The following is a 72089-nucleotide window of genomic DNA, read 5'->3' as shown; positions in this document are numbered from 1 at the left end:
GAAAGTTCAGCTTATTAGATAAAGGCTAAAGACAACTCAAAGTTGTAAAAAATCCTATATAGATATAAGGAGAAGGGAGCTTGACTTTGATGTTAGTGATTTTGCTTACTTGAAAATTTAACCCATGAAATGGTGAAGAGGTTTCGTAAGAAAGGCAATCCTAGTCCCTACTATCATTTCCCTTATAAGATTTTGAGCTGTTATGGCAAAGTAGCCTATGAGTTGGAAATGCCTATAGAGTTAGCATCAGTGCACCCAGTGTTCCATGTTTCTTCACTAAACAAGTGCAATGGTGATCCATCTTTCTAGTCCCTTTAGAAAGGATTGGCATGGAAAATACTCTCAAGAAGTCACAATTGAGATCCTTGATCGTTATTTTGTAGGTTGAGGAATAAAGAGGTTGCTTTAGTAAAGGTTTTGTGTAGAAATCAGCCAGTCGAGGGAGCTTCTTCGGAAGCAAAAGCAGATATAATGACCAAGTACCCCCACCTTTTCTCTTCAAACCTAGTTCGAACTTGAGGTAATAGTTTCCATTAATCAATTAGTTATCTCATCTTTATCTTAACTATTCGGTCATTTACATGTCATGGCATGCATTCATTAGTAGTTCAATCCATACATCAGTCCTAGATTCAAGTATTAATTCATGCCCAGCTCATGAGTAATTAGTGTAAATATCAGCTTTTTTACAGCAGACCAAGTTAATCAATTTTATTCAAGGATTAATTATTCCAAGGGGGAGATATTATAATAACCTAAGTTTCCATGCTTTAAGCCCATCAAAAGATAGGCCATTAGATTAGTTTTCTAATCCCACTAGTATCTCCTTAATGTGTGTCATACAAAAAGATATGAAAATTACCCTAAGAGTCTATTATGATATCAGTGCTAACATTTAGGCAATGATTCATTACCATTCATAATGAGTGGTTACCTAAACTCATTACCATGGCAGAGAGTGAAGAGAGGATTCGACCAAATGGTGACGAGTCCAGCATATAACTCATTATCAGACTTAACAAGTCTTTGTGTCGACTCATAGCCCTACTAGTGAGAACCCCCAGATTTCAGTCCAAGGGTAATGATTCTACCTCATGACACATTATCATTGATAATGAGTCATAGGGTAGACCCATTACCTTAAAAAAAAAGAACCCAAAAATAGAGTCTTAAACCACAACTACTCCTAATGACTCATGTTCAGACCTAATAGTCATAAGGAGGGGGGAGTCATTACCTAAATAGAGAAAAATCAAAACCCAAGATCTCAGGTAATGACATAGACCATGACTCATTACCAAACATAATGAGTCATTAGGTGAGTTGTGCTATTTGTGAAAAAAATTCCTAAATGATTTTAATAAGGGTTTTTTGGTAATTCCACCCCTATTAACCCAACCCACGTTATTTAAGAATTCAGAAACATTAGTTATCAAGGGTAAACATTACCCTAACCTCTCATAACTCATAAATAAGTCAACACAGAGCACAAGAAGCAATTTCTTCTCTCAAAAGCCAAACTAGGGTTCATCTAAAGAAAATTCAAGTTCAAAAAAGATTCTATAAGGGGTTTGATTTTTAGGTATGTGGTATTTCATCAGTGGGTCCCTTCCACCAACTGAGTTCCAAGAACTTTTTAAATTTACAACCACAATTCCTTCTAATTATAATTTGGTTCTAGGTCAAATATGAATCTATTAACTCTTCTCAGTTTATGTGTATGACTATGAGTATGTGTTTTCTATGAGATCAGTGATTTCCCATGTTCAAAATATGACTTTCCCCATTTTATCATATTGTTGAGTTGTTGGCCTTAGCATTATGAAATTCTCTTATTATCATGCTTATTAAATACTAACATGTTTAACTGTATTAGTCAGAGCTGGTCATTTGATACTCAATACCTAGGAGATCAAGCATGCATCAGTTTATATATTTATTATTTTATTAAGATTATGCTTGAATTACATATTCAGAAGACCATGATTAAGAATATCAATTACCAGTTTACATCTCAGTTATAATTTAATATCGGTTCATTTGGGAGTAGTACTTAGCATCGAGTGAATGCAGGGGTGAAGGATAATCCTCCAGTTCAGAACAGAATCCTTTAGATGAATTCCCTAAGTTCTAGAACTACTACACCACTGTAGGTTATGAGGGGCCACCCGTAAGTAGAGGACTAACAACCATGTCATTTGGGATTTCAGTTTAGTTGATCTACTCCAACCAATGTTTGAACTCTTGGCAAGGTATCGATACCCTTCCAACTGAGGTTACTGGTTAGACTCCGATTAGCTTAGATTGAGGCATTTTATTTAATTGTTATCTCCCATATTCCCCACTTCAGTACTTAGATTATGTTTTGTAAAACCCTGTGTTTTTCCTAGCTTAAAATTCATTCCTAGAATGTTAAGAGTGTTCTTTAAAAATAAATAATCTTTATTTCATATGGAATTTTCTAGATTTAGACCTTCCATTGTCTGGTAAATTGAATAAACCTTCCATCGATAACAAATTAGCCCAAATCCGACACTCAATGAAGAAGTTAGAGCATTTTTAGTAATGTAGTATCCCACCTGGGCACTCACTACATCGCGGTAGATGCCAAAATGGCAATCGTCATATTTCAGTGGACCTCCATGATATTGGCGCATCGTGGAGTGGTCTAAATTCCCAATTTTCAAATTCCAGTAGCACAACACGATAGCACCGTGTTGCGCCAGAGTGCAAATTTGCACTCGTCCTTTTCCAGTAGCTTAACGCAATTTCACACCGTCGCGGTGAAGGTTTAATTTCTATACTCTAGATCCATAATTCGAATTCTTGTGTCATAACATTAGTCCTAAGTATGTGAATTCCTTATTAGGTGAATAATATTCATAGAAGTCACTTAGAGCCAAGTGGAGCTTAGAACATCAGATTAATCCAAAAATTTTGCATTCAATCCAACAAGGGTCTAATTTAAATGTGTATAACTTTTTATATATGTGGAATTTTCCATCCCAAGACCCACCAAATTGTAGATAATTGAATTTTCTTTCCAAGGATACAAATTTTGCCAAAATCTGTTACCCGAGTCAAAAGTTATGACATTATTAGTTTGAGGCAGTGAGCTGCCACGATGGTAGTGCATTGCGCTAAAGGGAAAAATTGGGATGTGGGTTACAAATTTTTGCTTTAAATTAAAGAGGGGCAGTGGGGTTTTTTCCCACCTCAACGCAGGCCATAAAAACACGATCTAAGGCTTTAATTGGGGCATTATTTGCCCCCATTCTTCAATTTTTTCCCTCAGGAACAACCCTAATCAATTCCCTCGAGAATCATCAATTTCATCTTCTTCTCTTCAACACAAAGATCAGCAACACAGGGTTTCTATTCCAATAACTTCAAGAATGATATCTAGATCATCTCCAAAGGATTCAAAGTTCAAGTTTTTCCATTCAATTCATCAAATCCAAATTATTAAGGTATGTGGGGTTTCAATAATCCTTTCGTCCTCGTGCCCAAAACTTGTTTTAAACTATAAATTTACTGAATTTTTAGTGATCTCTCATGAAATTGAAGCTAGGGTTTTATACCCAATTTATATTGTTTGAATATTATGAGTTTACAAGTGATTGAATAATGAATTGCATGACTATTTTCATGTATTTATGCATGAAATTCAATTTTTTAGATTTTCCAAAGTGAGTTTAAGCATGACATTGAGATTCTTGATCTTATAATTTTGATAGTATTGAAGTATTTTCAATAAACAAGTTAAGCATGATGTTTTTGTATGGTTTTGAATGTTTATACATGAGTTCTAAATTGGAATTCATACCCATTATCACTATTTACAAGATTATGATTTTTGAGAGATTTTGAAGATAAGTTTCATGACTATTCTCTTATTTTCATTCCTATTGTAGAAATTTTCATATTTTGGGTTATATAATTATTGAGTGCATTAACAAGCATGAATGCAATGATTTTACATGAGTTTGAGACATGGGTTATTAGGCCCTAATTTGAGTATTGATATTTCAAGAACTTGTGCTTTAAGCACCGTGAGATTTGTATATTTTGATTTATATAATAGTATTTGATCTTTGGATCCTCAGTTGAGTTTTGGAATCCACTTTTCAGAGTTTATTACAGATTATAGATATGAGTTTGGTCTTCATTATAGACCCTTGAGTTACTTTAAGGTGGATTTCCTAAATATTCTGTGCCTAAGCCTGGGAGTAGTATTTAGCACTGAGTGGGAAGTGTAAGTTTAGCACATCCTACTTCACCAGAACTACGTACCACCACCACAGGATTGTGATTTATGGGCCTGAGGCCAAGATAGTGATCACTTAAGTTGAAATTCTATTCTGATGGCAAGGGTAGAACAGCTCTCCCCAACATAGGTAAGACATTGAACTCCATGTCAGCTCACATGGTTTATGTCGGTTAGAAGAACCTCCCAAAGATGTCCTCCACTCTTGAAATAGTTTTATTGATTTAAAGTATTAGGATAAAGAGTTTACTATACAGAATGATAATCAGATTTCATCTAGCTTACAAGTTTTGAGGGTAATAAGAGAACACAAATTTTAGAACTAACTGTAATGACTCACGATATCTATATTACATGCTTCCTTATCCAAGATTTATAAGATTTAGATTTAAGTTTTTGATCAATCTATGTGAGTCATTTATATCAACATGCAGGATTTCTATAAAGACTGATGATATTGTTTAACTATTGCATACACCCCTATATACTCAGTACATCCTCAGAGTACTGATCCACATATATGTCTATGTGTTACATTATCTTATAATGTAGGTACTAGTTGTAGCCCATATACCATATTCAGTCAGTTTGCAACTTCCAGTCAGCAGGTGATGAGTCCTTTTGATTTAAGGGCTCGATTTAGTTATGCAGCATAAGAAGTATTGTATTTTCTTTATTCAATCGTATTGACCTAGGATAGTTGGGAGTCATGACCCGACTACCTATAGTCAGTACTAGTAGAGGCTTCATAGACAGTTAGTGTTCTTAACATATTAAATTTTAGTTTTGTGGGTAAAAGCAAAGTTGTAATCTTTTAAATTCAGATTTGTATTGATCAAGTTCAGAGAAGTTTTATATTTCCATAATTTTTGTTCAGATTTATGTATTTTATTCAGTTGCTTGTAAGTATGCCAGTACAAGGGTTAGCTTGGAATCACTTATGATCCTAAGCACTGTCTGACATCTCGGGGCCCATTTTTGGGGCGTTACAAACTTTTTATCAAAGCACAAGTTTAAGTATCCTAGGGTGTCTATGAAATTATGTGTAGTAGAGTTTCGAAATGGTACAGAGATGTCTGTACTTTTCTTCGAGAGGCTACAAGGGATATAGAAAATGTTTCCATTCTTTTAAGTCGCAGATTATGCTATAGAAAGGGTCTCTAAGAAACTCATATAAATTCTCATTTTACTCTATTAAGGCTATCTCTGGCTTATTTTCAAGGTACCTAAAATAGTTAAGCTTAAACCTTTACTTCTAGGGCTTTCTCAAATAGTATCCTCATCTAGTTATGGGATTATAAGGAGATTAGAAAGTCTCCCATCAGTGCTTTTAAGTTCCAAATTTTGAACGGCTTTATACATGTTCATAGAAAGTCTGCAGTAAGACCAAGTCAGGTGTGCTTTCAGATTCTTTCTCAAAATCCATAATGATAATCTATACTTCTCTATATATGTACTATTCTTAAGGTAACATGATCGGAAAGTTCCAATTCTCTCCCCAGATAATGCTCTCAAACTTGCTAGCAAGAAGTTTTAAAAGTGTCAGAGAGCGGCTTGAAAGGAACCTTCTAGTGTGTTATAAGTCCCTCAAGTTTAAAGTTATGTCCTCATTCTTATGATCTATTCAGCTAAGACAGAGTAAGATGTGTATTCTTAGGTCATTGAATATTGTGTGTCAAGTTTCTATCTCTTGTAATCTAGTTATCATTGTGTTGTTGAAATTAAAAGTTTAGTGAAGCCATGTGGGGCTCTTTCGATTCACTAGCATAGTTGCTTTGTTATTCATCTCATTTTCTAGATCAAAACACAAAAATCAAAGTCTAGTGAAGCCGTGTAAGGCCTATTTTGATTCACTAGCAACTTGTTGTTCATCTTGTTGTTCTTGTGTTTGTTGGAACTGGGGGTATAGAGGTGTAGTGACAAGAAAAATGGTAAGGGCAATTTATTAAATGTATGTATAGCCGAATCTTTTTGCATAAGATTGAGTTAGTAATGAAGTGATATGTGAAAATAATAGTGGTTTGTGTTAGACTTTACTTGATTGTACCCTCCAGACTTATAGGGCATGTGTTGGATCATTTACTTTTCTACACTTATTGGATTATGAGGGCCAATCTTGTGGTTATAATCACATGTTCCTTATGTTATTGTTCTAATTTATTTGTTTAATTGCGTACAACGATGTTGGAGTTATGCTCAGGTTTTCCCTTTTCTTGCTTAGTTATGTTATCTTGCATTTTATCATATTTTTATCATAGTTTATTTCAGTCAGCCAATGTTCCTCCTGACTACCCATGGTTTTAGTACTCATACTATACCTTTGTTCCTTTTTGGTGCAGATTCGAGTATTAGTTCTACTGTTTATTTGAGGATCGTGTTGTGGTGGATTTCTGAGATAGGGTAAGCTATTAAAGTTGAAGTTTCCTATGTTCCTTCTATTTATCTATGTCTAGTCTTTTGTTTCAAGATAGATTATATTGACTATTCTAGAACTTATGGTATTGCTCTTGTACTTACTCTACCAGGCCGTGGGATGGTTTTCCATGTATGGCTACTTTTCACATTATTCTATTGCCTTACTTATTTATTGATTGTATTGTATATTTTTCCCTTTTGGAGAATTTTCCATCAAGTTAGCCCATTGCAAATAGTTCTGGGGTGTGGTTCACTTACCTACCAGTAGGGTTTGGTAGGTATCATCATGACTCATAAATTTGGTTATGACAAAGAGTCTTATCTAGCATACATTTGTGATGTTAGAATGGAGAGTTTGTCGCTTAACTCTATTCCGATAATTTTTTGAGTTTCCTTATGTTTTACCTATTGATCTACTTGGTCTTCCTCTTGAGTGTGGTATTGATTTTGAGCCAGGTACCCAATCTATTTCTATGGCACATTACCGTATGGATCCTATCGAGCTTAAGGAACTGAATTTTAATATTTAGGATCTTTTGAGTAAGGGTTTCATCAGATAAAGTTTGTCCTTTATGGGAGCTCCTGTATTGTTTATAAAAAAAGAAGGATGGTTCCATGCGTATGTGTATTGATTATTGGAAGATTAATAAGGTGACAGTGAAGAATCGTTATCCTATGCCACACATTGGTGATTTGTTTGACGAACTTCATGGAGAAGCGGTGTTCTCTAATATTTATTTAAGGTCTTGTTACCATCAGTTAAGGATTCCGGATGAGGATCTCCCAAAGACAGTCTTTAGGACCCATTATGGTTATTATGAATTTCTAGTGATGACTTTGGGGTTGACTAACGCCTCAACCGCATTCATAGATTTGATGAACTATGTGTTAAGGACTTATATATATTCTTTTATGATGTTTTTCATCTATTACATCCTTATGTATTTGAGGAATAAAGAAAAACATATGCAACATTTGAGGATTATGCTCCAAACTTTGAGAGATATTATGTTTCTTGCAAAATTTTCTAAGTGTGAGTTTTGGCTTGAGTCAGTGGCATTCCATGGGAATATGGTGTAAGGTTGGGATTATAGTAGACCAAGTAAAGATCGAGGCTACTCGTTATTGGCCCAGGCCTACTGTAACGCCCCAAAATCTGATTCTCGGGATGCCACATGATTCTCCAAACTACACGTAGTCCTAAGCTAACCCTAACTACGTTTTCTAAATCTGAATCTCAAAATAGGGAAATACGGTTGTGAAAACATATATATGTGGAAGTCTTTTCTAAAATATAGGAATCTCATAAATCTTGGTAAGGCAATGCTGAAAATCTGAATACTGAATCAAAAGTCTAACACTAAAATTAGTAGTCCGACAAGCCTCTACTATCTGAATCTAGAGAGTCACTGGGACAAGCCCCAGCTGAATCAAACTATCTGAATATAAGATAAGAAATATATGCTACTAAACTCAAAGTGTAAGCAACTAAGTCCTTAAACTATGAGGACTCACCAACAGCAGGAATGTAGAAAGGATGCCCGAAAATCAATCACACTGCTGAGACTGAGCACTTGAACCTATGAGACAATGTAGCACATATACATATATGTGGATCAGTACTTTGATAATGTACTGAGTATATGGGGGTGCATGCAATAAGTATACAATACCACAATTTATAAAATCATACATACTAAATGTAAAAAACTCACTTAGGCTTGAATAATAAAACATGTAATCTAAATCTTGTGAGTCATCATACTTAGTTCTAAAATCTATAGTTCTATTCTATTTATCAAATCACTTAAGCTAAGTGAAGTCTAAAAACTTATCCTATATCTTAAGGCTTCAAATAAATAAACTATTTTAAGAATGGGGGACATATTTTGGGAGGTTCTTCTAACCGACAATACACCATGTGAGCATCCATGGAGTCCCATGACCGGACCCCGTTAGGTAGTGATGTTTTACCCTTGCCATCAGAAGAGAAAATTCTAATCTGTGTGATCACAATCTTAGTCATCCACATAGAAGTGGGAATAATCTGATAATCTGTATCTACGGTGGGATGTAGTTCTTGGGTATGAAAGCTTTGTAACTTACCGATTTCGGTGCTAAATACTACTCCCAATCTCATTCTCAAAATCTTAATAAATCCACTTTAAAATTTACGCAAAGGTTCACAGAAAGTCAACTATGCTTTGCTACACTTTAAATTTCAAGTCTTCTAAAATAAAGAGGATTCTTTACCTGAAATCTGAAAATAATCTAGTCATGGGGTACTTATAGAACAAACAATCTTCAAACAACAATCTTTAAATGAGGTCTACTGACCCAAGCATCAATCTCATGTTAAAACATCTCAAAATTAATACTTGGTAATGTAAACATTCATAAATCATCTTAAAATCTGGAAATTTCAGCAATATGCATTGAAACATAAACATGATCATGTATTTCAACTTCTAAATCATGGAAAACCTCATAATCTTGAAAAGAATGATAATGGGTATATACCCTGACTTGAATTTCTTGTAAAATCATATAATTTGCTGTAAATTTGTAAATAAAATAAAGTTTTGGGTACAAGGATGAAAGAATTATCCTTGTTCAAACTCCACATACCTTAATTGATGATCTTTGATGAAAGGCTCGAATCTTTGATTCCTATGGATGCTTTGGAGATGAATTCTTACTGTTCTTGTATTGGGAATCCTCAATTTTAACTAATCTTGGAGAGTTAATGGAGGAATTTTTGAGTTTCTTGGAGAGGAAGTATGAGACTTAGGGTTTTGTTTAAGAGAGAATGATGAATGGAGCAAAAGTGCTCTCAAATATGATAAATCTTCTATTTTCGGATGGATTAGGGGTTTTATAATTTACCAAAATGCCCTCTTTAAGCTTTTAAATGTAAATGAAAAACATACATTTTCTGAATCTGTGTGGCCACCGCAACACGCTACTTTCGTGGTTGCTCACTAGAAAATGACAACTGGAAACTGGGCAGACTCCGCGACGTAAAGTCATCGCGGTGCCCCTTTGGAATGCCATTTTGGCACATAGTGCGACACGCCATTATTACACTAGACCTCTAGAAATTGGCAATTGGGAAATTGGGCCTCTCCATGATGCATCAATATCATGGAGGGCCACTATAAAATGACAATTAGGATTTGACATTACTCTGCGGAGCGCTAAGGGTCTAAATGACGGTGTTCTGCGATTGGAACTTTAAATAGCCATAACTTCTTACTCGGTTATCAGATTTAGATAAATCATATATCGTTCGAAAGATAGTTCAATTTCCTATTTAATGGAGAGTCCAATTCTAAATAATTCCTCATGAAATAAACATCATTCATTCTAGAAGCTACTCTTTGCTCATTTTTGGGACGAGTTTAAGCTAGGAAAAATGGCGGGGTATTTCAATATTTCCCCCTTGGGAACATTCGTCCCCGAATATGGCTAGTTAAGCTGAAATTTCAGAGGAATCTGAGAGAATAAGAGAGCATGCACAACTTAAGTGAACTGAGCAACTGAATCTAAATCATTCTAAGCTTCTTAGTAATTCTGTGAATGTAGGAACTTACATGAGGAAAACTATATAGCTTAATGTATGATTAGAAAAGAACTGGATTAAGGAAGAGTAGTACCTTTGGATAGATCTGAGTTTATGAAGAAGAGGTGAGGGTACTTGTCTTGTATGTCTACTTCAGTTTCCCAAGTAGTGCCCTCAACCGAATGATTCCTCCAAAGAACTTTGACCAAGGAAACATCTTTGGTCCTTAGTCTATGGATCTGATGGTCTAAAATCTCAACTAGAATCCCTTTGTACGAAAGGTTGTTCTGAGTACCTGATCTTTCTAAAGAAACTATAATAGTGGAGTCACCCATGCTTTTCTTAAGCATAGAGACATGGAATACAGGATAAATGGCTAACAAGTTTGTGGGCAACTCAAGCTCATAAGATACTTTCCCAACACGACTCAAAATTCTATAAGGGCCACAATACCGAGGACAAAGCTTCCCCTTCTTACCAAATCTCTTCACCCATTTCAAGGGTGAAATCTTCAAATACACAAAATCATCCACTTCAAACTCAAGGTACCTTCTTCTCACATCTTCGTAGGCTATTTTCAATCTTTCTCTAATCAACATAACTTTTTACATACCTTCAAACACTGCGTTAGGCCCAAGAAAAGTGGCCTTACCCACTTCAAAACAACCTATGGATGATCTATGTCTCCTCCCATAAAGATCCTCATTCGAAGCCATATGAATTCTACAATGATAGTTGTTATTATAAGAAAACTCAATCAATGACAAATGCTCATCCCAACTACCCGTAAAATCAAGAGCGCATGCCCTCAACATATCTTCTAGAGTTTGGATGGTTGTCTCTGCTTGACCATCTGTCTGAGGGTGAAAAATTGAACTAAGATGACCTTGGGTATCTAGACCCTTCTGAAAGGATTTCCAAAACTGGGAAGTAAACTGAGTACCTCTATCTGAGTTGATAGAAAAGGGAACCCCATGCAATCTAACTAACTCTCGGATATACAATTTAGCATAATCCTTAGTTGTATAGGACATGTGAGCTAGAAAGAAATGCACTAACTTAGTGAATATGTCTACAATAACCTATATCGAATCATGATGACGATGCTATTAGGGTAAACCAGTCAGTAAATCCATATTTACCTCTTCCCACTTCCAAGTGGAGATACCAAACTCTTAAAATGTACCACCAGGTCTTTGGTGCTCTACCTTATCCTTTTGACAAGTTGCACACTTAGCTACAAACTCCGTTATATCTCTCTTCATACCATTCCATCAATAGATCTCCCATAAGTTGCGTTACATCTTGGTATTACCTAGATAAATAGAATATCATGAACCATGAACTTTTGCCATAATCCGCTGCCTCAAATCATTAAGACATGGCACACACAATCTACTTTGGTGTCTCAACACACCATCTCCTCCTTGAGAGAAAAAATCTACCTTTGGTATTTAACTGACTCTTTCAGTTTGACCGAACTAGAATCCATATCTTTCTTTTCCTTCACTTTCGAAACTAGAGAAGATTCGAAACTACTCTGAACCCAAAAATTACCTTCAGCTGAATCAACCAACATAATACCTAATCTAGCCAAATGATAAAATTCTCAATCTAACTCTTTCTTATTATCCTCCACATGAGCAACACTGCCCATAGATAGTCTACTAAGGACGTCTTCTACTATATTGGCCTTGCTTGGAAGTTACAACACACTCATATCATAGTCTTTCAGCAACTCTAACCACCTTCTCTGATGGAGATTCAACTCACTCTAAGTAAAAACATACTGCAAGATTTTGTGGTCAATGAATACATCAATATGAATACCATATAGATAGTGTCTCCAGATCTTCAAAGCAAATACCACAGCAGCTAATTCCAGATCATGGGTTGGGTAATTCTTTTTATGAGGCTTCAACTGTCTAGAGGCATAAGCTATGACCTTACCTCTCTACATCAACACACAACCCAAACCAACTCGAGAGACATCACAATAGACCACAAAACCATTTATACCATCAAGTAATGATAACACTGGGGCTGAAGTGAGTCAAGTCTTCAACTTATGAAAACTCTTATCGTAGGAATCTAACCATTAGAACTTAACTTTATTTTGGGTCAATTTATACATAGGGGATGTGATAGAAGATAAACCTTCAACAAAATGGTGGTAATAACCCTCTAGACCCAAAAAACTTCTAATGTCTGATGGAGAGATGGGTCTAGGCTAATTCCTTACAGCTTTTGTCTTTTGGGGGTCTACTCTAATGTCGTCAGCAGAAAAAATATGACCAAGAAAGGCTATTGACCTTAGAAAACATTTACACTTGCTGAATTTGGTAAATAATTCATGATCTCTAAGAGTTTGCAAGACAGTTCTAAAATGGTCTGCATGGTCATCCTCGCTATACTAGTACACAAGGATATTATCTATGAATACTATGACAAACATGTCTATATACTGTTTGAACACTCGATTCATGAGGTCCATGAAAGTTGTTGGAGCATTGGTTAGCCCGAAAGACATGACTTAAAATTCTAAAACACTATGTTTGAGAAATAGCTTGCACCTTGGAGTTGATCAAATAGGTCATCAATTCTAGGAAGAGGATATTTGTGTTTTACTATAACTTCATTCAGCTAATGATAGTCAATGCACATAGGTAAAGAACAATCTTTTTTTTGCACAAATAGGGCAGGAGCGCCCCATGGAGAAATACTAGGCCTTATGAAACCTTTATCTAAAAGATCTTTAAGTTTCTTCTTCAACTCCTCAAGCTCTAAGGGAGGTATAGAAATAGGTTGAGTATCTGAGAGAAATTCAATACCAAATTTTATTTCCCTATGGGAGGTACCTCTGGGCGTTCTTCTGGAAAAACATCCAGAAACTCATTAATAACGTGGACGGATTGAATTGTTAGAGGCTCAGACTTGGTGTCTTTAAATTGAACTAAATGATAAATGTAACCTTTGGATATCAACTTTCTATCCTTAATATAGGATATGAATGACTCTTGGGACACACTAAATTACCCGACCACTCAAAGATTGGCTCATCTGAGAACTGAAACTTCACTACTCAGGTGCGATAATCTATATATGCATAACAAGAATAGAGCCAATCTATCAGGTCTGCTAACATGAATTTATGAAGAACAATGATAAGATACTTTTATAAATTTGTTTGGTAACAACTGACTCACCTATAGGGGTAGAAACTAAGAAAGGCTCAGAGATCTGTTCAGAACTTATCTCAAAATTGAAAGCAACTAATGGGGTCACATAAGAGAAGCTCGACCTAGGTTCTGCCAATATATAAACATTAAAATGAAAGACACAAAGCATACAAGTAACAACATCTAGGGAATCTTCCTATTCTTGGTGGGATGGTAAACCATAAAACTAATTCTGGCGCTAATCGCCACCGGTACTAGATGATATTCCATAAGGAGGGGATGGGTGACCTAAAGGAACTGGTAAACTATTAGTCTGAATTTGGGGACGAACCTATCTATTTCCCCTCCTAGAATGTAGGCACTCTTTGATTCTGTGACCCTCCTGGACACAACCATAACAACCTTTCTGACCCCATAAACATTTACCCTTATGATTCTTGCTGCAATTAGAACATAGGGATTGATTAGGCCTATTACTCATGCTATTCCGAGATCTGGACATAGATGACTTACCTTACTGTTCTTGCATGTTTCTTGGAGTAGGAGCACTGGCCGAAGAAGGTGCAGGCATAGATGAATGATTCTAACACTACAAACGGTATCCTTCTCTAGACCTATTCTGACCATGATCAAACTGCCCTTACTAGCCCTCTTATTTTCTCTCTCCTTTTCTTTCCCTTTTTCTACCTCAATCTGCTGAGCATTCATCATTAATCTAGAAAGATCCATGTCTCTATTGAGCATCGCAGTCCTACACTTCTTAACTACCATCCTATACACACTGGTCACAAATTTACTCATGCTTGACCTAGGGTCAGCCATCTGATCAAGGGCATACTTAGACAACTAATTACACTTGTGGTAGTACTTCTTCATTATCATAAAGCCCTGCCTTAGATTCATGAACTCTTCTATCTTAGCTTTCCTCATCTCAAGTGGGAATAACTTGTCTAAGAATGCATCCTAAAATATCTGCCAAGTCATAGAAGCTATATTCTCCCTTCTACTCTTCTTCCACATCACTACCCAATCATAAGCAACATCCTTCAGCCTATAGGATGTTAAGTCTACGCTCTCCTCTTCAAAAATATGCATGATTTGAGTGATTTTCTTACTTCATCAAGATATAACTATGGGTCCTCTCCTACTTTCTACCCAAAGATTCTAGAGGGTTTATTCTCATTAAATCTCAAATTTTGGCTATAGCTAAATCCCCATCCTATTGAGGTAGGATTGCATCCTCACGATTGACCTGAATATTAGTTGTCATAGCTTGGTCTATCACCTGAAAGGCAGCCCAAAACTCTACATATGACATATTTTTATTCAAAGGATTTATGGGTTGAGGTAGCTGTTTATCATATCTTTGGGAATTAGCTTAATGAGGAGGCATTTTCTATTACGTGAAAGAACGATTACAATAAGATAGAGACAATGACGGCATGATAGATGATGAAAAAAGAGATGATTTTCTAAAATGCTCCATAGCCTCTTGCTCATAGATGTGGTGCGCTTCATAGTGATAATTAAGACTCTGTGTAATGCATCTTGTCTTTCTTCCTAGGGCACTCTAAACCTTAAGCTCTAATATCAAGTTTGTAACACCCCAAAATCTAATTCCTGAGATGCCACATGGTGCTTCGGATTAAAATTAGTCCTGAGCTAACCCTGGCTGCCTTTTCTAAATATGAATCACAAAATAGGGAAATGCAGTTATAAAAAGATAATAGATTCTAGAAGTCTTGTCTAAAACATAGGAATCTCATAAATCTTGGTAAGAGAATGCTAAAAATATGAATACTAAATCAGAAGTCTAACACTAAAACTAGTAGTCCGACAAGACTCTACTATCTAAATCTAGAGAGTCACTGGGACAGGCCCCAGCAGACTCAAACTGTCTAAAAATAAAATGAGAAACATTTGCTACTAAACTAAAAGTTTAAGTAACTAAGTCCCTGAACTATAAGGACTCACCAGCTACAGGAATGTAGTAAGGATGTTAAAAAATTAATTGTGTTTCTAAGACTGAGCACCTGAACCTACATTATAAGACAATGTATCACATAGACATATATATGGATCATTACTTTCATAATGTACTAGGTATACGGGGGTGCATGCAATAAGTAAATAATAACATCATCATTCATAAAATCATGCATACAAAATATAAATGACTCACTTACACTTGAATAATCAAAAAGCTGGAAGCAAAGCATGAATAATAAAACATGTAACCTAAATCTTGTGAGTCATCATACTTAGTTCTGAAATCTGTAGTTCTGATACATTTCTCAAATCGCATAGGCTAAGTGAAGTCTGAAAACTTATCCTATATATCTTAAGGCTTCAAATTAATAAACTATTTTAAGAATAGGGGGCATCTTTTAGGAGGTTCTTCTAACCTACAATACACCATGTCAGCATCCATGGAGTCCTAAGACTAGACCCCATTAGGTAGGGCAGTTCAACCTTTTCCATTGAAATGATACATCCTAATCTGTGTGATTACAATCTGAGTCATCCATTTTAAAGTAGGAATAATCTGATAATCTGCACCTACAATGGTTCGTAGTTCTAGGGTATAAAATCATAGTAACTTACCCATCTCGGTGCTAAATACTACTCCCAATCTCATGCTTAAAATCTTAATAAATCTACTTTAAAATTTACACAAAGTTTCACAGAATGCCAACTATGCTTTTCTTCACTTTAAATCTCAAGTTTTCTGAAATAAAGAGGATTCTTTATTTAAATTCTAAAAATAATCTAGTCATGGGGTGATAGCATAAACAATCTTTAAATGAGGTCGAGTGACCCAAGCATTAATCTCATGTTAAAACATATCAAAATTCATACTTGGTAATGTAAACATTCATAAATAATCTTAAAATTTGGAAATTTCAGCAATATGCATGGAAACATAAACATGATCATGTATTTCAACTTCTAAATCATGTAAAATCTCAAAATCTTTTAAAGAATGATAATGGGTATAAACCCGAACTTGAATTTCATGAAAAATCATATAAGTTGCAGTATATTTGTAAATAAAATAAAGTTTTGGGCACAAGGATGTAAGAATTATCCTTGTTCAAACCCCCCATACCTTAATTGATGATCTTTTATGAAAGGCTCAAATCTTGGATTCCTATGGATGCTTTGGAGATGAATTCTTATTGTTCTTGTATTGGGAATCCGCAATCTTAACTTATCTTGGAGAGTTAATGGAGGAATTCTTGAGTTTCTTGGAGAGGAAGTATGAGCCTTAGGGTTTTTTTTAAGAGAGAATGATGAATGGAGCATAAAGTTATCTCAAATATGATAAATATTCTATTTTTGGTTGGATTGGGGGTTGGGTAATTTACCAAAATTCCCCCTTTAAGATTTTAAATAGAATTGAAAAACGTACATTTTTCCAATCTCGGTGGCCACCGCATCGCGCAACTATCATGGTGGCTCACTGGAAAATGGCAACTTTAAATTGGACAGACGCCGCAACATGGAGTCATTACAGTTCCTTTTTCGAATGTCATTTTGGCACATGGCGCGATGCGCTATTATCGCACTGGACCTCTGGAAATTGACAACTGGGAAGCTGTCCATCTTTACGATGCACCAATATCTTGAAGGGCCATTGAAAAATGAAAATTGAGATATGACATTACTCCGCGGTGCGCTAAGAGTCTAAATGACAGTGTTTTGCGACTGAAACTTTAAATAGCCATAACTTCTTATCTGGTTATTAGATTTAGGTAAAGCTTATATCATTGGAAAGATAATTCAATTTCCTATGTCATGGAAAGTCCAAATATAAAGAATTCCGCATGAAATAAACATCACTCATTCTAGAAGCTACTCCTTACTCATTTTTGGGATGAGTTTAAGCTAGGAAAAATGGTGGGGTATTACAGCTATTTCTCCATTTGAGGTTCGTATTATCATTACTATAGATGGTTCATTAATAATTTTGCTACCATTGCAGCACCAATGACCAAATTGACTTGAAGAAAGGTTCTTTTCTAATGGTCCAAGGAGTGTGAGTCGATCTTTGGAAAGCTTAAAAGATTTCTTACTTCAGCTCCTATCTTGGCTCTACCTATTAATAGTGAGGGGTTCACCATGTATTTTGATACTTCTGATGTTGGTTTGGGTTGTATATTGATGTAGTACGATTTAGTTATTGCTTATGCATCAAGGAAGGTAATGGTACGCGAGCACAACTACCCCTCTCATTATTTAGAGTTGCCGACAGTAGTTTTTGTGATTAAGATTTTGAGGCATTATCTTTATGGTGTGTATAATGAGATCTTCATAGGTTATCATTGTCTTCAGCATCTTATGACCGAGAGAGAGCTTAATTCTATACAACATAGATCGATGACGTTGCTCAAGGATTACATATCTCTATATTTTATCATTCGGGCAAGGAAAATGTGGTGGCAGATTCCTTGACCCAGAAGGTAGTAAGTATGGGTAGATTGGCTTGTATTTCGGTTTCTCAGAGGTTGTTGCCATGGTACATTCAGTCATTAGCAAAATTAAGAATGGGACTTGATATTCAGACCCTAGGAGAATTTCTGCTAGTGCTGAGGCGAGGTTTTTGCTACTTAAGAAAATTTGTCTTTGTCAATTTAAGTATAAGAGGCTTTGCATTATTCCTAATCAGGTCTTGAGTGTTGAGTCCAAGAGGGCTGTAGATTCATAGGGTGTTTTGAGATTTAATAGATTCAATTCTATTTTAAGGGTTGACATCTTAATTCAGCTGATATAATGTAAGGCTCACGGCCTTAGATATTCTATTCTCCCTATTACAACTAAGATGTATAGAGATTTCTGACAATATTATTAGTAGAGTGGTATGAAGAGAGATGTGGCAGACTTTGTATCTCGTTGCCTATATTCTCAATAGGTTAAGGCCAAGGAGCAGAGACGTAGTGGCTTGATTTAGAGTTTTGCATATTCCCAAGTAGAAATAGGAGTGGATTACCATGGACTTTCTTAGTGGTTTACCTTGTACTTTCTTTGGTTCTGATGGTATTTGGGTTGCTATGGATTGTTTGACCAAGTGGACTCATTTTATTCCTATTTAGATGTCCTTCAATACTAAGAGGTTGGCTCTTATCAATGTTTGTGACATAATCTTTTTGCATGGTGTGCCTATATTCATCATTTTAGACTGAGGTTCATTGTTCACTTCTTGATTTTGGAGAGCATTTTAGGAAGATTTGGGTGCTTGTGGATCTTAGTGTAACCTTCCATCCTTAAATCAATGGGAAGTCAGAGCGAACTATTCAAGTTCTTTATGATATTCTTCAAACCTGTGTTATGGATTTTGGAGGTTTGTGGTAGCAACACTTAGATTTAGTGGAGTCCGCATATAATAAAAACTACCATTTGAGTATTGAGACGGTGCCTTTTGAGGATTTATATGGTAGGATATGTTGTTCTTTGATTGGATGGTTTGGGACCTTCCATATTAGGCCATGTGGTACTAACTTACTTCAGGAGTTGTCGGATAGAGTCAGGGTGATTCAGGATTGGTTGAGGGAAGCCCAGAGTAGGTAGAAGGCTTATGCAGGTTGTAGACTTTTTGCCTTGAGATATAGAGTTAATGATTGGGTATTCCTCTGGGTATTACATACAAAATAGGGTGATGAGGTTCGAGGGTAAAGAAAAGCTCATCCCCAGATATGTTGGACCCTTTGCAATTCTTCGCACAGTTGGTGAGGTGGCTTATTAGTTAGCCTTACCCCCAGATTTTTTTATTTTCCATCTTGTTTTCCATGTTACTATGTTGCGATGATACATTCTTGCTCCATATCATGCACTTAGATGGGACTCAGTTCAGTTGGATAAGCGATTAACCTTCATCGAGGAGTCGATGCTCATATTGGCTAGTGATGTCAGACAGCGAAACACAATAAAGATTCCAGCTATTAAGGTTTAATGAAGGCATCACCCAATAGAAGAGGCTACTTTAGAGACTGAGAATAAGATGCATACCCAGGACCCTTACCTGTTCGAGGCTTCAGGTACATCCTAATCGTTTACTTTCACTAACAAAAGTCCTTTTAGTAGTAGATATTATAATGAACCTCCAGGTCATTTTCTATATTTCTTCTTATTTTTGTCATTTTGAGCTTTCCTACAGATTCCCCAAGTAATTTATGACTTTCTAGGAACTGACAGTTCAATTACCACGCAGTTCGTTTAGGTTTTAGAGCCAATTTTCTGATTTAAAGTGTTCGTTAGTTCAAATAAGCTACTGGGAAAAAAACCTCAGTTAAATGACCTTTTATGACAATTCTAATAATTCCAATAGCTCCAGAACATCAACTTTAGGCTTGGTGAACCCTTGGTTTGGGTCTCGAGGCTTTTAGACTCATTTTGGAGCAATTGGCCAGAAGTTAAGAAAAACGATATATGGGTATGGGATCTATTTTTTCATCAAAACAACCTCATATGGAATTTTAAAGGCACCATTGATTCCAAAATTTTGAATTTTATAGGGTAGCATAGTTTTTTTGCGAATACAAGATTCCAAATGAACCACGAGGGGTTGGCGGAGACTTGAAAGAATTTCAAGTCTCAGTTGGTGTTGGTGCATCGTGTGTATGAAAAACCGGTCACATAAGAGACCAGGATTGACCCACTGATATGGCTAAGTGAGGCACATGTCGCATAAGTGTATGCTGCTAAACTAATATCAAGATCTCTTAAGCCAAAAATTCTACAGCAGCAAGTATCGCTTAAGCGACACTTGGTCACATAAGCAACCTGATGTCCGCTTAAGAGACACCTGTGGATCTGGGAAGGGTATGAAATCCCCTTAGCTTTATTTTATCCATTTTTTATCTATTCTCATGAATATTGAAGCCTAAAGTGGGAAGACATGGGAAAATCGTTTGTCGGTGATTTTGGAGCTTTGGTGAGGTTAATTTATGCATTTCTTCTTCGAATTTGTGGTAAGCTTCCATTAATTTCGTGGTTTCATTCTCCATCTTTTTCTAAAAACCCTAAAATCTTGGTGGATTAATTGTAGAACCATCAGAGCTTGGAATTCACCCATTCTTGAGGGTAAATATTTTTTGAGCATAGCGGGACATTTTGACAGTTTTGAATGTATGATTCCGTAAACATGCCCCATGGGGGTTTTACGTAATTTTGGATCCAAAACACAGTAGTGCAATATGTATATCATTATTTTTTTATAGATGAGTAGATTGTGATTTTGATATTGTGGCATCTTTAGGAAGCTTCTTAGAAGGGACAATCGGTGGTTTACTAGATTTTTTATGCTTTTCTTCGGAATTTAGGTAGGCTAGGTTTACCTTCTTCATAGGTTGAGCTAACTCATTGTATAATTATGATATTATGCTAGATATGAAATGAGACTTAAGTTTTGTAAGCATGATTGATATGGCTAGTCTTATTTAGGACTATATAGACTATCTTGGAACAGTAATCTAGGTTAAATTACCTTAGTTACTCAAGTTAGGTGGAATTTCCTTATTTGCTAATGATTTAGATTGTTCACGTTTGGGATGAATTTCTATTTTAGGGTTAGATATGGATTATTTAGAAATGAATTTAGATACTTTAGCCTAGTTCAAGGTAGAATTTACCTATAAATGAATTTGAGAGATTAGAAGTAGGCCCCTCCGACCTACCTTTGGTCAAGGCTTGTGTTAAATTTTTATACCTTTATTCGTATGTCATACCCTTATTAACGATTACGTTGGGACTTTTAGAAGATTGAGTATTTTGTGATTATGCTAGTTGGGTATTGGAAGTTGATGGTAATTTAGATAAAACTTGAGGGTTTTATTGATATAAATTATAGATTATTGATATGGCCTATAGATATGATTATTGATATAGACTATACATATGATTATTTATATTGCTTATATATGTAATTATGGATGTGACTTATAGATATTGTTATTGGCATAACTTAATAGATATGGTATCAGTATGGTTTATGGACGTGATTTATAGTATGACTCATGGATATGATTCTTGACATGATGTATAGATATGAGTATAGGGATGGTTTATTGATATGGTTATTTGGTATAGTTTATTGATATAGTTTATTGAGGTAGTCTATTGGTATGGCTTATTGGTATGGTTCATTGATAAGATTTATAAATATGAGTTTGGGTTCATGTTCGATAATTAATGATGATATTGATAATATGAGTTTTGGTTCAAGTCTAGCAAAGGATGTTATGATGATGATACTATTGAGGATGTTATGATAATAATGATATAAGTTATGATTCAAGTCCAGCATTGAGCATTGGGTATGATATGATATGGTATAGATGGTTTGATGATTATAGATAATAATCGGTGAAGTTATAAATTTATGTGTATCTACTTTTCTTGATTGCACCCTTTGGGCTTGTGGCGGTACTTGCTGGGTTATTTACTTTTTCGCACTTATTGTCTTATAGGGGCTAATTTTATAGTTATAGTTGTGTTATCTTTATGCTGCTATTCCGTATCTATTTATTTATTTTTGTGCAATAATGTTGGAGCCTGTTTTCAGGTTTTTTCTTTTACCATGACTTAGGTTATTTTATCCTGTATTTTACTGTATTTATATCATGATTTAGCTTATTCGTCCTATGATTCCTGCTGAGTATCCATGGTTTTGGTACTTACACTACACTTCTTTACCGTTTTGGTGCAAATCAGGTAATAGTAGCCGCTGCTGATGTGATGTTTGTGTTGAGTAGATTTTGGAGATAGGGTGAGCTCTCGGAGTCGGAGTTTCCTTTTTTTTCTTCTATTATCTATGTTTAATCTTTTATTTCTGAGGCAGATTGTATTTGACAATTTCAATACTTATGTTTCCTTTGAAATAGCTCTTGTACTGACATTAATAGGTTGTAGGATGGTTGTTGATGTTCTTATTTATATTTGAGACTATTTGGATTGCCTTATTATGTCAAAAGCTTTACATTGTTGAATTCCGGGTTTTAGGCTATTTTCAACCAAGTTAACCCATTGTATATTGCTCCGAGCTATGATTTGGCTTACCTACTAGCATAATAAAGTAGGTGCCACTATGCCTCATAAATCGATCGTAATAATAAAGTAGGTGTGATCAAGAATTGTAAATTGGATCGGAACAAATATAGGAGAAGAAAACATTATAAAATAAAAATGGAGGAACGAAAAAAAAAAGAAACATTGCACACAAAGTACACGAGTGAAAGGAAAAGAAAAGACCAACATTCTTAGCAATCCTTAGAAGAGAGTAAAAAAAGAACAATACTTGGGAAAAAAGGCGAAAGGCAAAAAAGAGAGGAAACAAAAGAAGAGAAAACAACAGAAAACATAAACATACTCAAGGTCGTGAGTAGAGTTTGATTCCCTTTTGGTTTGTTCACGGAGTTCTTGTTCCTATTTCTTGCCAATTCTGGCTACCAAGTGATTTTGGCACAATTGTTTCTATTTATAGATTGTTATTTACTTAATAAATTTTAGGATTCTTTAACTATTAATCATAAAAAAAAATCATAAAGTGATAGCCTAACCGTACAAAATTTATAGAAAATATAACTGAAATACCTGATTATATGCTGTTGAGAAACTAGATATTCCTACAACAAAAATAGATAAAAATAGAGAAAGATGAACAATAATAAAAATATTTATTGTTTAATTTTTCTTTATATCATTAAGAAACAAAGAAATCTTGAACGACGATAACAAAGAGAAAGTATAAAAACATAATTTGTAATAAATTAAATCTACATATGACTATTATAAAGAAAACTGTAATATTGGGAGAATAATATCTCTACGTTGATGTGAAAGAAATAATAATCAATTTATAGAAGTTCAAATTATTTTGTTCTAAGAAAGGGATTCTTTAAATATAGAAAAAGGTTATTTTTCTTTTGGAAAAAGTAACAATCAATTATGCTATTAAATTATTTAAGATACTATATTATGCTTTTAACTAAACATATCATTTAGGGTAGTTTTTATTGTTTTTCTTTTCGGATCATAATTGTAGTTAGCGTTCTATTTACGTGAAATATGGAAAATATGAGGAGGGGGGAGGGGGGCAATTACCATATATTTTAGTAGTTTATAGATATTATATTTTATTTTATCATATATTAGGAATCCTTAGTTATATATATTTTAGGAATTAATATTATAAATATAATTATATAATAAATTAATGATGTGAAAAGATAATTTTATCTATTAAGGGCAAAAAATCCAAATCATTTTTCTAACGATCTTCACACTTTTAATATATTATAGATTATAGATATATATTCTGCATATCAACCATATATTAAAATATGACATTAAAATTAAAAAGTTACGTTATTTTTAAGGTTTTTAAATTAACTAGTTTTTTTGAAAAAAAAAAAAGTATGTCTAAGCTAATCTATTCACTTCTTTAGAAAATGAGAGAATAATTCATAAGAATGAATTTAATTTAATATATTGAGGTTGATCATGTGTGTCTTACACTCCTTGGTCAACTACTGTAATTACAAATCTTCGTGTGTGGTTATGCTCCTCAAACGAAAACATAAATAACAATTTTTCTCATAATCCTTAGGTAAAAAAAAGTAATTAGTCAAATATAATTTATTCAAGAACAAATTTAAGCCAAAGATAAATTGATAAAGCGGCTGGGCTAGAACCACGAGACACGAGGAATACCTAATAACTTTCCTTGGTCAATAGAATTCCTTACCCATTTTTCTATTTTCGCAGAAAATAAAGAGCCATTTTCGTTTGACTAGGGAGTCAATAAGGTAACTTGCAACACCAAAACTCAACTCCATGTGTCGACTCTAGAAAATAAATAATCGCTATTCAAAACTTCACTTTAATTGAAAAAATTCATTTTTGTCTAACTTCCAACTCTTAGAGAGGTTGGGGTGAAAATAGAAATGTGACAGATGGCGACTCTACTGAGGATACCAGAGCTTTTATATTGACTTGTTTGGCTTTATTTAATTTTTGATATTGTATTTACTGGTTAAATTTTCTGTTTATCTACTTGCTTACTGCTTTGATATTATTTGAATTGCAATATAATTGTCTTCTCTTAGGAATCCCTTTGAGTCTCTGAATATACCTACCATCATTTATTGTGTCTTCAGCTACGCTCCACAATACCTTCTATTTGAAGTGAACCAGTGTTCGGTTGTGCTCCTGATTTAAGGAATATTAGTCACACATGTTAAGCGGGATGGATCATCAGTAGAACAGTGATAGTTCTACTATCAGTAAACTGCCCCTCCATGATTTGAGATGTCCTCTCGGATAAGCCAGTCTTGACACCTATGCGCATTAGAGTAAACTTACAAGAGCTGAAACTCATTTGACCTTGCAAGACTCAGCATAGGAGCGGGTCTATCTATGTCAAATAATTATTATAAAGACTACCATATTCTTCTTTATGTGTTATTTGAAATGTATTTATTTAGAAGGCTTTTGCATGTTGACCAGCTTTAAGATGATCATTAGGATAAGAAAAAGAGAAGATTTTTCTTTTATTTAAAAAAAATTGTTTGATGCAAAATCTCGAGAAAAGTCAAATTGTGTCTTTTAACATCATGAACTACGCGAGTTTGATACTCATAATTTGGTGTGATACGTAGGCAACCCTTTTGGGTTCGTCTTTATATTTCTATATATTTATAGATGTATATTTTATACTAAAATAGTCATGTAGGATCTAATCATGATCAAATATTTTATTTTTCCCCTCTCTTTAAAATTCTTTGATTTTATGCATCTCTTCTTACTTCAAATAATCGGTGTCTAGGTAGGTGTTAACATTTTTCTTTTGTCTTTTTTCTCTCTCAAAAGATGTAAAATGAATCCGCCAACAAGAGAAACATGCGAAAAAAGGCCTACGGTCAAAATAATTGCAAAATTCATGATTGGCGATCATACACCCCTACTTTTGTGGAAATGGTGGAGTGAAATGAAGGGGCATGGTCAGAGGATTTTGAAAAATTATTTTGGGCATCTTGTGCATATGATGGAGATCAATCCTAGAAGAAATGTATTTGAGGGATTGATTGATGCTTGGGATCGGCATAACAATGTGTATCATTTCTCAAACTTTGAGATGACCCCAACTCTAGAGGAATTAGCAAGATGCATGGGGGTATGATCCAATCTTCGATGTCTTGATCTTCAAAGAAGAGATCAATTGTCCCCTAAGGACGTAGATGTGATTAAGTTTTTGATGTTAATTAAAATCAATCAAATGAAAATAACAAGTTTGGAAAGAGGCTGGATTTCCTTAGAATTTTTGCTTTGATACGTTTGGTTGAGTGGAAGGATTTAAGAAGTATCGAGGTCAATTGAACAACAAAAAGGACCTACAAAAATGGAAGGAACACAGTTGCTTTTCTTTCATGGTCGCATTCTTGGGACGTTTAGTTTTTTTGGAGAATGGTGATAACATTGATATCTGTTTGTCTAGAGTAGTGCAAGCTTTAACCATGATGGATAACCCCACTCTCGTACCCATGATTCTTGGAGACATCTTTCAAGACCTAATCAAGTGTCACGACCCAATTTCTCAGGTCAGGATAGAGCCTACTATAACCCAGCATTAGGCAAGCTAATCCCGTAGTCCAAAAGTTCTAATAACGAACTACCTAAAGAATGGAGGAGGATGTGGAATAGATGTAATAAAAGACTAGGATACACAAGTTATCCCAAAACCTAGTGGAATCAGTACAGGAGCTTCTAACATGAGAAGGATACAAATGAGGTACTAAATAAATATACAAATACAATTATCTTTAAATACAACATAGAGACTAGTCTAGTACATAAGAGGGAAGAAAATAATACTCCGAGTGTCAGGATCTCACTCTATGTCTCTGAACCATGGTTGCTCTGCACGATGCACACCACACTGGCGATAACCCATACTATGATTTGCAGGGTGCAAAAGTGTAGTATGAGTACCAAACACATGGTACTCAGTAGGAAACTGTCGATTGAACTACAAAGATAATGAAAATATATACAACATATAAATATAAATAGAGTCTAAACCCAAATGTCCAGCAACTACATAATAAAGCTAGTGAGATAGTCAGGGCAAACTATCCTACTCATATCCAAGAAATAACATAATACGTCTAAGGGTGCATCAAGGATGAACTATCCTATTCCAACCATTCTCGAAAACCTCATCAATATACTGTATATCACTGGACAATAAATGAGATAAGAGCAAAAGGATGATATATTTAAGTATACAAGGCCAAAGAAGGAATATACAATCTAAATAAATGAAGGAAGGGATATACGGTAATGCCATAAGTACATATAAATCTATATATATATATATATATATAGCTACATATATATATATATATACATAAAATTAGATTCAACTCATGGTACAACCTACATCATCAAACTAGCATCTTAAGACCTCATAAACATAGCAGGGACTAGTACTAGTATACTCAGGATTTCTAGTCCATACTCTAATATTGAGGTAATCATGCATAATGATATAATTGTTAGATTAAAAAGCCAGAATCATACCGCGATTCTCAATATCGGATCATTAAAAAAGCTGCTACAAATTATCCATAACAGTGATCATAACAATAATAATAACAATAGCAACAACAACGTGAGTAACCGGCTAGCCGAGACAACCAATACCTAATCGAGCCTTTCACAAGACCTCACCAACCCAGGCACAGAAGTTTTAACCAAACATACAACACACCACAAGTCATACTCATCACCCATACCTATACAACCCCCTATAAGGCAGAGAGATATAGGCACATACTAGTGATAGGCAATGCGCATGAAAAGATGAATGCAACGGAATCCACAGTACCATAATTGGTCTAAATATTATAATATATATCCAAACATGAACCAACAAGTATAATCAATATCATAATCATCAACATCATAACCATCTTCATCCTAATCATCCTGCAGCCTTTCCGGGTATATAAGCATATCAGCATAATCATCCTCTAGCCTTTTCAGGTATATAAGCATATCATCATAATTATCAACCGTCCTTTCTGGGTATATAAGCATGTCATCATAATTATCCTCTGGTCTTTACGAGTATATAAGCATATCATCTTAATCAGCCTTCGACTTTGGCAGTTATATAAGCATATCATCATAATTATCCTCTAACCTTGCTGGCTATATAAGCATATCATCATATTCATCCTCCGGTTTTTCTTGGTAAATAAGCATATCATCAACACATATATATATAACATCACTACTATAAATAATCATCGGATTTCACCCAAAATTCATATCATTAATACTAACGTCTTCCTCCGTCCCATACCGGAGAGATGTATATATAGATATATAATAAGTGCACGAATTTTAGCCGGGTCTAAAAAGAGTGAAATTCATAAATCCATTGCCCAAGTAAACTTTGGAACTAAATCATTATAAAAGTTTAGAAAGGGTCAAAATCTCTCACGGCCGGAGTAAATAGTATTATCAAAACCATAGATTAGAATCTTCCTCCGTTAAATCTTTAAATTATTATTTTCAATCTCTTTACACATAGGTTATTCATTAAGACAAACAATTATTGTGATGAAGAAATTCATTTTTGAGGTGAAATTGGGCTTTAACCCCTACTTAGGAAAAATAGTAGAAAAATCATATTTTAGTTGGAATCGTCTCATTTACCGATTTGATGATCATAAATGTACCAAATCTATGCATGTCATCACCAGTATTTAAAAATGGAACCATAAGCATCAATATATCTATAAACTACAACCACATCCTTTACAAGGCTAAACACTTTCCAGATGTTCAACCGATATCATAACATAGACTTAGGCACAATAATGTGTCCAGAATAATTACAATAGCATAATGACAGCCTTAGGCCCACATATATTTTCGGAACCCATATCAATAATCAAATCCAAAAGCCATCCCATATCTATAAGTCATAGCATATCTATAAGGCATACCATATTTATAAGTCATATCGTATCCATAAGGCATATCATATTGAGAAGCTATAAATCACATCTATGAGGTATGTCACATCTATAGGCCATATTATATCCATAAGGCAATGACATCTATAAGCCACATTATATCTACAAGTCATATTGTATCCATAAGGCATATCATATCTTGAGGCTATAAATCATATCTATAAGGCATATCACATCTACAAGCCATATTATATTTATAAGGCATATCACATCTATAGGTCATATTATATCTATAAGCCATAGCATATCTATAAGGAATCTCATGTCTATAGGCCATATATCAAAATTATGTTTATGCCTACATTATTAAGCATATCGATAGACCAAATCATAAATCAAATTCAAAAGCCATATTGTAGGTACAAAACATAATCATAATTTGGAAAAACCATCATCATTCACCAAGTAACAAAGTCACCTTATACTAAAGGCGCAATAGTCCCAACTATGTCTAACATACGTAAATAAGTCCACAAAGGCTAACACCAGTCTTGGTCTAAGGTGGGTCAGAAGAACCCACTTCAAATCCTAGAATTCTATATTTAGGCAATTTCTACCCTAGGCTAGGCTAAGGTATATAAATTGACTTATAGATGGTACATAAGCCATATTTAGCCCTAATATAGGAATTCCACCTAAAACATGAGCAATCAAATCAACTCTGCCTAAATTACGGTTTCAAAATTGCTAAATAACCCACATAAGAATATTCATACCAATCATACTTCCAACACTTATGCTATATCCAAAATCTAGCATAATAGCACCATCATTTTACGAATTAGCCCTAACTATAAAGATGGCAATAGAATCCTAAAAGTGTAATAAGAATTTTACCTTATGGGTCAATTCACCCACCTAATCCCCAAACCTCAATAATCAAGAGTAAGTCATGGTATTCTACCCATAATAAATCTTAACATTCACACTCACATGCAATATATAAAACACATCATCTTGTGAAGAAAAGTAGGCAGAAGCCTACTTCGATGCCGAACAACAAATCCTTGAATCATTCATCAAACGCCCGTCTTCACTCCACAATCCAAAAATGTCGCTACACTATAAAAACCGTAATCTTTGTGTCATTAGAAGTCAAATAAAACCCATATTTCTATCTAACGAGTCGGGTCAAATTTTAGGTCAAGAAGAGGCCCAACAAGCTCGAGGGACGCGTAAAGGGAATCCAAAATTGAACCCATCAAAAGGTCTCTCGAAGGACAACGAATTTGTGTTCAAAAGTTGAGTACAAATAGAGAACAAATCGGGGCTTCAAGTTTGGGAATTTAAAGCCCTAATTTCTAAGAATTTATCAATAAATCGAAGGAACCTTACCATGAATTCGGAGGGAAATCACAGAATAATTGATAGTCAAGCTTCCCAAATCATCTACAAGCTTCAATCGTACTTTATCTTGCATCTAAGGTTTTTAGCTCTCAAGAAATGGGTGGAGAATAAGCAAAAACATGACATAAGGGCCTATTTATACCCATACCAGGTCCTCGAGTCCTGCTATTTTAGCCTAGGACCTACGATTGCAGCATACTAAAACTGAACATGCGAGTTGCAATCATACACTTTATCATAGTCATTCTATTTTGCCTTCAAAAGGTACCGCGATCGCGGCCATTGGACTGCGATAGTAGTGCCACCAAATGACAACTGAAACTTGGATAATTTTCACCAAGCCCTCAAGATTTATCCGGAATATCATATAAGCAAACAAACTATGTAACCATGCACAATCAAATTGTCCATCCAAGGTAATTTCAATGAAATATGGGTCCCGCGTCTAATTTCCAATTCCTTAACTTTCAGACCTATAGGTCGAAATGAGCCCAGGTGCCTTGGGACCAGAACCAAGATACCACCTAGCCTAAAATTGTTATTTCAGAGTTGATAGCGATATCAAAATTCCCATCAGAGGTCATCTGCTAAGAATTTTTGTCCGATACAAAATCCTAAATAGCGAAAGCTCTAAAGAGGAAAATGAGCCTAAAATCTAAACAAACCATCCCATCACCAAACCGACAGTTTTGTCAAGCCGTAAATAACCTATAGCCATTGTGGGAAAGGTCAAAATGCAAAAAATCCATGAAAATCAAGGAAGTGACCTGGAGGGCCATTACAATATCCACTACTAAAAGGACGTTCGTTCGTGAAAGTCAATAGATAGGAAGATCATAAAAGTTCAAAGAATGAGGTACTGGGCCCGCATACTTCAAGCATGACTTCCCAAATAACCTCTAAGAGGAGAGAACACTTCTACCAGATTTTGCCATAGGTATCTCTTTTCAACTAGCTCTCTCTCTTTACTTCCAAATAGCCAAAACTCAACATCCACCACTAACTGTTCTCCAACCAAATCGAAGAAGGCCGATGCATGCAAATCTAAAAAATGACACAGTGATACTATCTTGATACCCGGGCAAATAAACAAAGTCTCATCTAAGCCAAAAGCAAACCAAGGCATGAGTCATACGACCAAATCTATATTAACCTTCTTTTTCCAATCCACATCTGCTATCCACACCAAACCTAGAGGAAAATCACTTGAGTCCTATCTACGCAAACTCATCACAGACAACACAAAGAACCAAAATTGTTGTACTTAAAGTCCATACAATAAATATAAAAATAAGCCTATACAGAGCTACCTGAGCTCGCAACATAGATAATCGGGGGCAATAATCTAAGCCAATGCTACAACTTGTCCGAATAATCCTCAAAAATAAAATGTAGGAGTCCAAGATACAAATACTTACCACTGAACGATCTGTTCCAGGATATTTCATCAATAAAAAAATAAAGCTAAACTGAATCAATCCAAGTATACTACTTCCTGTTGAGTATATCATTTGAGAATCTCAAAGAAAACTGAAGATCAGAGGTCAAAGCTGAAGGAACTAATACCGGGTCAATGGGCTATCATCTGAACACTCATCAATTATAATTCATACGAAGTTGAGAAGACCAAATAGTTATCCACGAAGTAGGCTAAACCAGCCTATAAATGAAATCTGAACTAAGACAAATCTAAAATGAAAGTTGTACTTAAGCTCTATAGCTCCAAGATAAAATCTCAACACCAAAGTTGAATTGCTTGATCTCAAATACCCAAACCAAACCTGAAGATGGGCAAGCATTCATACTCCAAATCTATCATAACTTCCAAATCGCCATTCCCAGATGTCAACTTGAAAACTGAGCAAATAAGTCTAATGTCCACTTCTCAAATCGACCTTAATATCCAAATTTGACGTATCCAAGCTAAATTATGCTAAGGAAAAATTAAGACATAGTTGTAAAACAAAATCACAATAAAGGGTAAATCACTGGCTGAAACACAAGAAATCAACTACATATCTACTGGAGGTCATGGACTATCAAGCATATCAAGAACTCCCCAAGGCTATAAATCACGCTAGTAATAGTAAAAACTTTAGAAACTCAGAGATATACAACTTTAGCCAAAAACTAACAAGTCATATACTCCATCTCGAGAAAGAATACTCATAGGAAATTATAATCAAAGAGAAGCACTACACTAAATCTTACTAGGCTGAAAAATCACTAAAAGGGCAATTTCCTAAATCTACCTATGTATGACAATCATAATTCAAACAAACCATGAATCACCTCATCGAGGAAGGAGTACTAAGCCTGACACCTATGCTGAGTTCAAGACAACTACCTAAAAATAAACCAACAACTTAAGAGAAAAAAAATTGATTTACCAACTTAAGAAGTGATCATATGAAATATCACCTACCTTTAACTCTTTAACTCCACTTTAGATAAGAAAAATATCACGATAAGTAAAGAGTATCCAATATCTTCACTAGTGTCAAGAGAAAACCATCACAAGGAGACTAATCCATCAAATCTAAAAGTTGAATCCAAGAAATCTCGATATCACTATCAAAACCACTATTGGTCGATGAAATAGCCACAAGCGAAGAATAGACCCTAAACTGGTCAATTTCAAAAATGGTATACATAGGGAAGGATATCTAATCTAAAAACCCTCACTACCCAGGAGGAAATTCTAAGAATCCCAAACTTAAAAATGGGTAATATAATTAAATTGTCAACTCTAGAATCATAATAGATCCAAAGAAGGTCAAAATACCTTTAATACTATAGTCCACTCTACAATCAATCTCGCATAGCAAACAAAAGAGGAAAACAACTAGCCTCACCTCACTATAGAAAAGAAACCATCATATCGGGTTATAACTGCCTGAGCCGATGAATAAGAACCATAAGGAATGGAATTCTAACTAGATAACACTAGTCTAAGAAGCTACATAGTGAGGAACACTAATATCAAGAAATGGTAGCAAGCACAACAACAATATAAACATCAATATACTGAATAGGTGGTACCATAAATGGACATTAATAACAAGTACCACTCAAGGGCTACAATAAGGCCAATATGCTAAGGTAAAAAGGACTTAAGCCCAAATATTGCACCCATTGGGAGAAAATATCAATAAGGATCTACTCCATCAATTACTAAAAGAAATAAACCATAAATCATGATTACCTCATTGAGGAAGGAAGTACAAAGCATGACACTTATACTGAGGTCAAGACAACTATCAAAAAATATACCAATAGCTCAAGATAAAGAATTTCTAATTTACAAACTTAAGAAGTGCTCACAGGAAACATCACCTACCTCTAACTCGCTAACTCCACTTTGGACAAGAACCATATTACGATAAGAAAGGAGCATCCAATCTCTACACTAGTACCAAGAACAAATTATCACCAGGAAACAAATCCATCAAATCTAAGAGATGAATCCACAACATTACAATATCAATATCAAAACCACTATAGGGAGATGAAATAGCCACAAGCAAAAAATAGGCCCTACACTGGCCAATTTCAAGAATGGTCTACATAGGGAAGGATATCTAATACAAAAACCTTCATACTCAAGGAGGAAATACTAAGAATCCCAAACTCAATATCGGGCAATATGATTAAATTGTCAAATCTATAATCACAATAGAGCCACAACAAATTAATTTACCTTTAATACCATAGTCCACTCTACAGTTAATATAGCATTGCCAACAAAAAAGGAAAACAGCTAACCTCACCTCACTATAGAAAAAAAATCATCATATTAGGCTATAGCTACCCGAGTCAACAAATAAGACCATAAGGAATGAGATTCTAACTAGATAACACTAGTCTAAAAAGCTACCCATTGAGGATCACTAACATCAAGCAATGACAGCAAGCACAACAATAATATAAACATCAATATACTGAATAGGCGGTGCCACGAATGATCATCAATAGTAAGTACCCCTCAAGGGCCATATAAGTCTAATATACCAAGGTAAATGGGACTCGAACCCAAATGCTACACCTATAGGGAGAAAATATCAGTAAAATATACTTCATCCATTACTAAAAGAAATAAACCACTGAGGTAGTCATATAACTATGAATTCAATAACTAGGCACACAACAACCAATCTAAACTCATCAAGGTATATATCATCGATGGGTACAAAAACCTTAGTACAAATATACTTCATCCATTAATAAAAGAAATAAACCACGAAGGTATCATATAACCATGAATTTAATAACAAGGTACGCAATAACTAATCTGAACTCAGCAAGGCATATATCATCGGTGGGTACAAAAACCTTAATACATACAAATTAAAAGGTAAATATAGGAAATAAAAGCACAGCTATAATGGTGAAATCTACAATCACATGCCTGGCGGGTCTAAGGGAGAATAAATATGAAAGGGTCCAAACTCAAATAGACTGACTGAATCATCAACTGTAGTGCCAAGTGCACTATCTTTAACTGAAGGTACAACAACATCACAAGGCTGACCTGAATGAGCTAAATGACTGGTAATCCCATGTTGAGGACACTCTCTAGACTAGTGACCGATATTTCTTTAGTTATAGCAAACTCCTGAAGCTCTAACCTAGCGAGATAAAGAACCTAAGCCCAAATAGCTTGCCAGCTAACATTGAAAGAGTTGTCTATTAACATGATCATCCTTTTTGCTATCAAAGCCTACCTCAAGAACTTTAGGCTGGAGTGAAATATATGCTAACTTTGTTTGAACAATCAATTCACATCTGGGGCACTCTCTAAACTAATCTCTTATCTTGCTATAACCAAGACAAGATCATAGAATACTTTGAGATATTGCCTTCTTAATCTAAAATGGTTGCTATATCCTAAAGTTTTAGATCAAAAACTCTACAATGTTTAATGGGAACTCTACCTATTGTAATCACCATGACTAATCTAAGAGCCACCCATAGTCTAAAATGCTATTTGTATAAACTGATAGGCTGCGGGTAAAGCTGAACTGCACTAAAAGGATCCTCACTCTTGGATAAAATAGCAATTGCACTATACTGATGGCATGGTCTCTTATCACCACCTCCATAAGCCTCAATACATGCTTTCTTCATGGCCCTCACTTGATCAACAACTGGAAAAAGGAGGGCCCGATATGCTATCAAGTTCTTTAATGTCGAATGGAGTGGCAATGCTAATCCTATAATAAATCTATGCAGCATGTCCTGCTCTGAAGGATATAGCATTGAAATATGCCTAGGACCACTGAAAAAGCCCAATATTATTGTCAAAAACTAATAAAGAACCCTAACGAACACTAATAGACACATCTTTATTTAGAGAACTGATTGATGAATCAAATGTTATCCTTGGCTGTGAGGTATCCACAATTAGACTCATGACTCCCAATGCTAAACCTTAAAGGGCTTAAGTAGTCACGACATCTACCAGGGCCTGAGCTAGCCCTAAATTATCTGGGTGACCATAAAGATCTTCAATATCTATCTCTGACTCACTAGTCTAATGTTATGCTAAAGCTCTAAAAATATGTTAAAGTCTTTTTTGCATCCATCGATAATCTTACACCGTCTATTTGGGAAAAAATAGAGTCAAAGAATGTGTTTGAGGCTCATAGCAGTACAAACACACGACATAGAGTCAAGATATGAATTTCCAAAGAATACCCTATAGCCTCTCGAAGATAGGTTATAGATATCTCTGTACCAATCTGTAGGACTCTACTAAACACTTAGCTCTTATACTAATACACCGGTGGACCTAGGCTCTGATACCAATTTTTCATGATCCAATTTCATAGGTCATGATGGAACCTACTTATAACCCATCAGTAAGTAGGCCAATCCCTAAGTCTAGAATTGCTAATAACGGATTCCCTAAAGAATAAAGGAAAGAATGTGGAATAGATGTAACAAAATACTAGCCTACATAAGTTAATCCAAAAACCTACTGGAATTAATACAAGAGAATGTAACATAAGAAGGATACAAATGATGTACTCAATGAATATACAGATACAACTATCTCTAAATACAACATACAGGCTAGTTTAGTACATAAGAGGGAGGAAAGTAATACTCTAAACAATAGGAGCTCACTCTATGTCTCTAAACCATGGTTACGTTGCATAACGCGCACCATAACAGTAATAACCCATAATATGATCTGTAGGTTGTAAAAGTGTAGTATGAGTACCAAACACATGGTACTCAGTAAGCAATTATTGACTAAGGTCCAAAGATAATACAGACATAAACAACATAAATAGAAATAAAGTCTAAACTCAAATATCCAGCAACTACATAATAAAGTTAGTGAGATAAGGGTAAACTATCATACTCATATCAAAAACTAACATAATATGGCTAAGGATACATCAAGACTGAACTATTCTATTCCCGCCATACTTAAAAACCTCATAACTATACCGTATATCACTTGCCAATACATGATATAAAAGCAAAAAAAGATATATTTATGTATACAAGGCCAAGGAAGGAATATACAATCTAAATAAATGAAGGAAGGGATATACGGTAATGTCATAGCAATATATAGATAGGTATACAAATATATATATAATATCAGGGTCAACTCGTGGTACAACCTACATAATCCAACTAGGATTTTAAGAAATAAGGGACTAGTACTAGTATACTTGAGATTTCTAATCCATACGTCTAATCATGAGGTAATCAAGCAGAATAATATAATAGTTATATAAAAGAGCCCAAATTATACCTTGATTCACAATACTGGATCATTAACAAAGATACCATAAATAGCCATACCAATGATTATAATAACTATAATAATAATAGCAATGACAACACGTGTAACTGTGTAACCTGGACAACCAATACCTTATCGAGCCTTACATGAACCCCTACCACCCAAGGCTTAGAAGGTTCAATCAATATATAACACACTACAATTCATATTCATCATTCATACTTATGAAACACCCTATGAGGTTTATCGATATAGGTGTATATTGGTGATTGGCAATGCACGTGCAAGGATGAATCCAACAGAATCAACAATACCATTACTGATCCAAATATAATAATATGTATCTGGACTTGAATCGGTAAGTATAATCAATATCATAACCATCATCACCCTAATCATTCTCTGAACTTGTCAGGTATATAAGCTTGTCATAATCATACTCCGGCCTTGCTGGGTATATAAGCATATCATCATAATCATCCTTCGATCTTGCTGGGTATATAAGCATATCATCATAATTATCCTCTGGCCCTGTCGGTTATATAATCATATCATAATAATTATCCTCCAGCCTTTTTGGATATATAAGCATATCATCGACACATATATATAACATCAATACTATGATCTATCATTGCATTTTACCTAAAATTCATATCATCAATACCACCATCCTCCTTTGTCCAATACCGAAGAGAAGTTTTGTGTAAATATATATATATATATATATATATATATAAATCAGATGCATAGACTTAAGTTATGGCTAAAAAGAGTGTAAATCCATAAATCAATTGCACAGGTTAAACTTCAAGACTAAATCATTATAAAAGTATAGAAAGAGTTGGATTCTCTCTCAATCAGAGTAAATAGTAGTATAAAAATCACAGACCTGAATTTTCCTTGGTCAGATCTATAAAACATGATTTTCAATATCTTTACACATAGGTTATTTATTAAGATAGTCAATTATTGTTACGAAGAAATCCATTTTAAGGTGAAAAGTGGGATTTATCCCTTATTTAGGAAAATTAGTAATAAAATCATAGTTTTGTTAGAATTGTAACATTTACTGATTTAAAGATCATGAATGTACTGAATCTATGCACCTCATCACCAGTATTCAAATAGTGGAACCATAAGCATCAATATATCTATAAACTACAACCACTTTCTTTACAAGAATAAACACTTCTTGGATGTCTAACAGATATCATAACATAACTTTGGGCCCAATAATATGTTTGGAATTATTACAACATAATGACTACCTTAGGACAACATACATTTTCAAAATTCATATCATATCTATAAGCCATCTCATTTCTATAAGCCATAGCATATCTATAAGGCATATTATATCTATAAGCCAAATCTTATCCATAAGGCATAGCATATCTATCGACTATAATCATATCTATATGGCATATCATAGCTATAGACCATAAATCACATCTATGAGGCATGTCACATCTGTAGATCATATTATATCTATAAGGCATATCACATCTATAGTCCATATTATATATATACACCATATCATATTCATAAGGAATATCATATCTAGAGGCTTTAAATCATATCTATGAGGCATATCACATCCATAAGCCATATTGTATCTATAAGGCATATCACATCTATAGGCCACATTATATCTATTAGCCATAGCATATCTATAAGCCATCTCATATCTAAAAGCCATATATCAAAATTATGCTCTGTCAATAATATAAAGCATGTCGATAGACCAAATCATAAATCTAATTCGTAAGCCATATCATAGCTACAAGGCATTAATCATAATTTGGAAAAAACCATCATCATTCACTAAGTCATGAAGTAACCTCATGACTCAATAGTCTCAACTATGTCTAACATGCGTAAGTAAGTCCAAAAGGGCTAATGCTAGACTTGGCCTAAGGTGCGCCAGAAGAACCCACTTCAAATGCTCGAATTCCTTATTTAGGTAATTTATACCTCAAACTAGGCTATGGTATCTAAATTGATTTATAGATATTACATAAGCCATAATTATCCCTAATATAGGAATTCCACCTATCACATGAGCAATCAATTCAAATCTATCCAAATTACAATTTCAATGTCACTAAATAGTCCATATAAGGATATTCATATTAATCATGCTTCCAAAACATAAGCTACATCCTAAATCTAGATTAATACCACCATCATTCTAAAAACTATCCCCATCTATGAAGAAGGCAATAGAATCCTAAAAGTGTAATAATCATTTCAACTTATGGGTCAATTCACCCACCTAATCCCCAAACATCAATAATCAAGACTAAGTCACAGTGTTCTACCCATGACACAGATCAAGTTACAAAATATAGAAATCTATCAGAGAAAGCAAAAATCGCAAACAATGTAAGAAAGTAAATATAGATAAATAGACATAAAAGACTACAAATAAGTAAGAACCAATGAGTGTATCAAACTAAAATACCCCTAAAACTTGTAGAATCGAACACAAATTTCATACATGGACTCAATAGGGAATCAATACCCTCAAAAACCCCCATTTTTAAGCAAACATTCAACCTTAGTTTCACTAACACTCCTTTCAAGAGCAATGTTCATTCAATATAAAGATAAAGTAAAGAGAAAATAACCTAACAATAGCTATTTATGGCCTAGTATAAAATGAGCCTAAAAGTGACCCATGTATGAAATTACTAAAACACCCTTAATGAATTTAACACTCCAAAGCTGCGGGTTCCACCTCTTCATACTTCAAAATATGAAATACCGTGGAGGGACTCAAAGCATAGTCATACACATCTATCTTCTTGAATAATCCTTACAGGATTTGCAATTCCCAAGCTTGGCTCTTTATGAGCGATCTTGAATTCTTTGTGCCCGTATCATCCTCTCCATCTTGAAAGAAATTTGACCTCGAATTCACAAATTTATCACCCTCAATGGTGTCAAAGGGTAAGAGGTCACACATATTGAATGTGTTGTGTACTTGGTATTCCAAAGGAAGATCAATCTTATATTAATTATCATTGATCATTTCAATCTATTGAAAGGGTCCATCACTCCTCGGCATCAACTTTTCCTTCCTTTGTGTTGGAAACCACTCCTTTCTTAGGTGCACCCGCACTCAATCACCCCATTCTAGCACAAGCCTTCTTTTTCGCTTGCTGGCCCTCTTAGCAACTTCTTGGTTTCTCTTCTCAAGGCAGATTCTTACTTTTTTCATGCAATATCTTCATGGCTACCACTCTTTTGTTTCCATCTAAACTCAACACAAGATAAAAAAACAAGGGAGTTATATATAAAAGGGTAAGAGTTTTAGGTTGTACACACACTCAAAGGGAGTCATACCGTTAGTCAAATAGATAACACAATTATAAGCAAACTCGAATAGGGGTTGGTGATCCTACCAAGAACTCATCTTACCTTTAACCATGAAGCATAACATAGAACCCAAGGTCCTATTTATTACTTCCATTTGGACATTAGTTTATTAGTGGCAAGCAGTTGAGAATAGCAATTTCAAACCAAGCCTACCTTACATTGACTTTTAAAAGTGACTAAGGAACTTGGAGTCCCTATCACTAACAATGGACCGAGGGATCCCATGTAGTTTAATAACATGCTCAATAAACAAAGAGGCTACATAGATGCATACTCACATTTAGAACATGGGATGAAGTGGGACATCTTAGAGAACCGATCAACCACCATAAAAATGCTATCTCCAACTCTCCTTGTCCTTGGCAAACCCAAAACAAAGTCCATTAATATGTTAATCTATAGGTTTAGGATAGTGGGTGGCGGGGTATATAATCTTTCAGGGAGGAGGCATGATTTGGCAATCCTACAATTCATACATTGGCCACAAATCCTAGCAACATCATTGTGCATCTTGGGCTAATAAAATTGTTCCTCAAAGATCTTGAGGGTCTTTTCAACCCCAAAGTATCCCATCAAACCACCATGATGTTCCTTTCTCATAAATAGTTCACACCAAGAACTAGAGGGCACACACAACCTTTTTTCTTTGAACAAATACCCATCAAACTTAGAATAGGGAGTGGAAACCCTATCCTTAAGCTACTTTTCCCTACCCCACTCCTCACAATCCTAAAAGATGGGAAAAAATATGGGGTCCTCGGGATACATTATACTAAGGCTCTCAAATCCTATCAACTTGGAAGATAAGGTAGAAATGAGAACATATTTCCTAAATAATGTGTTGGCAACCATATTTCCCTTTTTCTTTTTGTATTAAATAACATAAGGAAGGGTTTCTAGGAACTCAATCCACTTTGTAAGCCATTTGTTTCGCTTACCTTGGTCTCTAAGATGTTTCAAAGATTCATGGTCTATTCGGATCATAAATTCTTTGGGCCACAAGTAATGTTGCCAATTACCTAAAGCTCAAATTAAGCCATAAAACTCTACATCAGAAGTGGAATAATTTAAAGTTGTGCCCTTGAGGTTCTCACTAAAATAGGCAATATAAGATCTTACATTAGTACGGCACGTATTCCTACTTTACTTGCATCATATTCAATTTCTAACATCAGGTCAAAGTTGTGTAAGTGCAATAAAGAGGAGGAAATAAGCATAAACTTCACAATTTTAAATGCTTTGGCTTGGTCTTCACCCCACTTAAAATGTTTTTCCTTTTGGATGACCTCGTTTAAGGGAGCAGCGATGGTACTAATTATTTGACAAAATGCCTATAAAAACTAGTCAACCTATGGAAGCTTTGAACTTCACCAAGGGATTTTTGAGTTAGCCAATTCTTTATAGCATCTCTCTCAGATTCATCCACCTCAATTCCTATTGAGCTTATAATAAATCCCAAAAACACAACTTCATTCACACCAAAAGAGCACTTTTTAAGATTAGCATACAACTTCTTCTTTCTAAGGACTTCAAACATACTTTGCAAATATAAAACATGCTAAGCAAGGGATTTGCTATAAATGAGGAAATCATCAAAATACACCACAATAAGCTTTCCAATGAACTATTTCATTACATGATTCATTAACTGCATAAAAGTACTAGAAGCATTAGTAAGGCTGAATGGCGTGACCATACATTCATATAGACCAAACTTTGTCTTAAAGGTGGTCTTTCATTCATCACTAGGTTGCATTCTTATTAGATAATAGCCACTCCTAGGATCAATTTTTGAAAACACACATGAACCATTAAATTTATCAAGAATATCATCCAACCGAAGAATAGGGTGCTGATACTTTATCATTATCTTATTGATGGCACGACAATCCTTACACATACACTATGTTCCATCTATATTTGGCACCAAAAAGATAGGAACTGCACATGGACTCTTGCTTTCTTTGATGTATCCCTTGTTGAGGAGTTTCTCAACTTGCCTTTGAAGTTCTTTGGTATCCATAGGGTTACTTTGGTACCCCAGTTTGTTAGGAAATTGAGAACCCGACACAAAGTCTATTTGATGCTCAATTCACCAAAGTGGGGGTAACCCTTATGGGAGTTTCTTTGGGAACACATCTTCAAATTTCTGCAAAACAAAGGATATTGATTGGGAGATAGAAGAGGTAGAGGGGTTAGTACTAAAAACATGGGCTAGGAGAAGCATTGGTGTTTTACTATCATGCTCTTCATATAAATCCTTCTTTCTATCCAACATAACCATAGGATCCTTTTCCTAAGATTGCATTGTTTCCTCTCCTTCTTTATCTTCCCTCCCTTTGGACTCCCTTCCTCTCTCCTTTTTATCTTTCTTATTTAACTCCCTCAATTATTGATGGACTTCATTCACTTATGATGGCGAGAGAGGGTGGAGTGTGAACTTTCAGCCATTGAATTCAAGAGAGTACTGGTTGGTTCTTCCATCATGCTTAGTGGATCAATCATATTTCCATCGCCTTCCTAACAATAAGTGAAAAGCCTTCATAGGGATCACATCACAAATAACCTTATCTTGGTAGTTTTGTACCTTGAACTGAATCACAACATACCAAGTTACCTTCAACCTCCACATTCATTCAACCATTGGAGTTTGTAAGGACTTGTATGTGTAATAGTGGGAAGTTTCTAGAAATCAACCATAGTGGCACTAGAAACATTAGTACAACTTCCACTATTAATGATTATGGATCACACACCTCCTTTAATAAGGCATTTGGTATGGAAAAGATTCTCCCTTTGACTAGGATTATCCAAAGCCTTACTAACCATGACTCGTCTTACCATAAATTTAGGTACTTCAAGCTTACCACTTTGCAGCCAAGTGTCATCTTTACCTCCTACCTCTTGCATATCTTTTTCTACTTTCTCTCTATCTTGAGACTTGTCATCATTCTCATCCAATTCTAATCCCATATCTTCTTCAAGATAGTATAATTTCCCTTCCCTAAGGATCATATTTCTTTGGCTGGGATATTTATTTGCCTTATGTCCCTACCCTTGACACTCAAAGCATTGGAATTTCTTAGATTTGAAAGTAAGATACTTGTTACCTTCATTTCTTGGAAGATACATTGGGACATCCTTGGCTACGGGTTGCTTGTCATTAGATTGGTGATCTTTGTTCTTGTGTCAACCCGAGGATGATTGATCTAATTCTTTGTTCTTGTGCCAACCCGAAGATGACTGATGACCCCTTAATTTGTAGGCCGCTTTCTTCTTAATCTCCCTTTTAATTTCTAATGACGCTTGGAAGCTATCATCTATGGTCTCAAACTTGTGAAGAATCATGCATGAGGAGATATCTTTGTTCAACCCAACCTTGAAGCGTATGATGTCATGGGTTACTTGGTCTCCTTAATGATCAAGCTTTAAAATCAATTATTGGAACTCATCATAGTAAGCCATGACACCCTTGCTTCCTTGCCTTATGTTGTATAACTTCGCAAGGAGCTCATGTCTATACCTCTCTAGTAATTACCTTTGCTTCATAAGTCCCTTGAATATGTACCACAGCGGAGGTGGTCTTTCATTCATCATATTCCCAAACCCTTTGGTGTACTCCTACCATATGTTGGCATATCCTTCGAAGTGAGCTATGGCATAGCAACTTTTCTTTTCTTCAGTATGATCAATAACTTGGAAGATCCTTTCACAAGAGGACTCCATGTAAAATACACTTTGGTATCAGTCTCACCTTTGAAAGTTGGAAGACCAACGTTGATGGAATTGATACCCACTTCTCGGTCTTAGGTGCGGTTTCTTATATTTACTCAAGCATAAGGCATTGGAACAACTCTTACTCTTTGACCCTGAAATCTCCTTTAATCTATATTCTACCTCTCATCTCTTCTTCCATTATGTAGGCATCACCGTAGGCTCCATATTCATTTTATTATTCCTCTCTACCATATTCCTCTACTTGGAAAAGTTGGTTTTGGTTAATTGGAACTTGGAATAAGGGAATTGGATTTGGTGAAAGTTGAGGCATTTGGTTAAGTGGATCTTGGAATGGAGGAATCGGGTTTTAGGTGGCATTTGGCTTCCAAGTTCTTCTTGTTGGCTTTGGTTGAATTAAGAATGAAGTGGTCTATTGGGATTTTAACTTTGAGGATAAGTGGTAGTTTGGGTGGTGGGATTTTGTGGAGGTCTTGGAGGGATAAACATTTAGTGAAAGCTTTCCGGGGTAATGGTAGTATAAGTGTTTTGAGCATTTCCACTTAAAAAAACATGGTAGTGTTGAGGATAAGAGGGTCGGGAGTTCCTTTGACTTACTACATGATCCAACCTCCCACTTATAGTAGACAAATCCCTTTTCATTGACGACATATCCCCTTTGATTATTGTCACCTCCATTTGTAGCCTTTCAAGGCTATAGTTGGTAGCTTCAAGAGTGGCCAAGTATTAGCATTTTTGTCCATGGTTTGAGAAGTTTCGCCTTCCATTGTCATTGTACCTAAGAAAAAAAGACAACAACACAAATAACAAACTCATTATCTCAAAATAAAGGTATCCTCAAAACTCTACGCACCTTGCTTGCCTCACACTTGGTTTCAAAAGTGTTGAATGTTGGTTTGTAATCCTTGAGAAGTTGAGGGATGATATTTACTCTTGCCCGGAAGGGATTTTTATTTGAATTACTCAAAGAAATCTCGTACAGACTTGATCCAAGAAGCTACGATGAATCAAAAACATAAAAAGCACACAAAGAAATATGACAACGAAAAAAATGAATTCAAAACTAATTCATAACTAAGTAGGTGATTACTAGTTATTATTTAGCAATAGAATCAAGAAAAGAAACCAATGAGTCAAAGAAAAGAAACTGTAAAATTTAAATTTAAGCCTAAGTAATTTGGATGGTTGATAACATGGCTTCCCCAAATTCGACGTTGAATGTGGTTGAAATTTTGGAAGATTTATTGTTTCCAATTTTAATTTTATTCAATCTTCACCTTAGAGGTGTGTAAATCGGCTTTGGGAGGGAAATCAAAGGATTAAAGCCTTTGAATTCATCTTTTAAGCTCAAGAGAGTTTGAATTTGCATATGGTCCCCCCTTTTACTTTCCTTTGTCTTCTTCTTTTAGAATATTTCCCTTTTGATGCTTTTTGTCTCTATCTTCTTTGAAAGACTTGGAATATTCTTTGAGACAAACAAGTTCTACACCTTCTCTCACCTTCTTTTTGGATCAAACAACCACTTTTTGAATGTTCTTCTTTAACAATATATGAAGATTATGAAGAATACCAAGAACATTCAAAGCTGACCCTTAAACATATGACCTCGGAATTTGATGATTTTTTATCCCCCAATCTCAAGTTTCACTCCCAATAACCACCAAAATATTTTCAAGTACAAATCTCAAAACAACCTTCCAAATTTGAGAAACCCACCTTCAAGTTTTTTCAACTCAAACTCAATAATGGTGGATGACTCAAATCAACCCAGAAATAGCTTAAATTCAAGATATAGACTATATTAGTGCTAGGAAACAAGGATCTAACACTAGAAACACACAAAAGTTACAAAAAATACAAGACATAAACTCTCAAACTAGAGGTAAAATTGGAATAACCTTTTTCGTACTTTCTGAGATAGCAAACCCAAGATTGATTTTGTAGGAACGAAATCAAGCTGGACTCTGATACCAAATGATGCGGATTATGCTATGAAAGATTGAAATCAACCTAAGGAAGCAAAAACCTCAAATAATGTAAGAAAGTAAAGATAGATAAATTGACATAAGAGACTACAAAGAAGTAACAACCAACGAGTGTATCAAACTCAAAGACCCCTAAAACTCATAGAATCAAACACCAATCTCTTACGTGGACCGAGGAATCAATAGCCTCTAAAACCCCATTTCTAAGCAAACATTCAACCCTAGTTTTACCAACACTCTTTTAAAGAGAAATATTCATTCAATATCAAGATAAGCTAAAGAGAAAATAACCTAAGTAGCTATTTATATCTAGTGCAAAATCAGCCCAAAAGTGACCCATGCATGAAATTACTTAAGCACCCATAATGAATTTAACACTCCAAAGCTACGGGTTCCATCTCTTCATACTTCAAAATATGAAATCCCTTAGAGGGACTCAAAACATGGTCACACACGTCCATGTTTATGAATAAGCTTTGAAAGATTTGCAAATCCTGAGCTTGGCTTCTTGTGAAAGATCTTAAACTCCTTGTGCCCGTATCATCCCATAATCAATCTTAACATTCACATTCATATGAAATATGTATATAACACATCATCTAGAAAAGAAAAGAAGGTATAAGCCTACCTTGATGTTGAACTGCAAACCCTTGAATCATTCACCAAACGTCTGTCTTTACTCCACAATCTTAAAATAATTTTAAGCTATCAAAACCACAATCTATACATCATTTAGAAATCAAATGAGATCCATATTGCATAATAATGGTTCGAGTCAAATTTAAGGTCAAGAACGAACTTGCGAGGCCCATAAATAGAATAAAAAATTAAACCTAGTATCTTGGTTAGTGAGTAACAAAGGATCAATTTTTGAATTGTCTAGGTCACATTGGATTAGGAGTGGTCTTTAGTGCTCTTTGTAGTTTAACACTTGGTTTTGGGGAGCTTATGGAAAGGTTTAGGGTATTTTTTGGTGGAATTGTAGGGGTCGAGATACATGTGGTGGGGTTTGAGGAGTAGGATATGTCACCTATTCCACCTTCCTTTTCATGTGCGACCAATCCTCCTTCCAATAATTCACTTCTTGTTGCAAACCCATGATGGCTTTCCAAAGATTATAAAATTGGGCCCGGATTAGAATAGGTTAAACCTCAACTCCCGGGGCCATGGTAATGCACAACTCAACTAAGAAATAAAACTCAAATTCAAGAATCAAAATAAGAAAGGAACAAATTAAAATGACAAAACGAACAAGAAATATAATGCACAAAGACTTGAATTGAAGAGTTAAACTAATAAAACAAAGGAAAAGACACAAGAAGAACAAATTAAGAACTAATTAAACAACTACATTGATTACGATTTAGTTGTTTGTTAGTATAAAGAATCAATGAAATGAAAGAAGGAATTAATACATGAAATTAATGGAATTAAACCTGATTTTGAGGATTTTTTGAAGTTGATAATGTGTTCAAAAGGTGAGGAGGTGTGTTGGATATGTACTGTGGCAGCCTAGGCGTACCTTGGGTGCATGTCAAGGCCAAGAGAACTGTTTTGATGCGTGGGAGTAGGCTGGGTGCACGCTTGGAGCAAGTTGGGCAAAGGAAGATGTTCCATTACTGGTTGGACCTGATTTGGATGTGTGGAAGCATCCCAAATGCAGGTTAAAGACAGTCCAAATGCAGTTCAGCCACCAGCTCACTTAAAGTACTGTTGTTGTCCTCTTGTGGTCCCCCTTTGTTCTCTTCTTTGGAACATTCTCATGGATTTCAAAAAGGTGCTTGTACAAATACTTTTGTACACCTTTTTCTTCAATTTTGAGGATCAAAGAACAACTTTTTGAAGACAATTCTTCTCGAAGATTTGAATTTCTCCAAGAATACACAAGAACACCAAAAACTTCAAAAATCTCTAACTCTTAAACCATTGATCGGAATGTGATGAAATTTTGAACCAAGGCTGTTTTCAACCTTATAAACACATTACAAGATTCATATTTTTCAAATTATCAACCAAAAATTCTAGATTTTAACACCCACTTTCAACCTTCAAACTTGAGCTTCTCAACAATAGTAGATCCTTTATTTTAGCTTCGATTGTGCTCAAATTCAAGGTTTAGACACTAATAGTGTAAGGGAACATGAATATAACACTAAAACACAAGAAAAACAACAAAATAAAAGTCTAAAATTTTAAGGGAATCTTTCAAAAATAGCAGTATTTTGCTATAAAACTCACCTTCCATAGCCACATTTTACATAATTACCATTTATAGCCGTTGTATTCGATTTATGCCCGTTGTATTCGGTTTTATTGATAGTATGTATTCATATAAAATATGAATGAAGACCCTATTTAGTCGCACAAAAAATAGAATTCAATATTGTCAAAAAGAAAAAAATCCCAATCACACTTATCTTGTTGAACTGAATATTTTCTTATCTAACACTACCATTATCTTTTTTCATATTTTTTTTATTTTTTGTGTTTTTTCCCATTTTTTCTACTTCTTTTTTCTATTGTTTCTTACTTTTATTTTTTCGTTTCTTTATTTTTGTTTTTTTATTTTTTTTCTCTCTTTAATCTCTAACTTGTATTTCTCTTTATTCTTTTCTTTTCTTCTTTGATTTTTTTTAATTTTCTTTTTGTACTTATTTTCTTTATTATTATTTTTTTCTATTTTATATTTTTTTTTATTTTTGAAATATATTACTAGTCGAGCACATTTCATGAATGATAATGTAAATACCACAATTATTTATCGTATTTGTGGTCACACCGCCATTTATATTTTTGTATTTATTAATACAACTGTATTTGTATTTCTATTTTAAAGTTCATACTTGTATTTATATTTTATAGTTCACATTTGTATTTGTATTTAATAGTTCACATTTGTATTTGTATTTGTTAGTTTGCGCCATCATATATATTTTATATAATTCACACTTCTATTTTAAAGAACTATTTTGTATTTGTATATTATAATTTATTGCATATTATATTGGATTATATTTATATTATGGTTTTATTGTGTTTGTATAGTTAAATTATATTTGTATTCTATTTTCTTCATTACCTTTTTATTTTTAAGAAATTATTTTGTACTTGGATTTGTAAGTTGATTGCATATTGTATTTAACCGTGATTATGTACAATTTATCATTTGCATTTGTATACAAACAAGTAAGTGCATTGATTGTATTTTCGTGATTCTAAAATATATATATATGTAATATATCATTTGATACAAATGTACCGTTTTGTATTTGTATATCAAAATTATCATTCATATTTGTAAATAAACAAATATCACTTGATACAAATACAACGACAAATAAATGAAATAAATGATTTTAAAAATACAAATATAATACGTATTTGTATATATTGTATTTGTATAAAAATTTGAGTTGTATTTATTTGTATAAATAAATACAACTACTATCAATAAATACAAACAAGTATTCGTAGAAAGAAAATCAATTGTTCCTTTTCAATAATTAAAAAATACAAAGGATGGTTCACACTTGTATTTATATATTATAGTTCACATTTGTATTTGTATTTTATAGTTTACACTTGTATTTATATGTTATAGTTCGCATTTTGAATTTATATTTTATAATTCGCACTTGTATTTGTATATTATAGTTCGCATTTGTATTTGTATTTTATAGTTCACACTTGTATTTGCGTTTGTTAGTTCGTACAAATGAAAAGGAGAGAAATTGAAAAGAAAAAAAAGGAGAAAAATGAGAGAAAAAGAAGGAGAAAAAATTCAAAATAAAAAAAGAAGAAGAAAAAGGAGAAAAATGAAAAGGAAAAAAGGAAAAAGAAAAAAAAAGAATAAAAAATAAAAAGAAAAAGAAAAAACTAAAAAAAAAATAAAGAGAAAGTAACAAAAAAAGAAAAGAAAAACTGAATAAAGAAAAAAAGTAGAGAATAATAGAAAATAGAAAAAGAGAGAAAATATATGAAAAAGGCTATGAATTGTAATTAGGAATAATTAATAGACAAGAGGGGGCTATGAATTGTAATTAATTGAAATTAGGCTTTAAGTGGTAATAAAAGCTCAATAGTTACTAATCCGAGTAATTTTTCCAAAATTTAGCCCAAAGACAAAAACGTGAATAGTAAAAAAAATTTGGGATTTTTGATTTTTCAACTCAATGAAACACAATATTGACTTTGTGGCAACGAAATCAACCTTGGCTGTGATACCGAATGATACGAGAAGAAAAAACAAAAAAGGAAATGACACAAAAACAAAGGGGAACACTTAATATGAAAGCATAAAATATGAAACGGAAGAAATGGAACGATAAAGTAAAAGATAGATAGATTGACATAAGTCGATAACGAGAGGAAAAATAAGGGTATATTAAAAAGTAAACCTTCCCATCAATTACAGAAAACACCAACCTCTTACAAAGGAAAAACAAAAATGGATCCCGAGCAACCATTTTTCCAGAAAACCAAAGAAACTCCAAACAAGTTTCAACGAAAACACGCACAAGTGTATCTCAATTCATCATCATTCATCAACTTCCTAAAAACGAAGAAGGTCCTAGCTATTTATAGGACAAAAGGCCTTCATTACAACTTGGCCCAAAAGTGACCCTAAATGCAACTTGGGACCAAAAGTAATCCAAGAGCCAAATCAATGCAATGAGCACACATACTCTCTCAAAGCCCATGCTATCATCAAAATATGGTGTCGCCCATTCTTTCTTCAAAGGATATCATCAAATATAGCTTCTTTACAAGCTATCCTCCATTCACGTATTAGATCCCCTTAAACGACCAAGTCTTGGATCTGATGATGTGATCCTTGAAGCATTGATCCTAAAGGAGTGGAACCCATTGAGCTTGTATCACCTTGTCACAACAACGGTGCTTACGGTCATAAGTGACCACAAGCTAACCCCTGAAGTAGTACATTCTATGAGAACTGAGTAATACTGCAATGTAGCACAAAAGCGGAAGATGCACTGATAAGGTACTGTAAAATTGGGTAATGAATACGAAGCAAAGCATATCTAAAATATTTAATAAAATACTAAAAACCAAACTGTCTATCTGAAACAACTGTTAATACTGAAATAACTAACTGATTGTCCTAAAGCCTCTAAATATCATGAGGAGTTGATGGGACAAAACCCCAACTAACTTCGACTAATTGAACATAAATAAGTATTAAAATAACTGAGATAAACATATCATGTCCTCGATGGATGAGGACTCACCACTACTGTTGCTGAGTAACGCTGAGCTGTCTATGAACGGTCGGGAAAATAGGCATCCAAACCTATGTCATAAGATAACATAGCTCAAAGAAAACTATGTGGTCAATACTTTAAATATACTGGTATATGAGATAAGTACTAGCTGAAATGCATAAAATAACTAAGCATGAATGCATAAACATAAAATATCTGAGAATGCAAGACAAGGTATAAATATGTTATTGAGATAACCTATAATCTGAATAACTGAAGCTATATAACAGAATAACTAAAAATTTGTACACTTGATCAAGAAAACCTGAGATGAGATACACTGAATATTGTACTGAAAGTATGGGAGGTACCATGTAACCGACATACCCCAATCTAAGCTAATCGGGGTCCAAACTATAACCGTAGTTAGAAGGGTGTCAGTACAGTGCCATAGGTACTAACATATAACTGACGATATGTATCTATAATGCTGATGTCCCAAAGGACCAGAGTGTCAAGCCTAAACTGACGGGTGACCCCTGAGAGGAAGTCAAGCCTAAACTGAAGGGTGACCCCTCATATCCTACGTTGGCTACATAGTTCTAGAATATAGGGACTGCTACTAACAACCCTGCCTAACTGATGGGGAAGCCGCCTACCCTGCATTCACTCGGTGCTAAATCCTATTCCCAACGGAACAGACAATGGTACTGAACTAAGTTAAATTTAACATTAGTATATAACTGATAGTTCTCATCATGATCATAAATATATGAGTAAATAACAAGACTCATGGTTTCACTGATTTATTACTTGAAAGATCTGACTTCATGTAAAATGCATAGGTAACAGGTGTTCATAACCCGCCAGTACTGAATGATCAAAATACAGTATTAAGGCTTAAACTGTAGTATTAAATCATGGTTCAAAAATCCCAAAACATAGACATTTCATCAAACATTGAGAATCATTAACTTGAACATGGAAATTTCTTAAAATATAGGAAAATAGCATGGTTACGTAATTAAGATCATGACTCAATAATATAAAATGAAATTCACTTGAATATAACATGGGAGATTAAAACATAAAACATGGGATAACTTGACTTTTCATGGAACCATACATGGACATGAATCGAGTTCAATTACTAAGGAAAGACATGAACTTAAACCATCTTAAACATACAAAAACTCCATAATAAAAGAAAAATTCATACTTTTAGTTAAAAAGGGTTTTTGGGCTCCATGGGTGAAAGGGACCCATGGATGAACACCCCACATACCTTAAGCTTCATAACTTGGGGAAAAAATCATATTCTTGATTCTTTCTTGAAAGTTCTTGAACTTGGGGAGCTTGAATTCTTGATTACTTAGGGGAAAAGCAATTGAATTTGTTCTTGGAGAAGGAGGAGCATTTTCTTGAGAGTGATTTTGAGAAAAGGGGCAATTAATGTCCTAAAAGGTGCCCCAAGTCGTGTTATGGATGATTTTGGTTAAGGGGGAAAAGACCTAATTGACTCATAATCATTTAAATCAAGAACTGGATGCAACATCACCACAATATGGTTTTGTCATGATCGAAGGAATACCTCACTATGATGCGGTCAGCATGAGGTTGGGACTAATGCCACAAAGTGGGCTTATCGCGGTGACCCACTAGTTTCATGATCCAAACATGCCCCAAACCTTGTCCATAAAATCTGAAACTCCTCCTAGGCATACTTTTTACAACCCTGATCATAAATTAACTAAAAATCTAACATCTCAGGGTTGGAAAGAAAAAAAATACTCAAACTTTAGGGGCCATGAAAATGACTAAGTCCCCAACACTTAGTGAAATTTTCAAGCCTTGGACCCCTTCGCATGCAACTAAAAGCTGAAGTGAGCGAAGAATAATATAGGGTATTACAATATCTCTACCTTGGGAACATTCATCCTCAAATAAGATTGGTTAGAATAAATGTACTGTAGTAAGGCAACTGAGATCATTTACTGAACATGAATGACTTGGAATCTTATTACCTAACTAAGTCTAAAATATGATACATGAACTTAACTATTTCGTGAATGCATGTAATTACATGAGAATGGTTACATAGCTTGAACACAGAATGAAAAAGAATCAAACTAAAGAAAAATTATTACCTCAAGATAAATCTAAGTTTGCAAAGAAAAATGAGGGTACTTGGTTCGCATATCTGCTTCTACTTCCTAAGTAGCTCTCTGAACAGACTAATTCCACCAAAGGACTTTAACCGAGGGAACTTATTTATTCCTTAGACTATGAATTTAACGATCAATGATCTCAACTGGGACTTCCTCGTAGGAAAGGCTATCCTTAATGTCCATATCTTCCAAAGGAACAACTATAGTTGAATCACCAATGCATTTCTTTAATAATAAAACATGGAACACCAGATGCACTTATGCTCATAAGCTACCTTTCTAAATTGGTTCAAGATTCTATAATGGCCAATATATCAGGGATTGAGTTTCCCTTTCTTGCCAAATCCCTTCACTTCCTTCATAGGTGAAATTTGTAAATAAACTAAATCACCAACTTGAAATTCAAGATCACTTCTCCTTATATCTGTATAATATTTCTAACGACTTTGGGCTATTTTCAACCTCTCTTGAATCAACTGAACTTTCTTTATTGCCTCAAACACTAAATTTGGCCCTATCAATATAGCCTTACATACTTTAAACCAGCCAATAGGATATATATATGTCCTTCCATAGAGAGCCTCAAATAGAGGCATCTGAATACGAGAGTGATAACTGTTGTTGTAAGCAAACTCAATCAAAGGTAAGTGGTCATCCCAACTACCTTTAAAGTCAATAACACATTCCCTAAACATGTCTTCTAAGGTTTGAATGGTCTTCTCTTTCTAACCACTTGTCTATGGATGAAAAGTTATACTAAGGTAAACTTAAGTACCAAGACCCTCTAAAAGGCCTTCTAAAAGTGAGAGGTAAACTAAGTACCTCTATCTGAAATAATGGACAACAGAATCCTGTACAACTTAACCAACTCCCTAATATAAAGCATAGAATAATCCTATGTTGAGTACAAAGTATGACCTGGTAAGAAATAAGCTAACCTGGCTATTCTATCCACAATGACCCATATCGAATCATGCTGAAAATGCGTACGAAGCAACTCTGTCACAAAATCTATGTTTACCACTTCCCACTTCTAAGTGGGGTTGCTAAACTCCTGTAATGTACGAATAAGCCTTTGGTGCTCAACTTTAACGTGCTGACAATTTGGACACTTAGCCATAAATTCTGCAATATCTTTCTTCATACCACTCCATTAATAGATTTCTTCCAAATTATGGTCCATCTTAGTAGCTCCTAGGTGAATAGAATATCGTACACCATGGGATTCTGCAAGTATGCACTATCTCAAACCATCAACACATGAAACACATAACCTGCCCTGACAATGAAGTACACCATCTCCCCCTTGGTAGAAAACCTTTACTTTCTGATTTCAACTGCCTCCTTCAACTTAACCAAACTAGGATCCCTATCTTGCTTTTGTTTCACTTCAGCAACCAATGAAGATTTCAAACCATTTTGAACTCATATACTACCTTTAGCTAAATCAACTAACCAAATACCTAATTTAGCAAGTTGATGAACTTGATGAACTAACTTCATCTTATCCTCCTCAACATGAGAAACACTACCCATATACAACATATTAAGGGCATCTGCCACTACATTGGCCTTACCCAGATGGTACAATATACTCATATCATAATCTTTTAACAACTCAAGCCACCTTCTCTAATAAAGATTCAAATCTTTTTGTATAAACTCATACTGTAAACTCTTTTGGTCAGTGAACACATCAAAATGATCCCCATAAAGATAGTACCTTTAAATTTTTAAGGCAAAAACCACCGCTACCAACTCAAGATCATGGGTAGGATAATTTTTTTCATAGGGTTTAAGCTATCTCAAGGCGTAGGATATGATCTTGCCTCTCTGCATCAAAACACAACAAAGACCAATTCTAGAAGAATCACAGTAAACTACAAATCCATTAGAACTATTTGGCAAAGTCAAGACTAGGCAAAAGTGAGTCGAGTCTTCAACTCCTGAAAACTCTTCTCACAAGAATATGACCAATAAAATTTTACTATCTTCTGATTCAATCAAGACATGGGGGATGAATAGAAGAAAACCCTTCAACAAGCTATTTGTAATAGCCAACAAACCCAAGAAACTCCAAATATCTGATATAGAAATGAGTCTAGGCCAGATTCTCACTGCTTTCTTCTTTTAAGGGTCAACTCAGATGCCATTACTAGAATTAATATAGATAAGAAAAGCTACAGATCTTAGCCAAAATATTCACTTACTAAACTTGGCAAACAACTAATGAGTTCTAAGGGTCTGCAGCACAATTCTTGGATAGTCTGTATGATCATTCTCACTATAAGAATAGACAAAGATATCATAAATAAAGACTATGGTGAACAGGTCCAAGTACTATTTGAATCCCCTGTTCATCAAGACCATGAAAGTTGTATGGGAATTCGTTATTCCAAAAGACATAACTAGCAATTCAAAGTTACCATACTGAGTTTTGAAGGCTATTTTTGGAATTTCATATTCTCTGACTCTAAGCTGATGATAGCGAGATCTGAGGTTTTTTTTTAAAATAACTGGCACCATGAAGTTGGTCAAACAAGTCATCAATTCAGGGGAGTGGATACTTATTCTTGATTGTGACATTGTTCAACTGATGGCAGTCGATGCACATTCTTAGAGAACTATCTTTTTTATACATGAACAGAAGTGGAGTGTCCCATGGAGAAACACTAGGCCTGATCAAACCCTTATCTATGAGATCCTTTAACTTCTTCTTCAATTTCTTAAGCTCAGTTGGATCCATTCTGTAGGGTGGAATAAGGATGGGCTGGTTATCTGGAAGAAGATCTATTCTAAATTCAATTTCCTTTTCGAGAGAAACTCTGAGAAAATGTTCAGGTAATACATCTGGTAATTCTCTTACTATCAAAACTAACTCCAGACTAGGAGACTCAGAATTTGAGGCCTTAACTTAGACAAGATAGTAAGCACATCCCTTAGATATTATCTTTTTGTCTTTAAGATATGAAACAATCTAAATCCTATGCTCTAAAGTACTACCCCTCTATTCCATGATTGGTTCATTAGGAAACTAAAACTGAATGACTCTATTTCTACACTCAATTGAGGCATAGAATGAGTAGAGCCAATCTATGTAAGAATGGCATTAAAATTAGTCATCTCTTGCTTCGCCAAATTAACTGAGGTGATTTTCTAAGATATTATGCCTGGGAAATTTTTGTATACCCATTTGGCTATAATAAATTTACCCCTTGGGGTACACACTGAGAAAAGCTCTGCTAATGTTTCAGGATTGACATCAAAACTTATGGCTATGTAAGGAGTTACAAAAGAAAGTGAAGCTCCGAGATCAAACAATGCATAAACATGAAGATGAAAAACTTGTAACGTATCTGTAATTACATCAAGAGAACTTTATTGATCATGCCGAGTCTGGAGTGCATACAACCTATTCTATCATTGCCCACTAGTTGCACTGGAAGTGGCACACTACTGAGTTGGGCAACCTACTAAACCTGATGAGAAATTAGACTGTTCCTATTGGCAATCACCTTTGCCCCTTAATCATTTAAATCAAGAATTGGATGCAACATCCTCATCACGGCACAGTCTTATCACAGTTGAAAGAATCCTTCACTATAATGTAGTCAGCATGAGGTCGGGATTCATGCTGCGGTACGGGTATATGTGGTGACCCACTGGTTTCCTGATCCAACATACCCCAATCCTTATCCAAAAAATTTAAAACTCCTCCAGGTTATACTTTTCACATCCCAAATCATGAATTAACTCAAAAACTAGCATCTCGGGAACATGAAGACCAGAATAAAAATTCTCAAAATTTAGGTGTCTTGAAAATTACTAAGTTCCCAACACTTAGTGAAATTTTCAAGCCTTTGACCCCTTACATATGAAACTAAAAGTTGAATCGAGCCAAGAATAATGCAGGATACTACAACTCAATATTAGGTGTAGAATTACCACAAAATAATGAATGAGGCTAAGGAGTGAGTGCTTTATCTTAAGGATAGTCTTGTTGATGTGTGTAATGGTTATCTCCACCGTGATAATGAATGTCTTAGTCGACTGGCACATGTTCTTGCTCTGCATCTACTGAAAGTATTGTCCAGGATATATTCAATTGTAGGAGGAAACTAAGGTTCAAAACACTTTTGGAAGACATCTTGAATATTGTTTATCAAGTCCTTTTAGAACCTGTTTATTTTTAGGTATTTGTTTTTCCCTTATTTATTCAGTATTTTGAGTTTGATGTAGTTTTAGGTAATTCTTGTTTCTTTTATTTAATTCATTGTATTAAGAATACTTGAAAATGAATGTAAAGATTTTATTTTGGTTCAATTTTTATTCATTTATTTCATAAAAACTATTATTTATTATATACATAAACTACATAATGATCTGGTTCATCATGAACATGATATGTAGGTAACCCTCGATGGGTTCAATCCAGTGCTTCTAAAATTATTTTCAAAAATAAAAGACGGCTAACAAATAAATAAGTCGAGTTAAAGTTAATTCATCTAGGATAAAACAAAAGAGCTTTCCTATGTTTATTTTAGAAATGGAAATCATTTAGGTGCGTGACACACAACATGTTATCAATAACTACAAGACACTAAATTCTAACAGTTTTCTCTTTGTCTCACAAATAACATTGTAAGGTGATTGAGTTGTGGCTAAGATGATATCTCATCCATATAATACCAAATTTAAAAGAAAAAGAAAAATAAACTGCAAAGACGATATACAGTCTGACAATAAAGAAGACCAAAATCAGTTAATTCCATAAGAATTTGCCTTAATGTAGGATAATAGGTTATTGAAATAACAAATAGCAGAAATGTATCAATCATAGATGAATGGGCAAGAGTTTCCTTCCTCAATTCCTAGACTTGCAAACACAACTGATCTAATTTCTACTCAATCCCAAACTAGTGATCCATTTTATCCACCTGGATTCGGCCTATATACTAATGTGTCTAGCAGAGCTGGGACCTCCACTATGCACCCTCTAAATCCATCTATTACAAATAACCCACTTTTGATTCTCATAATTCCAACTAATGCAGGCCCTCAATCGATGATATAAAAGCTTGTCAGTGAGCCACATCATGTTCAATATATCCTTATAAATTGACGTTCAAACCCCCAAACTCATGTTATCCTGCTCATCAGCACAGTTCGCCTATCATGTTAAGAAAACTATTAGGAATAAGGAATAATAAGTGATGTCCAGGAAGGTGAAAAGTTAGGAGAAAAGTATGAAAAACATGTAAGGACTAGGTGGACACAAAAGTATCTCTTTAAGGATTTATGCATTTTTTCTAATGTTCAATTACCCATAGGGTTTAAGACTCCAAAGTTTGACAAATATAGTGGTCATGGTGACCCTATGGCCCACTTGAAAAGGTATTATAATCAACTTAAAGAAGTAGGGAGGAAAGAGGAACGACTTATGGATAATATTTTAGAAAGTCTTGTAGGGATAGCCTCAAGAATGGTTTATTGATCAAGAAATTTCCCATTGACATGTTTGGGGTGACATTGCTTAAGATTTTGTCAAACAATTTCAATACAATCTTTAAATTATCCTTGATTGTACTTCCTTCTCTACAATAAAGAGGAAACCAATTGAAATTTTTATAGAATATGCCATAAAATGGAGAGAGCGAGCAGCTAGAGTTAAAAGACCAATGAAAGACCATAAATTGATTGATGTTTTCCTTCAAGTTCTAGAGCCTAATTATTTTTATAATTTATTTGACACAATGTATAAGGCTTTTGTTAAAGTGATAAAAATTAGAGAGGTGGTGGAGAATGACATCAAGTTAGGGAAAATTATGAGTTGAATAGACATTAAGGTCACTACACAAGTAATTCAGAATGGGCCAGGTGGTTTTGGAAATCAAAAAATGGACAAAGATATATGATGGCATCAAGATCAAGAGATATCCAAATAGGACTGAACTACCCTTATGTTCAAGTCCAATAGTGACAACCTAGCCTCACACGACATTATTATCCACCTCAAGCTTCCCACATGTTGAACCCTTGGGGGTTGCACTAAACAGTGAGGGACCAGGTCCCTTAAAGTCAATCACAGGCAATCAAATAATATAGTGCAGGAAAACTAAAGACAATGCAGGAAAGAAATAACATACAAGATTGAATGTGGAAACCTCCTTTCTCAAGAGAGGAAAAACCATAAGGTTTGTCTCACAAGCACCAACGACATCCACTATGATCAACCTCTTGATTATCACATTGACTATCACATTGAGTACTATTTTCCCCATCTACCAGCGTCCAATTCCAGTGAATCGATTCAAATATGGTATAATGTATTGGCTATTGCATCGATGCTATTAATGCATCGCGTCGACCTGAGCGTCGGTAAACCAGTTTTTAGTCATTAAAAGATCACGTTCTTGGGCTATTTAGGTCTTTTTCCCTCGACCCTTAGCCCCCAAAACACAAAATTAAACTCCCAATAGAGCAAATATAGTCATTCTTTCTTAAATTTGCTCAAGAACAAAATCCTGGAAGATCTAATTTCAAATCAAAGACTCAAAATTCAACCATAAGCTTTCAGATATTCTTCAATAAAGGTATGTAAATGTTCATCCAAGGGTTCCTTCCACCCTTGGAGTCCAAGAATCTCTTTTTAAATTCAAGTAATTGATTTTATGATTTTCGCGGTTGGAATTAAAATTTATCCATGATTGCTATTTTGATTAAGTTCCCAATTAATGATTTTATATATATATATTATATATATATATATATATATCATGTGAAATTGATCATATGTGCGTAGATTCATGTGAAACCATGATAAACCCTTAACTTGTGAAATTAGAGATAAATTATGATGCTCACTTGTTGTTCAATACTATGTGCATATACTATGCTCACCAAGTGTTTGATAAATTGTGCATGTAAACTATTAAGAGAATGAAATCATGTCAAGTTAGCTTAAGTGGAAGTTATATCATTCAAGTGTTTGTCAAAATGCCCCAATGAATAAATGATGATCAAGTTCATAGTTTACATGTTTCATGTTATGCCATGTCTCTTAATTTATGTTATCAAGTCCTCGGGGTACTTATACATGATAATTTAGATGATTACCTAGAGCCATGGTCAGTCATAGAGCAGTATCAGTTACTACATGATCAATAGTACTCTCAGTCAGTTACAGAACTCAAGAAAACTCAGTAGAATCTATGTTAGTCTAGTCTAATTCAGTATCTAGTTCAGACCTCAGTAAACTTAGTCAACTTATGGAATTCAGTAGTATTTTATCAGTCGACAAAACTCAATGAACTCAGTTCATTTCAGCTAAACAGTAATCTCAGTAATCGATCAGTCAAGCCTAGTATAGACTAGAAATCAATTCAGCTTCTATTTAGTTGGGAGTAGGATTTAGCACCGAGTTAACCAAGGGATGGGGCAATTGTTGTCAGCAGAGGGTTTAACCCTTAGTAGCAATCCCTGTGTTACAAAACTATGCAGCCATCAGAGGTTGAGGTATCTTTTTGCTAAACATTATGAGGGTTGATATTTCTCATCCAAGTTGTCCTGCCAACGAGGGTGGACAAAAGAGCTTTCTATTAGAGAGGGTTAACTTACAGCTTGTCCTTACCCATGACACGATATTGAAACCCTTCTAATTGGGGTTACAGGTTGAACCCTAAATTATTTATCGAAGGTGCATGTCGGTTAGATGATTACCTCCCACAGTCTTAGTTCTAGCCTCATTCTAAGTTCCAGTCTCAGTCTCAGAATAGAACTTAGTTTAGTTCTACAGATCCAGGACTATCAGATATAGTCACTCAGCTCAGTATAGAACTTAGTATAGTGCCATAGTATTTAGAACTATCAGATACAGTCATTTAAAAAATTAGTAATACAGTATTTGTAAATTCAAATATTGGTTATTAGTATTCCAATTCAGTACCCAGTATTAACACGACCTCAATTACAGTCTATGTATTCATGCATGTACTTTTACTCAATCATATTTATGTTATTCAGTTATTATTATGCATGCATATGAACCCATGTATATCAGCCTACCTCACTGAGCATACCAATATATTCAAAGTACTAATGCATGTTTTTATTTAATCTATGATGTCTTATATCATAGGTTTAGACGTACGAGCTCCAGAGCACCCTTAGCAGTTCAGATTCTCATCTTTTAGAGTAGTGGTGATTCCTCATAGTTTGAGGACATGCTTATTATTTGAAGTACTTCAGTCTTATTTTAGTAGATAGAGTTAGTTGGGGGCTTATCCCATCAACCCCATAGTTTAGACAATTAGAGGCTTTTCTGACTAGAGTATTTTTCAGACAGTTGTTTAGTTATTTCAGTACTTATATTCTGATTTGTTATTTTGATACTGCATTCAGATTTATTTTAAGATTTGAACCTTATGGCATTTGTTTTTTCCTATTTCTGCATAATTACAGCATTTATTACCCAGTTATTGTAGTAAGTACCAATCATGGGTAAGCTTGTGGTCCTTCGAGATTATAAGCACCATGTAGCGTCTGGGGTACAGACTCGGGGAATTACAAACTTGGTATCAAAGACTAAGGTTCAACAATATCCTAAGAAGCCTGAAACCAACATCTAGTAGTGTCTTGCGCATGGGTGTGTTATGCACGACACTTATGGACAAGAGGCTATGAGATGTTTTAGGAAAAGTCTCCCTTCTTTCAGTATTCATGTCGTGCAAGTAAGCATGAGCTCCAGTTACACTCTCTTTCTAATCCTATCTTCACTTTTGTTTTTAGAATATGCCTCTAAAGAGGACTCAAGAAGAGGAATGGGAGATTAGTCAGCCCTTTAGCCCATCCATCCAGATCCTATGGGTGAGCATGTCTACCATATGGAGTTCAAAGTATCCTTTACCACCCTAGCTCATTCTGTGGCAGCCCAGAATGAATGTACAGCTATTGTTTCGGCCAACCCAGTGGCCAATACTACTGCTTCTAGGATTTAGAACTTCACTCGAATAAACCCTCCATCATTTTTGGGTCTAAGTCAGATGAAGAACCTCAGAAATTTCTTGATTAGGTGTAGAAGGTTACCAATATCATGGGGGTGACTGCTGTTAAGAGCGCTGAGTTGGCCACATATCAGTTACAGGATATGGCACACTCATAGTTCAATCAGTGGAATGAATAAAGGGCCGCAGATGCAGGGCCTATAGAATGAGAGGAGTTTGTAATTGCTTTTCTGGATAGGTTCTTCCCACTAGAATTAAGGAAGAAAAGTTTTTGGAGTTTATAAACCTAAAGCAGGGAAATATGATAGTGCAGGAGTATTCTCTTAAGTTTACTCAGTTAGCCAGATATGCCTAGCATGTTGTAGCAGATAGCAGACCGAAGATGAGTAAGCTTGTGTTAGGAGTGTCTAGCAATGTGGTCAAGGAGTGTAGGACTGAAATGCTTATTAAAAATATGGACATAGCTAAACTCATGATCCATGCTCAGAAAATAGAAGAGGCCAAGAATAAAGAAAGAAAGAGAGAGAATAAGAAGGCGAGAATAGGTAGTTTCAATTTCACTTAGCCTAAGTCAGAGGGTGGGAATCGTTCTCAGTTTCACCCAAAATCCTCAGTTCTAGCACCTTCCTCAGCCAGAGGTCCAGTGTTAAAATTCAGAGATGGCATCCGAGATAGGGCATCAGGCCCTAAACCTCAGGGCAGTGTTAGCAGTGCCCGATTCAATCCCCTTTGCCAGAAGTACGATAGAAACCACCAGGGTATCTATAGAGCTAGCAGCGATGTGTATTTTGGATATGAAAATCTAGGCCACAAAGTTAGACAGTGTCCTCAGGTTGGTTCGCAGAGTCAACATAACTATCCCGCAGCTCAGTCCAATCACCTGAATCAGCAGGGTGCCTCTTCTAGTTCCACCAGTAGGCAGCGCCCAAATATACTATATGCTCTTCAGTCCCGACAAGATTAGGAAAGTTCTCCTGGTGTGGTCACTGTTACATTATAAGTTTTCCATTTGCATGTTTATGCTTTGCTAGATCCAGGAGCTTCTTTTTCTTTTATTACTCTATATATAGCAGTTAATTTTGGAGTTAGTCCCGAAATTCTAGCAGAGCCTTTCTAAGTTTCTACCCCAGTGGGTAAACTTATCATAGCCCAGCGAGTATGCTGGAACTGTTCGGTTGTGATATCTCAAAAAGTCACTTCAGCAAATTTAGTCAAATAAGAGATGACTGATTTCAATGTCATTCTAGGCATTGATTAGCTTCATTCCTACTATGCCTCAGTCGATTGCAAAAATAGAATGGTCTAGTTTCAGTTTCTAAGTGAACCTATCCTAGAGTGGAAGGAAAGTACTTCAGCACTTAAGGGTCAACTTATTTCTTACCTTCGAGCTAGAAAGATAATATCTAAGGGACGTGTCTACCATCTCATTGGAGTCTAGTACTCTATTTTATGAACCCCTACTCTTGAATCAGTATCAGTAATATGTGAATTCCCAGATATGTTTCTCGAAGATCTTCCCGGAGTTTCTCCCAAAAGGAAAATTAATTTTGGAATTGATCTTCTCCCGGATACTCATCATATACCTATCCCGCCATATAGGTTGGCTCTAGTAAAACTCAATGAATTAAAGAAACAATTAAAGAATCTCTTAGATAAGGAATTCATCAAACCTAGTGTGTCCCCGTGGGGCATACTAGTTTTATTCATGCATAAGAAAGATGGCTCCTTCAAAATATGCATAGATTACCGTCAGTTAAAAAAAGTTATGGTCAAGAACAAGTATCTACTCCATAAAATTGATGACTTGTTTGATCAACTTTAGGGTGCCAGTTATTTCTCTAAGATAGACATCAAATCAGGCTATCATCAACTCTGAGTCAGGGAAAGTGACATCCTTAAAATAGCTTTCTAAACTCAGTACGGTCATCTTAAATTTTTAGTCATGTCCTTTGGTCTTACCAATGCCCCAGCAGCCTTCATGGACTTGATGAACCGTGTGTTTAAGCAGTACTTAGATATGTTCGTCATAGTCTTCATAGATGACATTCTTGTTTACTCCCGTAGTTAACACGATCGTGCAGACCATCTTAGAATAGTATTGCAGACTCTTAGAAACCATCAGCTATTTGTTAAATTCAGTAAGTGCTAATTTTAGCTAAGGTCAGTAGCATTCCTTGGCCATATATTTTCCAGTGATGGAATTAAAGTTGATCCCTAAAAGATCGAAGAAGTGAGAAACTAGCCCAGTCCTATCTCTCCATCAGATATCAGAAGTTTCTTGGGTTTGGCTGGCTATTACCGATGGTTTATTAAGGAATTTATGTCTATTGCATCCCCTATATTCAGATTAACTTAGAAGAAAGTCATGTTCCAGTGAGATGAGTTTTTAGGAGTTAAAGACTCAACTCACCACAGCTCCAGTATTGACCCTACTAGATGGTTCCAATGGTTTTGTTGTGTACTGTGACGCTTCCAAAGTCGGATTGGGTTATGTTTTGATACAGAAAGGTAAGATCATAGCATATGCCTCTAGACAGCTTAAGCCCTATGAGAAGAACTATCCTACTCATGATCTTGAGTTAGCAGCAGTAGTTTTGCCTTAAAGATTTTGAGGTATTACTTGTATGGTGTGCACGTTGATGTATTCACTGATCATAAGAGCCTGTAGTATGTGCTCTCTCATAAATACCTAAACCTCTGTCAGAGAAGGTGGTTGGAATTGTTAAAATACTATGACATATTCGGTATCATCCGGGCAAGGCCAATATAGTGGCTGACACTCTCAGTAGAATGCCTATGGGTGGTGTTGCCCATGTTGATAACAGTAAGAAGAAGTTAGCCCAGGAAGTTCATCAGCTAGCCTGACTAGGTGTTCGCTTAGTCGATTCAGAAGAAGGTAGTTTATGGGTGTAAAGTATCTCAGAATCATCCCTGGTTTCTAAAGTGAAGGAAAAGCATGATAGGGATCCCAGCTAGTCGAGTTGAAGAAATCAGTAAGAAATCAGAAAGTAGAGGTTTTCTCCCAAGGGGGAGATGGTGTTTTGTATTGTCAGGTTTGTCTGTATGTGCCAAGTGTAGATGACTTAATATAACAAATTCTTGTAAAGACGCATAGTGCACATTACTCTATTCATCTAGGTGCCATAAAGATGTGCCGCGATTTGTGGGAGATCTATTAGTAAAGTAGGATAAAAAAAGACATTGGAGAGTTTTTGGCTAAGTGCTCAACATGTCAGCTGGTTAAGATTGGGCATAAAAATTCTAGTAGGTCCATGTAGGAGTTCAGTATTCCCACCTGGAAATGGAAAGAAATGAACATGGACTTTATGATGGGCTTATCTCGTACTCGTCGTCATCATGATTTAGTTTGGGTCATTATAGACAGGATAACCAAATTAGCTTATTTCCTTTGAATTCATACGTCCTACTAAGATGAGGATTATGATAAACTTTATATCAGGAAGTTGGTCAGATTGCACGGTGTTCCATAGTCCATTATCTCAGATAGAGGTACCCAGTTCACCTCTCATTTCTGGAAAGCATTCCAAAAGGGTCTTAGTGCTCGAGTTTATCTCTGTATAGCCTTTCGTCCTTAGAAAAATGGTCAATCAGAAAGGAGAGCATATGTGATAGACTTTAAAAGTAGTTGGGATGACCACTTGCCTTTGGTTGAGTTCGCATATAACAACAACTATCACTCCAGTATTTAGATAGCTCTGTTTGAGGCGCTTTTTGAGAGGAGATGTAGATCTCCCATTGGTTGAATTGAAGTGGGTAAGGCCATAGTGGTAGGGCCTAACTTGGTGTTTGAGACCTTAGAGAAGGTCCAGTTGATTTGGCAAAGGCTTAAGATAGCTCAGAGCTGGCAGAAATTGTGCACAGATATGCGTAGAAAGGATCTCGAGTTCAAGATTGGTGACTATGTGTACCTAAAGATCTCTCCTATCAAAGAAGTGAAGTGTTTTGGCAATAAAGGGAAACTCATTCCCTGATATATCGATCCTTACCAAATCCTTAGTCATTTTGAAAACATTGTTTACGAGCTTGTGTTACCTTCAGATTTATCCTTAATTCATCCAGTGTTCTATGTATCCTTTGTAAATAAATGCATAGGTGACCCATCAGTCGTAGCCCTATTGAGGGTGTAGATATTCATTACAGTCTCTCTTATGAAGACATCCCAGTTGAAATCCTTGACTATCAGATTTACAAACTAAGGAACAAAGAAGTTTCTTTAGTCAAAGTTCTTTGGTAGAATCAGTTCGTTGAGGGAATACTTGGGAAGCGGAATTAGACATGCGAACCAAGTATCCTCATCTATTCTTTGCTAATCCAAACTCAGCTCAAGGTAATAATTTCCTAAGATTAATCGGTTTCATGTTTAGATTTCAGTTACAAACTTGGTAGTGGTTACCATTTCATGTTAAGTTATACGTTCATAAGCTTGTTCAGTTATGTATCCATGCATCAGTTATGCATGTTCAATACATAAATTTAGTTTATCAGTAATCCTAGTCATGCATTCATGAATCATGTTAAGCTATATCCGTACATCAGATATGTATGTTCAGTATGATAATTCAGAATACCAGCAATATCAGTCATATAGTCATGTTCCAGATATTCATTCCTAGTGAATAAGTCAGTCTCTCAGTATTCTCAGTCTCAGTAGTATCATTCAAGGATGAATGTTCCCAAAGGGGAGATAATGTAAGATCCCAAAAAATTCTAATCTTAATTCAGTCCTTTAGGCTTGTTATGGGGTCCCAGACTTAGAATATTTTAGCTAAGTACTCAGACTTAGTGTCATTTTAACCTACCAAGGTTGGAGATATTATTTCATGACCTTTACGTCCATTAAATGTTGATTTTTAGGTTTATTCATGATCGGGAATGTCTGTAGGTGTTTTTGGACAAGTTTTGAATTTTTGGGACTTCGTTTGAAGCTCCTTTGGAATCCCAAAATAGTGAATCAACGCGATCTTAGCACCCCGCATTGGCTATCATGTTGATTACAATTTTTACCAGCTACCAGCATCCAATTTAAGTGAATCAATGCAAACATGGCGTGACGCATTGGCTATCGCGCCAATGGCATCGACGCGCCATGTCGACCTGCGCATCGATAACAAAGTTTTTAGTCATTAAAAGACTACATTCTTCGAGGTATTTAGGTCTATTTCCTTTGACCCTCAGTCCCCAAAGCACGAAATTAAACTCTGTATAGAGAAAATATAGTCATTCTTTCTCAAATTTGCTCAAGAACAAAACCCTAGAAGATCCAATTTCAAATCAAAAACTCAAGATTCAACCATAAGCTTTCAAAAATTCTTAAACAAAGGTATGTGAAATGTTCATCCAAGGGTTCCTTCCACCCTTGGAGTCCTAGAATCTGTTCTGAACTTCAAGTAATTGATTTTATGATTTTCGTGGTTGGAATTAAAGTATATCCATAATTGCTATTTCATTTAAGTTCCTAATTCATGATTATATATTTATATATATATATATATATATATATATATATATATTAATTAAAATTGATCATTACGTTTGTAGATTCATATGAATCCATGATAAACCCTTGACTTGTGAAGTTAGAGATGAATTATGATGCTCTCTTGTTGTTTAATATTATGTGCATACACTATGCTCACCAAGTGTTTGATAAATTGTCCATGTGAACTATTAAGAGAATGAAATCATGTAAAGTAAGCTTATGTGCAAGTTATATCATGCAAGTGTTTGTCAAAATGCCCCAATGAATTAATGATGATCAAGTTCATAGTTTACATGTTTCATGTTATGCCATGTCTCTTACTTTATGGTATTGAGTTCTAGGGGTACTTGTACCCAACAATTTAGATGATTACTTAGAGTCATGGTCAGTCATAGAACAGTATCAATCATGACATGATCAGTAGTACTCTCAGTCAGTTATAGAACTCAAGAAAACTCAGTAGAATCTATATTAGTCCAGTCTAATTCTGTATCTAGTTCAGAACTCAGTAAACTCAACTAGCTAATAGAATTTAGTAGCATTCCGTTAGTCTATGAAACTCAGTGAACTCAGTTTAGTTTAGCTAAATAGTAATTTTAGTAACTATTTAGTCCAGCCTAGTATAGACAAGGAATCAGTTTAACATCTACTCAGTTGGATATAGGATTCAGCACCGAGTTAACCCTAGGATGGGGGCATTCCTGTCAGCAGAGGGTTTGACCCTTAGCATCAATCCCCGTATTACAGAACTATGTAGCCAAAGTAGGTTGAGGTATCTTCCTACCAGATAGTATGAAGGTTGTATTTCTTATTTGAGTTATCCTGCCAGCGAGGGTTGACAAAAGTGCTTCCTGTTAGAGAGAGTTAACTCATATTTTGTCCTTACCTGTGGCACGGTATTGACACCCCTCCATCTAGGGTTACGATTTGGACCTCAAATTAGTTAGAGAAGGATGTCAGTAAGATGATTACCTCCCATAGTCTCAGTCCAGTCTTAGCCTCAGAATAAAACTCAGTTCAATTCTACAGATCCAAGACTATCAGATGTAGTCACTCAGCTCAGTACAAAACTTAGTATGGTTCCATAATATTCAGAACTGTTAGATACAATCATTTAAAAAATCACTAATACAGTATTTATAAATTCAGATATTAGTTATCAGTATTCCAATTCAATACCTAGTATTAGCACGATCTCAGTTACAGTCTATGTATTCATGTATGTACTCTTACTCAGTCATACTCATGTTATTTAGCTATTACTGTGAATGCATATGAACCCATGCATATCAACCTACCTCACTGAGCATACTAGTATATTCAAAGTACTGACGCATGCTTTTCTTTGTGCTATGATGTTTTATATCATAGGTTCAGATACACGGGCTCCAGAGCACCCTTAGCAGTTCAGATTCTCAGCTTTTAGAGTAGTGGTGAGTCCTCATAGTTCGAGGACATGCTTATTATTTACAATACTTCAATCTTATTTCAGTAGATAGAGTTAGTTGGGGTTTTGTCCCATCAACTCCACAGTTCAGACGATTAGAGCCTTTTCAGACTAGAGTATTTTGAGATAGTTTTTCAGTTTTTTTAGGACTTATATTTAATTTTGTTATTTTGATGCCGCATTAATATTTATTTACAAATTTGAACCTTATGGCATATGATTCCGTCAATTTCCACATAATTACAGTATTTATTACTCATTATTATAGCAAGTACCATTCATGGGTTAGCTTGTGGTCTTTCGAGATTATGAGAACTATTACCATTCGAGGTATAGACTCAGGGTGTTACACCTGAGAGATGGGACCAGGTCCCTCTCTAGTTTAATTGAATCTTCAACAATGTGCTTGTCACATTTTTCCACATCCAAAGTTTCTCCCATAGGTGTATACCTACAAAGGAATGGTACTGAGTTAGAACAATATGCCCCTAATTTACAAAAGATACCTTCCTCCTCAACATAGCCAAATTTTAGAATGGAAGCTTCTTCACCTAGTACATTAGGTTGATTTGATCAATCTCAGCTACAGCTTTTTAGGTTTATTTCACCACATAATACCATGACTTGTTCTGGAAATAGGTTTGAATACCAAGTCTCAGAATTGACTTTATTCACAAGGTTGAAGCTTTTTCATCTGAGATGAGATTCTAAGGGATCCGATCCCTAACAATTCTAACATAACCATTTCTTATTGGTCCTTCACTTGAGCTAGGATTGGTGACTAGCATTCTTAATTAACATCATTCTCGTCTGCACCTTTCATCCTTTCACCATCATTATCATGAATAAATTCTTCAATTTCTAAGACTTTACTACCAATAGGGATTAATAGCTTTTCTGACTGATCAAGAACTCCATTCACTTCATACCTTGATAATTTCAGCTCTATTTTGTCGGGGACCATGTCCTTTATAATCAATTATTTCACCTAGGATACTTCCATCTTTCAGAGTCTTGAGAGAGATAATACAGTTAGGCCTTTCAATATTGAGCTTTTTGATCACTTACTTTTAATGACATTCCTAACTACAATTCTCTTCCTCCTACCCAACACCATGATCACTTGTCAGATTTGGGAACCCACTTGAGTCTGAGTTTCCAGTAGAAGGATAATAGAGTGATCCAATCCTTCTTCCATCTAGGTAGAGAGTTTATTTTCATAATTTTGTTAGGCTTGAAACCCATAGAATGTGCATTATCATGCTGAATGTATCTGAAACTATTCATTCTATCTCTAATCCAGCTCTAACAATTTTATCTTGTGTGCCCATCTCTTCCATAATGAGTACATAGAGGCTTGTGGACCTTGTTCTTAGCTTCATGGGAAACCTTTCCTCGAGACCCACAAAGTTGGGTTCTTTCTTGATAACCAAGACCCTTCCCATTATTAGCACCTTGATTAGTTTAAGTTAAAAAGGATCTGAGAGGATGTAGTTCATTATAGGTTTTTTTTAAGTTCTTCCTTCAGACGAACTACGTCCACCTCTAACTCCTTATTATTCTAGAGTGCATACATAAGATGCTTTTGGGAATCCTCAATTTTTTGTTCAAGCTCAACCTGAAACTTTGGTTCTTCTTTCTTCCCTTTACTCTTACAAGTATTTACTTTCTCCAGTTGACTCACCAAGCATGGATTTTTAATTTTGAGCTTAGCTACCAGTTGCTCCATTTCAGATATCTAAAGAGACAAAGCTATCAATTCCATCTCCTGATCTTGTATCTTTCCTTCTAGAGCATTATTTTTTTCTTTATCAAAAGCACTATTAACTTTCTCCTATTGATTAACTAAGCTTAAATATTTAGATTTCATCTTTGCAACCAGTTCTTGAGTTTCTGATATCTAAAGGGTTAGAGGTATCAACTCAAGCCCTTAACTTTTTACCTTTTCTTCTCGAGCATCTTTTTCATTAGTCATTTCACACATGGAGTCAATCAACACATTGGCAAGCATTTTTTTTTTTTAGTAGAGTAATTCTCTGATTTTTATTTAATGCCAGAAAGAGTTACCTTATTTTCTTCTTCATCTTTAGTGTTTTTCATAAAACTAAATAAGGAATCAAAGGTCACTTTCTTATCCTCCACTTTTAGCGTGGAAAAATCATCCTACTTCCCATCTTCCTCAGATTCACAAGATAAATCTCCCTATATTTCTAGAGCCTGCCTTACTACATAATCAACTGTAGTCTTTTTACTTAATTTTACAAGGACCTGGTCTGTGTTCTTCCCTTTGTCACCACCAATCTTGAGATATTCCTGATTGTTAAATTTGTGCATTGGAAAATCCTTAATGAAGTGGTCAGGACTTCTATATTTGTGACAAAGCTCCACAGTTCCTCTCTTTTTGCTTCTACTTCCACTTCTTTAAAATTGGCCACTATTTTTCATAGCTCTCACAATTCTTTTTGCTAAATAGGCAACATCCGGGTATTCTTCATTATAGTCTTATTTTAGTGCCCTTAATACCAGAGATTTTTCCCTATTTCCTTCCTTCTTCTCTTATCCTTACTGTTTCTTGAGTTCATGAGTCTTTAAATTTCTAATAAGCTCTTCCATAGTGAGAGTTTTTTGGTTCCTTGCCTAAGTACTAGCATCTACTTTGCTTTCCCAGGATTTTGGTAGAACCCCAAGAATCTTACTCATTTAATTATACATTGGAATCACTTCTCCTAGATAGGGTAGCTCATTTGTGATTGAAGTGAATCTTGTATGCATATCCTGTATTGTACCTCCTTCTTTCATAGTAAAGATTTCATATTGGGTAGTCAGTATGTCAACTTTGGAATCTTTCACATTAGTGGTTCCCTTAAGATCAGTCCTCAAGAAATCCCAGATCTCTTTTGTATTTTCACAAATTAAGATCCTATTGTATTCATCAGGACCTAAGCCACATACAAACAATTTCTTATCATTGTAGTTCTTCCTAATTCTTTTCCTGTCTTCTTCATCGAATTCCCTCCTATATTTAGTAACTATTCATTTAACATCTCCTTCTTTGACTTTTTTAATAGGTAC

Source organism: Capsicum annuum, chromosome 2 (assembly GCF_002878395.1).
Source record: "Capsicum annuum cultivar UCD-10X-F1 chromosome 2, UCD10Xv1.1, whole genome shotgun sequence".
Classification (NCBI taxonomy): domain Eukaryota; kingdom Viridiplantae; phylum Streptophyta; class Magnoliopsida; order Solanales; family Solanaceae; genus Capsicum; species Capsicum annuum.
This window is presented reverse-complemented; position numbering follows the sequence as displayed.